Here is a 69,325-nt window from a genome sequence, read left to right as displayed (position 1 = left end):
TTAGTGAGAAAATAGAGAAAATTCATTTTAAGCCTAAAAAATTCCTTTTTTTCTTTTTGACTTATGAAAATTAGGAAAAAAAATGTTTTTAATGAGTCCTAAGTGATTAGAGAGCAATTAGACACATTTTGAAATATTTTGGTATTTTTGGGATTTCAAATTATTTAAATTATTTTAAATTCAAAATAAGGTTAAGAAATTAATTATTTTACCAAAAGTAACTTTTATTTTTTCTAAGTGGCTCTAATTATAAGGAATTCAGAAAATAACTTTTCAAAATTTTCCCAAGTATATTTACTTTATTATAATTATTTTTGTACAAAAATGCAAAGTTTCTTAGAAATTCAACTTTAGTGTTTAAACTTAATCAAATAATTTTTAAAGTTTTACAGTGTATAAATATGATTTTTATGTACAGTGTGGGATTGATTTTGAAAATTTTTTACAAGTATTTAATTTACATAAATTAATAGAATATATTCATATTTAATTAAATATAGAAATTTACAAGGTAATTCAAAAAATTATGATATTTTTCCTAGACTTCTCTGACCACAAAAAATCAACTAAAATTATTCTCATATTTTTTTAAGTGATATTTTGATTTATATAATTAAAAAAAGCCAAAATTTCCACTTTAGCTTGAAAATTAGGGCTAAAAGCATAGAGATACTCTCTGACCTTGGAAAAATCAGAGAACATCTCCTCTATAATGGGGAATAAACCCTCAAAATTTCAAGCCATGGTGAAATATTTTTTGCCATGAAAAATTAAAATACCACAGAGGGTATTTAATTCATTAAAAAAAATATTTTTGAAAAATAATTTTTATTTTTAGTCCACATTATTCTCCTCTATTCACTGAGTAAGAGTGTATTTTTCTTTTATTTTTATAATTTTCTAGAGAAATATATGGATTTTTTAAGTTTAGATATTAAAAATAATTCAAAAATCTCATATTCTTCTACTTATCCACACGACACCAACTCATCCTACGATGGCTTCGAACTCACACGTGGTGCACTCATTCGACGTCACCATCCACATCAGTTGCCACGCGGCTCGCGGTTCATGCACCGGCAGCTCATCCGACTTGATCTCCTCCATTGGTTGGATACACGCGCGATCAGATGACTCTCTACTATCCTTCCCAAGTGACCTAACCCGTAAGTCGTTCACACTAAAACCTTAAGATCTTTGTTTAGACTCAACCAAATCACATGGGATTTGTTTCAAACCTTCATCTACTCAAGAAGAACACATCTATGCGGTTAATCAAGTATAAAATCAAGCCATCACAAATGGATAATCAAAATAAGCTCGGGCTAGGGTTATAACTCAATGCCTATATCTGAGAGGGGAGGCTTCAATCACAAAGTTGTGGTAGCTTCGATTGGACCCAACGAACCTCCGGATGAATTCTTGTATCCTGGTGAATTGTCTATGTATGAATTGGATCAAGCTTGATTCCAAGTGTTGGTCTAGAGCTAGGTTGGAGGTTTTTTGAGAGGGGGCTTTGATAGGGAATCAACTCCTCTCACTGTGGGGATAATGTGTGCACAATTAATTTGAGTTTGGTAGACTATGGAGAGATGTCCTGGTTTGAGCTGAAAGTTTGAGCTCAAAATTGGGCTTCCATAGTGGGGATCAGTGGGGGACAATGGTGGCAGTGAACTTGGGAGTTCTTGGAGAGTGTTTGAGAGCAATTGGACAGAGTTTCTCCAAGGATTTTAGCACACACCTCTCTTTGGCCATGGAAGAGTTGATTAAATAGAGGAGCTTAGAGGGAAGCTCAGGGCAAATTGATGGGTGCAAATTGATGCTTATGTGGAGGGTTTCAAAGTGCTAAAGCCAATTGGGATTGGCCAGCTAAGGTGGGTGAATTTGGGTTTGAATTTGAGCTTAGGGCTCTTGGTTTTGGTGTTTTTCGGCTACTAGGCCGGCCAACAGAGCCAATAGAGGGGGCCAGAAGAAGGTCAAGTGAATCAGAGGGAGGCTTAATTATAATTTACCCCCAAGGGTTTGTCGTGATGGAAGAGATATTTTGTTTAAGACCCAAAAGTGGGAACAAATCCCTTAATTTAGGGACCCATTGGTCAATAGCTCATCTTGGCTGATTTAGGTGGGTTTAGCCTGGTCCAAAGGAGGAGCTTAGTGGCTGTGGAAACCTTAATTTGGTGACTTTAGGATGACTGAGTCAATTTAGGTCCAAATGACCAAAAGTTGGGTTTATGTTAGGCTAGTCATTATATTGAGCCCAGTTGATTGATTCATATTGTGTAGATGATTGTCATGAAGATTTTTTTATGAAGGATTGAAGTAATTTTGAGTTCAATTTGAAGCTCAATTTGAAGGCTTTTGGTTAATTTTGGCATGTTGGACTAGAGTTGGGTCTAGGTTGGGCTATGGTTCGGCTAAGTCCAAATTGATGGTTTAAAATGGTCTATAAAAATATCATAAAGAGTTTTCAACATAAATTATGTGTCAATTTTGGGGTTAGGGCATTCAATTATGTGAAATTTGGAGACATGGCCAATTTGGGGAAAATTTGGAGATTTTTGGACTTGGGTTAAAATTAAATGAAATTGAGGCCTCACCAAGGACAATTAAAAGTCAAATTTGATCTTTAAGAATGTTATGAAGAATTTAAAGTCCAAATTAAGGCAATTGAGTGGGCTATGGGGTTCAATTTGGTGGGATTAAGTCATAAGGCCAAAATTGGGGGTTTTGAATTAGATCAATATTGAGCTCAAAGCATGGGCCAATTAGGCACATATTTGGTTTATATTGATCAAATAAAAGATTAATTTGAGTTTAGAATTTAAATTAACGGGAATTGGGCCCAAATTGATGGACATTTGAGGTGAATTTGGGAAAATTGAGCATTTAAAGGCAAGTTGGGGGTTTTGGTCAAGTGATCACATTGGCCAAATTGGGTTCAATTATGGGGTCCAAATTGGTTTTGGAGACATTAGGATTAGTTTTGGATGTTTTGGTAAAGTTTGGGTGCCAAGGGTATTTTTGTAATTTTGGCAAATTTTGGGGGGTATTTTGGTGATTTTGGAATTTTTGGGTGGTTTTGGGCAATCTGGGTATTTTCAAATTATTTGAAATGATTTTTGAATAATTTTGGGTATTTTGGTTGAATTTGAGGATTTTGGTCAAATTTAAGGTCTCAAAGGTATTTAGGTAATTTGGGTGGATTTAGGGACAAAAGACCAAATTGTACATTTTGATAGAATTGGGGGACCAACCAACCTATATGAGCTATGGACCAATGAAATCCCCATTTGGGTCCTCTATATACTAGTCTTAGCTAAACCCTAGCCTAGGGCTAGTGGGTCTAGGAGACCATCTACATGAGTCTCCCAAAGGATCAAGGGATCAAAGTCAACAATTTGGGTTTTAGGATTGTGAGTGATTGTGGGTGATAGTGAGTGTAGTGAGTTAACTAGCTCCAGAGCAACACCCAGAGAACCCTAAGGTCAGATAGCCCTATGGGAACTCTCCATGAGCTCCCTCATAGTGACCCACCTACTAAGTGCTAGAGGTTGAGACATATCTGTGGAACTTCAAGTTGAGCAAAGAAGAGTTTGAAGTTTCTAATGATGAGAGTTTCTTTCTAGTTTTTTAGGAATAGCCAATGGGAAAGTCCTATGGCTAGACCCTAGGCTACTAAAGAGGGAAAAACTAAACCTCAATCAAAAGTGAGGTCAACATTGGCATAACTGTTTTTGGCGCCTAGGCGCCCAACCGTCGCGCCTAGGCGTCAGCCTTCCAAACTCACTGACTCCCAGGTGCCAGGTCATATTTTTGTTAGTTGGCTTCATTTAACCCATTTTTGCTCTTAAACTCCATTTCTTGTACATGAAATCAAAAACACACAAAATATCTTTCATTAAAGCGCAATATCCTTAAAAATGAACATAAAATATATAAAAGATAGATATTTTTAGGTGTGCCATCGTGCTTTTAGTATTTATAACTAATTTTGTCATATTTTGTGTGTTTGGACCTTCTGATCAGAAAGTCATTGGGTATATCGACTAAGCTGAAGTTGGTAGACTATTTTGTCTGGATACCAGTCGACCTTCAATCTAAGAAGATGATCAGCTTTGAGAGTGGTAGCTCGTCGGTCTTAGAGTGGACATTCGGCTTGCTTGTTTCTTGGTGATATTGAGATATTTTTTGGGAGTTACTGAGAGAGACTCGGGTTTATACATATGAGATTGCTCGAGGTACTAGAACTTTAGTTCGGTCTTTGGCGTGGATGTTTGTTTCTTGTTAGCATGGGTGACTTTTTTGTTCATTAGGCTGGACTTCAGTTGTTTAGCAGTCCTTCAGTCGTTGATTGTCAGCCGGCTGGTGATTTATAGTCGGTTGGCTTCATGAGTACTTGTAGCTTTTCATCATAAGGATGATCTTTGTTTTTCTCTTTTAATTTAGAATGGTGGATTGTCTCAAGATTCATGCCAACCATTTTTGAGTATATATACTAAGTTTCTTAATTTTCTTAATCATTAATCGTGATATCTGCGATAAGGATGAAGAAATTTTTAATGCAATATATCAAATCTTAATAGTCATAATCAAAAGTAGTGATAAAACTTCTTGGATTTTGTGCCCATGAACTTTATATATAAAGTGTTGTTGATAGTTTTCAGTATCTCAAGTTTATGCCTCCATGCATTCTCTTGGCTTTTGTGTTGTTCTTATGGATCAAGGATCTGATTCGACATTTAAACATGCCAACCGAGTGAAGTTGTTGCCTGCACTTAGAGTAAAAAAAGTTGTGTTGTTTAGAAGCCGAGCAGAAAAAGGAGTAGGAAAAGAAGGCTCCTAAAAATCCAATGCCATATGAGCAAGTGAAGGTGAAGGAATCATCAGATTCAATCCGTAATATTTCTGAGAAGGCTTAACCAAGCGCTGGGGAAGAGCTAGATGGTTTGGCAGTTGGCTGATGCACCAAAAATATATGCATTTTTAGACCTATATTTTATATTCATTTTTGGTAATATTGCATTTTAAAGGAAGGTATTTTTCATATTTTATTGCAGGTTGCTGATTTTTAGGACTTAAACCAAAAAAGGAAGCAAAAAGGATGAATTTGGAGTCAAAATGATGTTCTTGAAGAAATACCCAGCGTCGAAGAATACTCAGTGTTGACGGCGCCAGGTTGGACGCCAACAGCGTAGACCTACAGAATGGAGTCCAAAATTTTCTCAGCACCAAAGACACTATTTAACAAAGAGCAATGAATTAATTTACGGGCCAGTAGCACCGACGACACCATAATGGGCGCCGACGATGCCAATGTCAGCGCAAGACTAATTCTAGAAGATTCAACGAATTTGGATGCTTTTTGAAGATTTTTTGGATGCACCTATTGGAAAACTGACATTAGGCTCTATTTAGAGTGAAAATTGATAAAAAAAAAATCTCTATATCGCCCCCCTTTCCAACCACATTGACTCCATTAGTCATTTAGTTCCTTAGACTTTTAAGTTTTGTGGTGAGTTTAAGTGTGAATTCTTTTCTAAGAGTTGTTAGAGAGGGAGAGAAGTGAGAGATTTTTTCTTCCTTACATCTTATAAGAAAGAATCAAGAGTCTTGTAAAGAGAGAAAGAGTCCAAGAGAGGCTACAAGGGATTTACTTTGAGAAAGAGTTACAGATAAGTGTTGTTTGTTTATTATTGTTGTATGAACTTTCTTTTATATGTTTTCTTCTATCTTTCTCATGAAGTTTGAGTTGTTTTCTTTATCCTTCTCCCTACTTTGACATATGGTGAAATGAAGAGATAATTTGGATGCGCCAATTTTAAAATATAAAATAAACTGTGATGGTTTTTCCACTTTCCACTTTGTTCTTAATTTACTTTTTGATATGGACAATTGAAATGTTAAACTCTGCTGTGAAACATATGATCCGGGAAATGAAGTATGAGTTCTACAAAAGTGAGAATCACATTCAATATATTGAGGAGTGTTTCATTCGTGGAATTAAATGCAAATAAATAGAAAAATATACTTTGTTGGGCGTAGAATTGGAGATTTTAGGGTGACAGACTAAAATCCCTAATTTGGTTTTAGTATTTAAGAACTAAAGTGAGCGTTAGCCTTCAGGGGAAGGGAAGTGGGAGCTCTGGAGTGAGAGCCACTATTCTCCCAACCTGACCATGAATTTAGGGACTAAACCTGAGATTAGCCAATGATTCTATATAACACTGAATCAGGGTAAAGAATTAAAAATTTTTCCTATTTGGCACAATAGAGATTTAAACCATTTATCTCATCTTATTTAACCGAAAACTCATTCTAGTGAGAAATATGTTTTTTCATATTAGATAACTTCATCACATAAACATAGTTTGGCAGTTACTGTTTTAAAATTTGCATTACAGTTTTGATAGTAGTTAATAATTTAATTTTAATAGTACCTTAAATATTCGATTTTATCTCAGTTTGTTGTAGCTTCTGTGGATGAGGCCTTTGTCTTCTACTCGACCATTAAGTTCAGAGCCGCTCTCCTAGATGAGATGCTGGTTAATAGGTTTGGTGAAGACTTGGTGATCTACAGAGACCAACCATGATATGGACTATGGTTGCCCATGTGCCAAGAATTTAGGGCAATTTTTAATCGATATGAGGTCATTACAATACAGATCAAGCCAAACTAAAGTACAACAATAATGAATTATGTGGTTTTCTGCTGGAGAAGAGGATTATTGTGGTCGATCAATCTGTTCATTCACATGTTTTCCTTTAGAGTGGAGGCTGATGGATATGTGCAGTTTGGGACGGTCAGTCACTCCCAATTTTTTGGCTTGGAGAATAAGGTGATGGATTGGAAGTACAAATTCTTCATTGCCTTGTCTAATGAAAGCTAAGCATCAGGATTGTACCAACCGATGATGTCTTCAAAAGAAAAAAGTGTACAAACTACCCCTGGGTCGAGGGGGCTGAAATCGATGAACGTTTGCTCTCAGTTACTCAGTACCATGACTGTGAATAAGGTTTTGTTCACTTAAATTTTTTGCTGACTGACAAAATATTTATGGGCCGCCTCTAATGCTGAAGAAATAAAACAATGGTCAGAAGTTGTTATCTGATTGGATCAGAAGAAGGCCACAGTTGAAGAAACAACGTAGAGAGTTCCTGGGCAGGAAGTTCTGATGATCGAAGGAAGGTCAGTCTACGCCCGATGCATGTAGTCAGCTTAATAGGTGAGGACTTTATTTTCTCTATTTTTACAATTACAGTGGTGATCCAATAAATTTCAACTGGTGAACTAACCGTCATTGCTGGTTGACATTTGGATCATGCCAATTTTAGCACATATCTATTAGATGTGACTCCTTCAAATGCTGGTTGGTGAGAATTTGAAGAGCCAACTGGTTGCCCAAAAGAGAGTGAGGCTTATGAGTCCTTTGAGGAATGGGTGAGAGAAAGGTTGGCTTATTCTCACCATGATCCTTCATTCATTAGATTATCTTTCAAGAGTGAGGTTAGTCAGTTTTCTTCTACTACCCAAACTGAGTCAAAGACAGACCCGAAAGCAGCATCTCCAAAGGAGGTACAACCGAGGGAAGGGAAGGAGACAGTTTTTGAGTCAACTCCTCCACCGTCTCTCTCATATCAAAAAAGAGAAAGGGTTCCCCAGTTGACTTGGCTCCCTCTAAGATGCAGGGGCAAAGATTTGGAATTCCTCTGATGGTTAATACACTGTCATCGATCGAGAGATGGAATGGTACAATGGTTTGGTCTTGACCGAACTCTGCCCGTGCACCTTTGTTGGTGCAATATGGTTATGCACTTTTATGAAGTCTCTCTAGGTGCTCCAACAATATGAATTTTACAATAAAGCCAATCGCTACCATCTGAAGGTGTGGAAGGCTTCCCACATTTAGTCGATGGCACTGGACTGGACCAGGATGAAGTGGGTTGAAGCAACAGAAAGGGTTGAATCTCAGTCAAGCTTGCTAAGAAGGCTAAGAGGCAAGTAATGATGGTCGAGAGGAAGATGGCAGTGGTGGATAAAGATGTTTCCAATCTATGGAATCTTTTGTCGATCAGTCAATAAGAGAATGAGGAACTGAAGGCATTTATGGCGACAAAGAAAACTAAGGAGGTGCTTCCTTCCCACATGCGATAGGAAGAGAGTGGCTTCAGGTTGGCAACATCACGAGGACTGACCAGGTCATTTGGTTGTGTGGTTGACCCAAATTTCACGAACTTGGATGAATTCGTTGCATTATATACCAACACAGAGGGGTCTTATAAGAATGATTCCGATGTAAGAAATAACAAAGAGTCCTCCAGTCGGTCAGCTGAAATTTAGAAAATTTTCTAGAATAATTTTGTGAAGATATTTTTGTGTAAATGAAAAATTTTGTTAGAAAAAAGACTACTATACTTTTCATTTATAAATGAATGAAGATTTTTTATCTCTTTTTTTCATACCTTTGTTTCTATTTATTATTTTACCCTTATAACATTATTTTCCTATGGTAGCTGCTTGGTGATGAGTGTTGGTATTGATTGATGATACAAATCTTGGGAAAGACCATCAATCATTTTTTTTTATTTTTAATGACACAATTCTTACACTGGTTGTCTCATTTGCTCAAGTGGATTGTCGTCTTAGTTGGGTTGCATTTTTCACCAGAACTTAGGTGAATTTTATTGATGTCTTCACGAAAGTAACTGTCGAGTATCGCTACTGGTATTATTTGTGCCTTGCCCTTTGCGGAGGTTATCGCTACTCGATGGGGAACCACCTTTAAAGCTTCATTCATGTCGAGCTTTCCATAATAATATATAAGAGGGCAACTACACCTCTCCTAAATTTCCAGTTTTTATTAACATAGGAGAGAGAATTTAGTAATTTTCCCTCCTAAATATCTTGTTTTGCTCCATACGCCCCTTGTGCAATCACAAGCCACACCAACACCACGACACCACACCACACCACACCACACCACACCACACCCACCACCACACAATCACTACTATACCACACCACCATGACATCATTACAATCACACAACCCCAACACCACCCCATTACCACCACAACACCACCATCACACCAACACCACCACGCCACCACACCACCACACTATTACAAGCATCATACCACCACCACCACACCATAATGAGAAAGAGAGCAACATAAAAACCTAACTAGTCCAAACACAAATTCATCTCAAACAGATGTCATGAATGCATTATATTAAATATGAACAAACAACTATTTTATTTAGTAGATCCAAACTCAAATTTATTCCCTGAGAATTTGTTTTGAATTTTATAAGTGGAAATGTTGACCACCATCTGCCAACATCGGATCACGAATCACATTAGCCAAGATAAACTCAAATTCAAATAACAAGCATCGTCGCCATTGCTAACATCATTAAAAAACAACCTAAACACCTCACCACTTCCAACGAAAATTCTTTTCAAACAAACACAACCCAAATGACCTAACCCGAGCACGCATGACAGTTCCACTCCGCAGCTATTGAAAAGAAATTGAAAAAAAAATCCTTAAAACAACCACAAACCGCAAACTGCAAAGAACAAAGACACCCATAACCACAAACCACAAAGGGCAAAGGGACCCATAACAAAGCTAAACAACTCAACTCCAATCACTTTCTTCCAAAAACAAACCGCAAAAGAGCAAAGAGACCACAAACCAATTCCTCAGAAAAAATGAAATGCGAATCTTTCAAATCCCATTCTTCCAATCGCAAAGAGCAAAAAGACTACAAACCAATTTGTCCAAAGTTCATAGAAAAAACGAAATATAGATATTCCAAATCCCTTTCTCTCAGCCACATTCCGCCAAGAGCAAAGAGGCAACAAAACACAAACTTCAAAGAGCAAAGCCACAGACCACAAACCGCAAATAACAAAGAGATTACAAACCACAAATCACAACGAAAAGGCTGCCCCACATAAACATTTACTATAAAGGGTATAAAACACAAGAGGTCAAAGAAGAGCAAAGGAAATAAAGCTCGCAATCTCTTGCCACGGGTGCCGAAGAATGAAGCAAAAGCAAGGGAAGAAGATAATCCTAGGCAGCATCATCGCTCGAAGGGATGAGAAGTGAGAGCCAACCAGGTAATCACAAAACGAATGAAACATCAAATGCGAGGGTCAACCAACTTCATAAAATTAAGTTGTGTTTATTAAAAGTCACCGCGCCATGATTTGCAAACAACCCAGTTGGCATTTTCAAAACGCGCCCAACTAAAAAAATGCCTTAAACACATCATAAGCAAGCCAAAAAGATGGCTTAAACCGATCAGCTGTCACGACGTCACATACCAGCACACCACAAGGTCGATAAATGTTTTTTTTTTTTTTAATTAATTTATTTTTTCATCTTGCAGAGATTGTTTTAACTCCTTTTTAATTTATTTATTTTTTCATCTTGCAGAGATTGTTTTAACTCATCTAAATATAACTTATAATTTTTAACTTTCTGAATCATATGCCATAGATAAACAAGTTTAAAAAATCTACAGTTGCCACATCATAACAGATTACCACACATAGTAAAGCTAGCAATATATCTTTCAATTACAACTAATTTTACTCTTATGCATATCATCAATGCTACAATATATCTTTCAATTACAACAACTAATTTTACTCTTATGCATATCATCAATGCTAGAGGTTGTGAATTTTTTATTTATTGAAGGCCATCAAGTATACAAATACAATTTATGCAGAAGTTCAAGCACTATATGTGGAAGGTTGTGATGAAAGGTTTTATATTGAATGATAATTTAAAACAAATTCAGCTAAAAATTTATGAACATCACACAATGATTCTAATTAGTGTTAGATTAAAAAAAAACTCTGGAGTTACTGCTAGAACTTTTCAAAAGGTGATTGTAAATTTATTGTGGAATAAAAAACATTTTTGAAAATTATCATGGATACTATAAGGCAGATTTGATGCTCAAAAACAACTTTCCGCCATAAAAATTTTCAAAATATAACAAGAATGTAACAGCCAAGCAGATGCGCAACAACTACTTTAAAAATAGACCCTCAATTTTAAGGGAAATTATTCCATATGAAACACGTATGCAGCTCCACATTCGGACTCCAATAATATGCCGCCATGTGTATCATATCGAGCCCATCTTAAAAAAAAATACAGTTAAATTACGGAAGTTAATGGAGTGAGACCACGAAGGGGTCATTGGGAGGGTTATTGAGGTGTTATTGGGGCATTAACGCCAATAATGCTGCAATAACCCTTTAATAACCCCCCAGTAACCTCCGCGGTCCTACTCCAATGATCTCCACGGTTCCATTTCAATAACCCCCTGCATTAACCCCTGCAATAACCCCCACGTGGCGGCATATTACTGGAAGTACGCATGTAAAGCTGCATACGTACTCCGTATGGAATAATTTCTATAATTTTAAATAGTTCTCATCTCACTCTGGACAAACTAAAACAAATCATTTTCCTTGGAATAAAAGTATAAAATTTCATTAAATCACTGATAATTCATAATAAATCAAATATAAGAACCTTAGCAGGACTTGAGAATAGTGACAAGACTACAGGATGCAAACATCCTGCAATCCTCTATTCTCTTTCCTAAGAATAGATGCAAACATCCCTGCTTCAGCTAAACACTTTAAAAAAGGCTCATGCAAACATCAAAGCACACCATTTGTGCAGCTCTCCATTAACAACACTGAAGCCTTAAAAAAAAAAAAAAAATTACAAAACAGGACAAAAAAATAGTATAAACAGTAGCGATCTACAGGGTAAGCAAAAAAGGATATAAATCCCAAGGGTAATAATAGAAAGAAAAAGATTAGGGAAGAAGAAGCTTTGTAATTTGCTATATTCTTCAGGCAAAACCATTGGCTTGACCCGGCCCTGGATCGCCATCCATGACCATAATAGAGCTGTGATGGTGGACCATAAGCCACCGCCCCTCATGGAATTCAAAGACATTTGTCATGAAGAACTGGTCTGAATCCAAGTCAATATATGCTTTCATTGTAACCCAAGCTATGTCGCTCGACACACGTGCACGCACGTCGCGGATTTGGAAGGCGACTCCCGGGGCCCAATTGAAGACTGCAGCCCAGCTGTTCATTACTGCATTAAACCTGTACAAGTTGGGGGAAAACATCAGCTGAAGCTTTTGGTTTATATTTTAGCTGCAGAATTAAGTACTAAAAGACGAGAAAATTTGCGTGATAGCAGAGAGCACCATTTTATAAGGATTTAAAGAAGTAGATAAACAACCCGTCCGAACCTAAATAAACTTATTCATGTGGGATCATTTAAGGGTTCTAATATGATTGGAATGCCAAAACATGGTTCAGTTGTAACCTATTTGATTTTGGATGGGCCAATTGAGGATAAAAAAGAAATGAGTTTGAAAATTTTGATTAAACTGCTGTATTTTGTAGAGTTTACTCGCCGAAAATGCAGACAAACTGGTTTGGAATGGTTAACTTGTCTACATGCCATGCAGCTTGAGATCAAAATCTAGGCAATTAAGCAAAGATAGGCCTTAAAATAGAAGCAGGCACCTTGCAGAGTAACATTTTGTATATCATAAAAAAAGCACAGACTAAGACAATGAATATTTATCTCATCATCTAGCTAGATAATAATAGAAAGCAAACAAAGCATTGATTTTGCAAATAATAATAATAATAATAATAAGAAACGCTAAAACCAATCCCTTTAGAATATGGCAGAAGTTGATATCAGAAATATCATGAATCAGAACTGCATTGCCTAATATTATGGAATGAAAAGATCATCATTAAAAGGAAGTCGGCCAATGTCTTTTTGTTCCATTAAGTTTACAGTACAAATGCATTTCATCAATTAATGTAACAATGTTTGCGATTACAACCTCTTTTTTGAACTACAAGCGGACTTTTCCGCATCTAAGGCACTCTATCATCCTAGCTATGAGAAGTTTTTTAGCATTACCATTCTCCAATAACTGAAACAAAGTAAGACAAAAGCAAGGCCCTTAGTCCACGTGTCGGTGTATAAAAAACCTCCCTTCAACTTGTACATTTAAATAATGATGTGTTTTAAATTCATATTTCATTCCTCTTCCTAATCAAAATCTCATTTGGACTCAACAAGGGAATATAATGTCAAATTGTCTATTGTTAAAACACTTATAGGCACTAAGCAACATTTAATGATAAATTCCATAGCCGACTCCAACAGAAATACCCACCCCTTACGGCTGCATCCCACCTTCCAGCACTCTCCAGGATATCAGATGAGTTCAATTAGTGATGCAATATTATATTTAGAATGTAAATTAAAACCACAGAGAAACAATAGAAGTAGAAAAAGCTAAGCTAATCAAATAAACAATTAACTGTTACTAAAGAGAAAGAAAATAACAATCTTGCAAATGAAATCCTTTAAAAGGAAATTACTTTGATGAAATTTAAAAAAAAGTTCCAGAAAATATTGTTCTCCACAACACGAGTAAGAAAAGCTAGAACAGATGTAAATGTCTTATGTTTCTAGCTTAGGATGTAACCAAGGTTTTATTTTGAGAAAGAGAGCTTCAAAATTCACACATCCTTTTATCTTCTCTCCCCTTCCTGGCACCTGACTGATATCAAACCTACAATTATGGATGAGATATGAAATGGTGGGGAAGAAAAATATTCCGTTAACATAGAGCGCCTCAGCATCCGGCCGTTGAAAAGCACTGTTGAGCCTTGAAGTAGTGTAACATGCTTTTAGAAAGATTTAAGAATTTAGATATGATAGAGCACAACAAATGAGTTTTGGGTTCATTTAATTTGCTTGGCATGACCAAACTAAAATTTGAAAAAATTGAAAATTTAAAATAATTAAAAAAAACCCTAAAATTGAAGTAAAGAAGTTGAAATGCAAAACTAACCTCCTTGAAAATCAAGTACTTGATACAAAATCAGCACAAGGAAGATCAACAAAAGGAAGAAAGGCGTCAAGAAGAAAAATCAGAAGGAAACCTATATATAGCAGCATTAACTAACCAATCAACTCAATGATGAGATCTTCATTTAGCAGAATTTCATGAAAGAATCCACAGCTAGACCTGATTTTCCACCATTTAACCATCATAAAAAGTGTAAAAACAGGATTTCCTTACAGGGAAAATTTCTAGGATGATTAAATAGAATAAATGTGTGCCCGACCGCCAGTACAAATGCAAAACAAAATGCTTCTACTGGTTTAGTATTGACAAAAGATTATGGAATAATAACTGCATTTAAACCATACCACAACTAAACTTGTCATCAAATCAAAATTCAAGATCACAGAATTTATTGCCAAACTAAAATATATCATGAAGTGAAACCTTCAGTAAGGGCCTTAAAAAGTTAGGAAAAGTTTAAAGCAATGCCTATATTAACGAGTACTGAAAGAATAATTATTGCAGCAAAAGTGGGGTGGGGTCAAATAACAATTTCCTTAAATGATCTAAAGCTTGCATCTATACAAAGATGAGTTTCATAGAAACACACCGGTCTAATATAATTAGCAATACCTACAAAAACATTATGCCAGAATTGAATCTACAGAAACTGGATAGAAAGGCAATAATTAAAGATCCATTGGATACATTTGAAATATTTGTAATGTTTATACAAAGTTTTTTTTCCTACCCTTTCCTTATATAAGATTACCATTCATACTATTCACAGATGTACAGGAGCTTAGTAGATCTTTTAATCTATTTTAGCAAACATGATCTCCGTTTTAGCAAATTCCAGAAAATCCTGTTCAGGTATGAAAAAGATGTAAAAAAATTTTAATCCTTATTAAGTCACTATTTAATACTCAACAGGGGGGAAATTACTCTAATCTTATTAAACCAAAATTTATCAATTCAAACAAATAGATCAATAAATTGCTAATACAAGCGAACATGGATAGGAAGTTTTTCATGTCATTCTGTGAAATGTGAATCACAAAAATAAAAATAAAAAAAAGGAGGAAAAACGATACATTAAAACATTATGTGTGATAAAACATAAATAAATATGCCATGAGTTATGTATAAATTATTTTCATACAAATCATTATGCAGTCATATTTAGTTATAAATGACCTCCAATCAGACAACTGAGGATGAGGATGAGAATGAGAATGAATTTAATGAATTTGTAGTTCATGACGCGGAAGGTGTGGCTGAAATAGCTGCTCTTAGGGAGTCTATAACAGATGTTATACATGACAGCTAATCCAGCAAGTTTTTCTTTTCTTCGTATATATGTAGATTAATTTTTATGTGTATTTTATTTATTTATTTTTGGGAATAAGTACTGACTTTTTTTTTTTTGATTTTTTTCACAATTAAACAAACACGACTTCTAAGATATCAGTTACAGATAAAGGTATTTTGTGTTATTGTTGTCTACTGTCTCCGTTGCTCACGTCGCGTCAGACTCATAGCTATTGGAGACAGTTCTACGGTTGTGCCAAGGATGTTTCTGCTCGTTGTGGCTTCTTCCGGTAGGCTGACAGTCCCTCATATTACACTGCCAGCGGTCATGGGAATCCGGTGTTTTCTCAGGTTGACAGTGCAGATGACGACGGGCATAGCCAAAGTCTGAAATTAAATATTTTAATATTTCTCATTATAGTTGTACTTGTATTTGTATTTTTTTTATTTATTCTGGTACTCACGAAAGTGTGAGAACTGTATGTCATCTATTAAAATTGATATGTGATGATCTTATGTTTCTGCACTATATACTTCTGTTCTAACAATAAGCAATTTTGAAGTACCAATAAGCTATTTTGAATAAACTGTCCCAAACAGTTTTATCAGGCAGGGGCAGAAATGTCATTTAACCACCAATAAACTAATTTGAATAAGCTGCCCCAAACAGCAAGGCAGATTATTCTGATAATCTGCATATTATCAGAATAATCTGTTTATCAGCAAATTATAAATAATCAACAACTGCGCCAAACAGACACTTAGACTCATGATTAAAGGTATAAAACAAGAAAAATAATAACATTTAGAATGAGATAAGCACTTGTCTCTTCAAAAAATATGTTCAAGAGTAACACCGTACAGCTGAGCTTCCTGCAGTAAAATTATGTTATGAGATACAACAGTGTTTTCAATTTTCTATTTATGGGTGCCTCAATTGTGTTTTTCTGTGTGAGTCTACGTAAGTATGTGTGTGTATAGAAAGAGAGAGAGACTACTATTCATTTAGAATGATGAAGCCACTTATCCTCACACATATTTCACCTCTACTAATAATTTAGATGGGGAATTTTTAAAATACCTAAAAGACAACTTTTTAACTACTTTTCATATCATTAAACCTTTTTCTGCTTCAATCATAATCATATAAAATCATTGTTTGATGATGAAAAATGAAAGGACAAATGTTTCTAACATTCAAAATGGATAGTATTCATCTTCTCTTACCATATATATAAAGAGAAAGAGAAAGAGAGAGAGAAAATAAGACTACTATCTATTTTTTACAAGAGCAATGCTATTAACTACTTTAAATCAGTATATAAATTTTTTAATGAATGGTGAGCAAAATGTGAGGACAAGTAGCTTATTGTTCTAGATGAATTTTCTCTCTCTCTCTCTCTCTCTTTTAAAAAATATATATGTATGGATGGATGGATTCATATCTTATCAGACCTTATTATGGTTGTTTATAAGTGACTCGTTGAGTAATATCTAGGGTAGCTTAAGCCCAGTTTTCTGCCTCATAAAGAAAGACTTCAAGTCAGCACAAAATCATTCTCGAGTTGGTTCATTATTGAAGGACTTTGAATCAAGTTGCTCAACTTGCAACCTTCACTGAGTTTTTGGTAAACAAAACTAAGAGATTATGATGCTGACTTGATGATGGCTCGCCAAAACTTGATTCATTATAAGCCCTAGAACAAATATTAAACATTCACAAGAAGAAAAACAAAGTTCAACAATCAAGGCCAATAAGAAACAGTAAAAAGAACATCTAAAATATTTTCTAGTGCCTGCTTTTTGCATTGAAAAGTTAATAGACAACAGAGTTTCTTAGACATAGATTCACGTAATACCCAATATAAAGTTCCCCTGAGCTGTGAATGCATTTCACATAGTCTGCATGGAGCCAGAAACGAGCCATAGCAGGTAGCGATCTTTCCCTGCTACAGAATTCTGCATTTACATTGACAATGGCTTTTGTAGCTGCATAGTATGACTTCCATCCATGTGTTGGAGCTAAATCGTCCTGTTCCACAGTAAAATCCTACAAGAAAAGGTAAATTCAAATCCTTTAGTTTCCTCTGAACCGTTGTACATTACATTAATAGCAGAGTATGCACAATAATCAAGAATACTAGAATGCTCCCGGAAAGTAGTTCCAAGATAAATGAATTGCCAGTAGATGGATGATTAGAAAACTGAAGTGGGTCAACTTCACAATTTCTCCTATAAGCAGTTAACTGACATCACGATTGGTGTGGGAGCGCCCCCTGCTCCTATAGTGGGAGTCCCACGAACGAAGCCGCGACCTGGTTGTTTGCCTGGACCAGTTCCGTCAATGTTTTTTCCAATTCCGAGGAGTCGGCCAGACATTCTATTATTATATACTCACGTTTCTGATGTCTAGGTTTAGTTTTGGTCGTGAGTTTTGTTTAGGACAACAGCTGGAGTCCATTTCTCTCTTAGTGGGCTTTATCCGAGAGTTTGGGTGATGCTCTGGCTGTATCTCTCTCCCAAAGTAGTGATTATCTTCCATATCCCCTTCCATATTTATCCTCACGTCGCTCCCGACCACCTCCCATTCCTGCAGCCACCAATGAACATCCACCATTGCTGTTTTCACTGCAGCTTTTCCAATTCCAAGCACCTGTCCTTGGTGCCGCCGTCCCGGACAGAGCCATCCTCTTACTGCCGTCCCGCCCCCTCCATCCCCTGCTGCTCCAGCCATCCAAACCCCTTGCGACTGTACCAGCCACCACCACCATCCCATCCTCAACTGTACTGCTGTCCCTACCCGCCCCAGCCTCCCCAATCATCGCTCCTTTCCTACCCATGTGTTGCCGCCTCCATAACCTACGCCCTACCCCCTTCCCACTCGTTGTCATCATCCAGAAAAACTGCTCCACGTCATTATCCGCTGCCTCCTTGCTGCCCGGAACCCGGAAAAATGCCACCTTGCTGTTTTCCGTTGGCTGACCAGCTCGTCCACCATCTCGCCACCTTCCAACCCCTCTCCAATCACCACCACCACCCGGAGATCCACCCAAGTTTTAGTTTTTGTTATCACTTGTTGTTATTTCTATTTCAGCATATCGTTGTTTCGTATTTGTTATAATTTTCCTTTCAAGTGTGTTTGGTTGTAACTGCCTTTTTGCTTTTTCTATCGTGGTTTGAGTTAACTCCAGTATCATTTGGTCCTATCCAAAAATTTCTAGCATCCACCATGCCCAGCCCTATCTCCACACCCCAAATTTTTCTTTCGCTCCGTACACCATCCCTACACCCATTCACCTCCTACCTACACCCAAACCGAATCCTACTACCAAGGAGGCAACTACCAAAACCAGATCAAGTTTGCCATGGAAGAGATACATTGGCAACTCCACCGAGTGCTACAACGGCTCGATGAATTGAGGAAACGACCCAATGACAGGTCACCAATGAGTGTGATAGTGAGATCCGAAGCAGAGAGAGTAACACCTAAATCCCTCACATAAGGATGATTCTAATGGGGAAGCAGACACACTATAATGCTTTGGAATACAATATCAAAGGAGGTCGAGAGACGAAGGGCTTGTTAGAGGATACCTAGATGAAATGTTTGTCAGATATTTCAGAGATGAATTGCCACAATCCCGAAGAATTGACCTGAAATATTTGAGAAGCAGAGATTTTGAAGTTACAATGAATTTGCCAAATTTTGACAGTCACTTGAATCTAGATGATTTCATCCAGTGGCTTCAGACAGTGAAAATTTTTTTTAGTATCAAGACAACTCACCTAACGGAATGATGAAACTAGCCGCTAACAACTTAATAAGAGTGCATTATTTTAGTGGAAATATTTGAAACGCCTACACTAGCTTGAGGGAAAGATAAGATCACTACTTGGTCCCAGATGAAATGGGAGATGCAGTGCTAGTACCTACCATTTCATCACAGACGGGATGTGTAGACCTAGTTTTAAAAGCGGAGACAACATTATGGATGAACACATCTTACAAGCATAGTTCAACCACATGATCTTACAACAAGAGCACACTCATGGAAACATCCAAGCGAACCCCACCTGATGAGGAACCATGTCAGGGTGGAGAATAGGTGAAACCAATCCGCATTTCCAAATCTATCAAAGTCAGGAAGTATTTTCAAGGCTAAGGATTTGGGAATATTGAATCATATTACATAACCACGAGAATGATCTTTTTCACGGATGAAAGAGCAGTTGAAGAAATAAACAGTGATTCAAGAGAAGAAGAAAAAGATTTTAGAAAGAATTCTCAACTTCCAGCCAATGAGCAGAGACGCCAGCGATTCCAATTAAACCCAGGAGAGAAACCCCAACTGAGTTGACAGTAGCTGTTCGGAAGATAGTGAGTCTGAGATAATGTGCGTTCAAGTAGAGTATAAGATTGTGGGGCTTCAAGCTACCATTTTGCAGGCATTGAGAAGAGCATCAACAAGTCTGACATCGGACGTCCACAAGGGTCATGAGTTGAGGAGTCGATATCGAATATACAGCGATCCCAGATAAGAGAAATCCAGACTTTTCAAATATATAACTAATTCCCAAGTTTCTCTTGCCGAGGGAGGTTCAATATGACATAGAAGACGCTCTTTTATGCCACCTTTGGAAGCACATAAGAAGTCATTGATGTATTAAATTTAGTTCGATAGTATACCCACTAACAACTAATAAAGCAGGACATATGAACCCGTGTTGAAAATAACATTAGAAGTTTTTCAGGAAGGAACTTCCTACACTGGAAGCTAGGTCCTTTCAAAAAGAATTAAGAGGCATCTCCTCAATGGTTACCCTTTAGTATGGCCCAACCTGCCATAGATTCGTCCCAAAGTTGATTCTTCCTTACATACTTGTTTGCTAAATACACTCGGACGAGTATAAGTAGAAGAAACTAATTACAAATTTGATGTCTCAAGCTTAGTTTGTGAGGATATCCATCCACAGATAGCTCCAGCTCAAGTTATGGCAAAAATGGATGGATACTTGTTCTATCAAGATGTGCGCTGAGATGACAATGCCTACAGAAGCGATGTACCTAGAGTTGGCAATATTTCTATTACCTTCAACGAAGCTGACCTGACTATAAAGGAGACAGAAACTTCGATGGATGGGGTCGACACTCCCCCAATTCCACGAGACTGATGCGGGAGCAATCTGGTCTCGATGCAAAAGTCCCGCAAATGAAGTTGCTACACGGTTGTTTTCCTGGACTGATTTTTTTCCATTTCTAGGAGTTGGTCGGTTCTCTTGGGTCACTCATAGTTATCTTATTATTATATATTCGTGTTTCTGATTTTCTAGGTTTAGTTTTGGTCATGAGTTTATTTAGGACAAACGTCGGTGTCCGTTTCTCCCTTCGAAAGCTGTATCTGAGGGTTTGCATGGTGCTCCCTTTGTATCTCTCTCTCGAGGTGGTGATTAAGCCGACCACCTTCCATTGCTGCAACCATCCCCAAACAGCCACAGTCGCTGCTTTCACAGCAGTTTTTTCCAATTCCACATACCTTATCCTCGTTGCCGCCGACCCAGACAACCATTCTCTTGCTGTACTCCAGCCCCCTACATCCCCAATTACTGCCACCGTCATTCCCCCTTGCTGTCAATGGCCTGGTAATAGCTGTTCCCAGCTGTTTTCATACTGTTTCAGCCACCCAGACCCCTTTTCCCTAGCCTTGCAGCTGTTCTAGCCACCACTACCATCCCTCCGCAACCGTACTGCTATCCCTGCCTGTCCCAACCTTCCAAGCCACCACTCCTTCCCTTCCTGCGCATTGCCGCCTCCATAACTTGCGTCCTACCCCCTCCCACTTGCTGCCATCATCCAGAACAGCTGTTCTACGTCATTACCACTGCCTGCTTGCTGCCCGGAACCGCTAACTTGCTGTTTTTCGTTGGCCAACCATCTCACCGCCTTCTATCATTTCACCGATCACCACTACCACCTTGAGATCTATCCTAGTTTGAGTTTGTGTTATCTTTTGTTGTTATTTCTTATTTCAACATATCGTCATGTCGTATTTATTGTAATTTCTCTTTCAAGTGTGTCTAGTTGTGACCCCTTGTTTGCATTTAGTAATATTATTTCCTATTACTATTGTGATTTGGGTTAACTCCAATATCAATGACAATAAAAATATAGTGCCACTTTGAGAAAGCAAAACAATGCAACGCTACTTCTCAGATTTGAACATGAGATGTAACACAGGAAATTACTAGTACTTACATAAATTCATTATCTTTGCATATGATTCATGACTGCAGCAAAACTTATTGTCTTATATATTCATGAATAAAAAGAAAAGTTAAATTTCAAAATATAACAGAAAATAATAAGTTCCAGTATCTTTATAAATGAAGGACAACAAAAAGCTCACTTCATTGTGTGTGTGTTTTGGCCAGCAGAATGAAATTTATTCTTGAGTTCCAACAGACCAATTAGGCCATTCTAAACAAGTAGTCAAACATGAATAGCAATCGAGAAGCTGAGATTCAGCTTCATCAAATCACTACTGCGCTAGTTTTACTACAACTAACTTTGGTTGGTATTTTAAAACATTCCCCGTTCCCCGTTCCCCATTCCCCGTTCCCCATTCCATATTCATTCCTATCAACATCTAACGTTCCCCATTCCCCATTCCCCATTCCATATTCATTCCTATCAACATCTAACAACTAATTCGTAATCAACCAACCTTATCACAGATGAAAAACACAGATAATAGTGCCAATTCATATCCAAATGAATTGACATTCATTAGCCAAACCACAACATTCAAAACATGGGTATGTTTAGTTTGAACTTAAAATAATACAAATAAATAAACTTTACTTCATAATTTCATATTGGGTGTTTGGTTCAAATGTCATTAAATGGAAATTGGATTTACTTAAGAAATATTAACAAATACATTTTTCATTAACAACTTCCCACCCACCCTAATAAATATTTGGAAAATTTTATTGTATCGTCATCTTGATTCGCACACCTCATCCTCACAAAAAATAAAAGCTATTACTCAATTTCTCACCAACCAAACAAGAAAAAGAAAAATTATTGAATTTCTCCTTGACCAGAGCATGTGAGATGAAACTGACTTTCAATCAATTTCGTTAAGTTTTTATCTTTTGATTCCCTTTCTTCTACTTCCTAAAAACAAATAAAGCCACAGCTTCTATGCTCTAACAAAGTTGTCATGTAACTTAGTATTTGTAAGCCTCTTGGATCACAATTCATAAATATAGTTTTTTTTTTAACAAAAAGATCATCAGTGGCAGCAATTAGTACATCATGTTAGGCACCTCAAACCGGACTAACTCCCTGACTCTGCCTTGCGAATAGCAGGACCAATTCCACTCAACCAATCACATTCCTCATCACTTGAAATTGCACAAAACTCTAGCTGCCTTCACACTCTTCAACTGCACAAATTGTGCAATTCTCTCGCTGTTACTCGAAATCTAGACACTGGATTTAAGGGGAAGGAGAGGCAAGTGCATCAAATCACTTCCCTCAAGAACAACTGCTGAATCCCAAATTTCTCCCCTTCACAATTGTTAAACCCCTGTACCCATACAACCTTCCCCTCATTAGGAGTGTAAACGAGCCGAACACGAGCAAGCCCGGGCTCAGCTCGTGTTTGGCTCGTTAAAAAATTTCACTATTCGGGTTCGAATCGTTTATATTTTGAACACAAAAAGTGTGCTCTTTTTCTACTCGTTTGCTTAGCGAGCCGAACACGAGTTGTTTGCAAACAAAGAGTCGATTTGACAACCCTAATCACACATACGTAGGATATTAAAGGTTGGGAAAAGACTTAAATCTTATTTTTTATATTAAAATATTATTAAAAATAATTTAATATATTTTTTTATTTTATTTTTCAATTAATAATTTTAATTGTTTATATATCTTTGTAGCCTTATAGTCAATTAAAATTTTTAAAATGTGTAAGAGAGCCCAAGCAAGACATCCTGCCCACACAAAAAATCACAAAAGGTTTCAAAATTAAAAAAAAATAGAAAATACATTAGATACTAAAATAAAAAGCTTAACAATGCCGAAATACATAGTATCAGGTGGCTAGAGAGAGACACAATTTGGTTTTGCCTCTGCCTCTAATTCTAGAGAATGAGCAAGTTAATGAGTTGATAAGATGATTGTCATTGCCAATAGCAACAAATGTATCATCCAATATGTTCCCGAGTTGGAGTCGGCCTCCATTCTTTTTCTTCCTCTTGGAATAGATCTGTCATTCTTCATCCGAAGAATCAGTCTGATGGGGTGGTAGAGCTGAAGCAGAAGGAATACCAACCGTAGTACCCACAACAAGTTCTAGTATATGTGAAGTATGAGTTGCCTCTACACCGGATACTTCCTGAAGAAATGGAGCTACGAAGCTCTCCTGATTATCAGTCTGAACACTATCATTTGTAGGTAATAATTCATCAGTATTGTTTTCTATGGGGTTTGAAGGTGTCAGCATCACATCACTCGCAGTAACAGTAACAGCAGGGGCAATAGAATCAAACACCAAAATTTGTCATGTGGTAGCTTTCTCTCCATGTGGTACTAGATATATCCTTAGATCCATCCTTATTCACTTGAACTTTAGATTTCAAATTAGGGTGAAGCTTATGGCATTTATCAAGAGTATGTCCAAACATCTTACAATGAGAACAATAAGGTCTATGCTCCATGACGATTTGTAGCCAATATCTATTATGTGTTGTGTCCAACCAGACTTCAGTAGCATCAGACAAAGTAATATCTCTTTCCATAAGTATTTTGATCACAGAAGGTCTGGTAAGGTTGAAAGTGGGTAGATCTAGCTTCATAGAGTCCCCAAGTATGACACCAATAGAGTAAAGAACCTGATGATGAAAAAAGTGCAGCTTGAGACCAGGTAGACTAAACCATACCAGTACACTAGGAGGTTCATGATTGGGGTCAAAATCAGGAGACCATTTGAGTAGCTTCATTGATTTACCAGCAATATTAAGATATTTTCTTGAGAAAATACGAGTGTAGTTTTCAAGCGCGGTTAACTAAATCAACACATGTCTCGCATCCATGAGCCTCACTTTCCACTTTCCTGCTAATTTAAGGTTATCAAAATTTTTCGCGATGACTTCCATAGCTGGGTGTCCCCACTGAAATTTCTCAATGAGAGCAAATTTGAATTTGTCAGTCAGGGTTGAAATTTCTGACTTAGAGAAAAAGAGTGTTGCATTCTCACTATTTCTGCTTGCATTCTTAATTAAAGGGCAGACACTTGTACTATCACGATTCTCCTTATAACTTGAAGGAAAGACAACCGTCATCTCTCCCAGAGGATTACCCACAACATGGGCAAAAGAGGTTTTGCCGGGTTCAATCGAAAAATGAGGAAGCTCCATCACAGCAAGTTACAACAAAGAGAAGAGTTGTGTCAACGCCTTCTTTGCCACTCGAAGCTATCTGGATCCTTCCCGTATGCACGAGACACAGCGACGTTCTGCTCACTTGTTGGACAGAAATCGTTCATCAACGAGCAGACGAAGGAAGCACGACAAGGAAAACACGACGCAAAGTCGACGAAGGACGAAGCACGACGAAGCAGAAGAAGTCGAGACGCCCCTTATCAACGAAGCACGATGCAGCAGGAGAAGTCGACGAAACAGACGAAAATGAGGCGAAATCGATGAAGTACGAAGCAAGAGTTAACGGAAGTCAGTGTTCGCCATGGGCGAAATCCTAGCGACTCATTAATATATATATATATAAGATCCCCTTATCAACGAAGCACGATGAAGCAGGAGAAGTCGACGAAACAGACGAAAATGAGGCGAAATCGATGAAGTACGAAGCAAGAGTTAACGGAAGTCAGTGTTCGCCATGGGCGAAATCCTAGCGACTCATTAATATATATATATATATAATTGATTAATAGTATTTGGAGCCAAAACGAGTCGAACACGAACGGACAAATCTTTGTTCGTGTTCGACTCGTTTATATATCGAGTGCAAAAAAATTATTTGTGTTCGGCTTGAGTATTCGTGTTCGGCTCATTAACTTAGCGAATGAATCGAACACGAGTTTATTAATAAGCCGAACAAGAGCTGTTCGCAAACAACGAGCCGTTTTGAGAGCCTTACCCCTCATCCCTTTCTCCTTCGATCAAGTCGATGATGGAGAACCTACTCACCTTCATCTAACTCAATCGGGAGTTTCAAAGTGACAACGAGTTGTTAGTCCTATCTTTTTTTAGTTTTTAGCTAGGCTTGTTTTTTCTTGTACAGACTTGAAGACAAAATTGATATAACGCTTGTATTTATAGGATATTGGGTTTCAAGAATATCAAGTGGAAAATATCATCAAATTTATCTTCAAGTTACAAATTCTCACTTTAAAAATGAATTTGAGTGAAAAAGCTTTCATCAAAAGTGACATTCATTGAAGAGTTTTTTCTTTATTTTTATTTTTATTTTTATTTACTTTCTTTTATGATAACATTTGCCCCTTTTGTGTTACAGAATATTCAATGAAAACACACTTTAAGTCTTAGATCAAATTAAAAAAATCTTTGAGAAGCTATTTATAGGAAAAAACTCAAATAAATAATTTATGGGACTACAACAACAACAACCCTTTATCCCACTAAACGGAGTCGGCTACACGAATCCTTTTTCTCCATTGCGCCCTATTGAGTGTTCATATTTTCATTTAATTCTAATAAATTAAGATAATTTTTTAAACAATATGCCCAAGTCCTTTTAAGTTTACCTCTTCCTTTCTTAACATAAGTTGAATTTAAAACATCTAGTCTCATAACCAGATCATCGGATAATCGATGTTTAATGTGACCAAGCCATCTAAGACGACTTCCTTTAATCTTGACTGCGACTGAAGCTACACCAAACATATCACGAATATATTCATTTCACATTTCGTCTCTAAGTGTCAAGCCAATCATCCACCTAAGCATTCATCATCCACCCGTCTCTAAGTGTCAAGCCAATCATCCACCTAAGCATTCTCATCTCAACAATGTATAGCTTTGTTTTATACTTCTCTTTTAAAGGCCAACATTCTGCACCATAGAGCATTGCAGGTCTCACCACCATCTTATAAAATTTTCCTTTGAGTCTAAACGATACTTTTTTATCACACAATAGGCCCGATGCATTCCTTCACTTCAACAACCAACTTTAATTCTACTAATAACATCTACATCTATATCACCGTCTTGAACAATAGACCCATAAAATCTAAAACATTCACACCTTTTAGTAATTTGATCACTTATAGTCACAACTCTGCGATTAGAGCTGCTGCTACTAGAATCACATTCCAAGTATTCAATTTTAGATCTACTCAAACAAAGGCCTTAGAAGTGAGAACTTTAATATTAGAAAAAAGAAAAAAGGTTGAAATGAAAATCCTAACCTCCTTATAATATCATGTAGAAAATAAAACAATTAAGAAAACTCTTAAGAATGCTTATTATTCTTTCTTTGCACAAGACGAAAGATATATCTACATCTTCAAGAAGTGATATAAAATATAAAAAAATCCAAAAATAGGGGAAGAATAAGCAAGGCTTGGCGATTCTATAGAGAAGCACACGAATTGCAATCTTAGGATTATATAGAAAATAATCGAATGTTACAAGACCTTGATCTGTGTGCCAAAAGTTCTTTGTTATGATTGTACAATGAGTGGGCCACTGTCCGGAAAAGAGAGCTAAATTCAACAAATGTAATAGATTTAATTCATGCAACTTATATTTTGATATATGAATAATGCTAGTCATGGTGCTGAACAAACACGTGGAAAATTACTTATTAAACATATAAAATTGTAGGTCAATATAAAGTAGTGTGAAGGTCTGTATAACACTTTTGAATATTGATTAGTTGAGTCGACTGATTCAAATAAGAACAGCTCTATAGAGAATCATTAAACTTTCTTGGATTGATGTTTGCCACCCCAGTTTTAGTATATCCTGATAAAGCAAACTATAGATATAAAAATTGATATACAATAGAATAATAAATGATTGATGTAATTTCTAAAGAGGTATGATTAAACCTGCTGAGGTTGCATACAAAATTAATAGAATAGTGGATAATAGTTTATCAAACAATTGATCATGAACATCATCATTATAGAAATTACTATAAACATGTGACGTTATATTTAGACATTATAATATTACTAAAAATTAACAATTGCTGACATTTATTAGCTATTAGTATATACAATAAATCGTGTTGTGATTTCTGCTACATGCCTCAAATATCTTGTTGTTTATGCTTTTAATAAATAATGATTATTTACAAAATTTGGTTCATAAAACTCACTCATAACTTTTTCAAAACACATTTTACCACTGTTTAGGGGACCATCACCATGAGTAGATTTTTAAATAGTATATTTGGTTTCAGTATTTTAAATGTATATATTAGTCAAGTTTATATGTCTTTGGGGTTTGGTTAATTTGCTTATGTACTAGTTGGTCTGTTTTTTTCTATTTGCTTTGTGCTTATCGTGTTGGTTGTATCAATGCTTGAACTAGTTATAAAATGAAATAACATTGGCTTTTCTTCGCTTACTCCAACAATTGATAATACTTTCCTACAAATTTTCCTCTATCGAGTACAAACAAGTTTTCGGATACCTTCATCACGTCCAGCTGTGCCATGAGTACAGCCTTCCATTTTCGGAATGTGACATATCATCAGTTAGTTTTTCTGATTCCAATGTTCCATACAATTTGAATGTGAAGTTAATTCCAACATTTCATCTTTCCAACTTTTAATGAAGTTAGTCTTATCCTCTTGCACTGTTCTGGTGACCATCTGCCCTTTACCCAACATCTTATGTCAAAAATATTTCCACTGATGGTGCACACATGAACATTAGTCTTCAACTACTAGAAAAACGCATTTTCTCTGATTTTAACTCTACTTTCCTCATCCTCATTTAACATAATTTTAACTTGGCAAAAGTCTAATTGCTTCATGGTTTGTATCCTTGATGATTCCAATTCGCAGGCTGACAATATTATTTCTCAATGAGGTCTAACTAATAAAACAGCAGCCATTCATGCCTCCTCAAAATCTAACATGCGGCTGAAGCACAAAAAAGTAGAAAAACAAACCTTACATTTTGCTAAGAATCATATGGTTTTGTCATTTATAATCTTAATAACTCCAACACATCACTCGAGCATTTGAATTCATAGGTTGTGGCATATCAAAAAAACTCCATTTGTGCCTCTTCCGAAGTAGCTCAATTATACAACAACAACAAGCCTTTATCCCATTAAGTGGTGCCAATTACATGAATCCCTTTTTTCTATTGTGCCTATTGAGTGTTATATTTTCATTTAATTCTAATAAATTAAGATCCTCTTCAATACAACATGCCTAGGTTTTTTTAAGTCCACCTTTACCTTTCTTAACATAAATCGAATGTAAAATATCTACTCTCCAAATCGAATTATCAGATCGTTTGCATTAATGTGACCAAACCATCTAAGAGTTTAAGACGACTCTATCTAATATTTTATGCCACTGGAGCTACACCAAACCTTTCACGAATATATTCGTATCATATTTTGTCTCCAAGTGTAAAGCCACTCATCCACCTAAGCATTCTCATCTCATCTCATCAACACTTAGTTTTATGTTTTTCTCTAATAGGCCAACATTTTGCATTATAAAGCATTGCAGCTCTCACCACCATCTTATCAAATTTTCCTTTTAAGTCTAAGTTGTTTCTTACTATCAAATAGTAAGCTCGATGCATTCGTCCATTTCAACCATCAACTTGAATTCTATTAATAACATCCCCATCTATCACCAAAACTTTGAACAATAGAATCGAGATATCTAAAATGTTCACTCCCTTTAATGATTTGACCGCCCATTGTTATAATTCCGCCACTAGATATACTACCAAAATTACATTCCATATATTATGTTTTAGATCCACTCAAATAAAAGCATTTAGACTCTAAAGTAGACCTCCATAATCTAAGTTTTTCATTAATTCTTTCTCTAGTTTTATCCATAAGGACATCATCAGTGAAATGCATACAACACCAAGGTACATCCACCTATAAATGCCCAGTAAGAACATCCATAACTAATGCAAAAAGATATGAATAAGGAGTTAAAGCCGATCCCAAATGTAATCCAATTGAAATAAGAAAATATGTGATCAATTCTCTTTTTGTATGAATACAAGTAACAACTCTAGTATACATATCTTTAATGACTCGAATTTAAGTCATATCAAGATCTTTTTTTCCTAGGACTCTTCAAAGAACTTCTATTGGAACTTTAAAGTATAGATTTTCAAAATCAACAAAAATCATATATCAATCCTCCTTATTTTCTCTATACATCTCCACTCGGAAGGCTTGAACCATCCTTGTTCCCTAGTGTGTGTGTGTGTGTGTGTGTGTGTGTGTGTGTGTGAGAGAGAGAGAGAGAGAGAGAGAGAGAGAGACCAAGAGTTTTGACCCTATGATGCTGTGGTAAAGATCTTTCAAATAAGGATCTACTTCAGCACTCTAGGATCAAAATTGTCAGTAAATTGTGATAAAAAAGAGGAATTTCATAGATCTTACTTATGTACTTTATTATGCTTTTGCCTTGTATTTTTTTGGATATCTAATGAATGAATATGTCATCTTTATAACATGTGAGTGGCCTTTGGTTCTCTTGTATATTTTAGTTTGCTGATCTTGAATTCCTATCTCAAAAAATGTATAGCTTTCATGGTTGACTTACCAGGCATAAATCCAAAAGTATTATAAGAAATATATGTATCATGTCTTAACCTATGTTCAATTACTATCTCCCATAATTTTAATATATGACACATTCAACTTAATTCCTCTATAATTTGCACACTCATTTACATCCACTTTTTTCTTAAAACTAGAGACCAAATTACTATTCCTCTACTCAGATATTATTTTAGACTTTAAAATAATATTAAAAAGTTTAGTAAGCCAAGAAATTCCTAATCTCCTAAATATTTTCGCACTTCTATTAGAATACTATCAAGTCCTACTGATTTTCCACCCTTAATTTTCTTTAAAGCCTCCTCAACTTCATTTTTACTAATGTGATGGTAAAAATAAAAAGTTTATTACTACTAATGATATTAAGATACTAAAGTCGATCGTATTTTCAGAAATTTCATTGAAAAATTTATCAAAATATCTCATGCACCTATGTTGAATATTTTCATCTAAGAAAAATAATTTTTGATTTTCATCTTTAATATACTTGAATTAAATCTTTACTTTTCTTTTCTCTTTGTTTGACTAGTTAATACATATAACTTTCAACATCTTTACTATATAATTTATTATAAAGATCACTAAGAACAAAATTCTTAGCATCACAAATTGTTCTCTTAGACTCTCTACGAGCCATCTTATATTTTTCTCAATTGTCCAAGCTTTTATATTTAAACAATTTTTTATAACAAACTTCTTACATTTTATCTTTTCATACACATTATTATTCCTCTACCAACTATTTTTATTTATAAAAATTTTTTCTTTTGATTCTCCAAGTACATCTTTTGTCACTTGTTTAGTATTTGTTTGTTTCTTCCACGTATTATTAGCTTCTTCATGAACATCCCAAATCTTAAGATCTTGAAATTTACTCATAAAAATAATTTCATGTCTTTTAAGTGCCCCCATCTAATTTTACAATAATTTATTGTATTTTTAATCTTCCAATCCTTTATCTTAAAAACCAAAACTAATAATCAATATTGAGTAGTTAAATTTTCACTTGAAATGACCTTACAATCTTAAAGAAGTGGCTCCAGCATACACTCTTAAAAAAATAAAATTATTTTTGGACATACAAAATTGCCCAACTTTGTCAAATGTTCAAAATACCCTTGGATTTGCATGGAATTTGTCACCTCTCCCACTTACTAATTTGCACACTCTTGTCAAACAAAGAATGTTCGGAGATCTAAGCACTTTGAATTAGCCAATAAATGTTCCCGAAGCTTCTATATAAAACCTTAAGCATATCTTTGCTTACCTATGTAATGTTAAAAAGTTTTGTACGATAGGCAAGTAATATTATGTCTAAGGACTAGTTAACAAACTATGAAATGTGCTGGTAAGAGTACAATACTGTTGAGTGACTGCATACAATTTAAATTGCATAATGACTTCAAGTCCACTATGTCATATTGTGACCTACGAACTACTTGAGAAGACAAATTTCAGGTTAATCATACACATTATACACATTTTAAAGAGTGCAGCAAGTAATTATTCCTTCATATACACCCATCACATCCGCTAGGAAAAACAGACATTAACCACTACTTGCCTACAGCTACTACAAAATCACCATATGGTGAATTCAAACGAAATAGTTTCTTTCCAATCAAAATTGTAACCAGTCAGTATCCTGCTACTCATTAAAAACACATATTTCATGTAGCACTGAGCCATATCATTGTCAGCTTTACTGATACAAAGCACGACAGTTTGACCTCCTTTCACAACTATTTACAGAGCAAGATAGATTATTTCAGTTTCATCAGTCGTGTATATGATATGTTTTATTCTAGGCAAGTGAAACCTAAAGTTATTGATTAGTTTTATAAGGTTATTCTAGCATCCAGTTAAAGCTGACATATATATAATAGGCTCCGTGCTCATCCAGGAGGCTCTAAGAAAATTGTAAGATTATTACTAGCTAATTAACAACAACAACAACAACAACAACAACAAAGCCTTAATCTCACTACGTGGGGTCGGCTACATGAATCTTTTTTCTCCATTGCATCCTATTTAGTGTCATATTTTCATTTAGTTCTAGTAAATTAAGATCATTTTTAATACAGTAAGCCCAAGTCTTCCTAGGTCTACCTCTGCCTCTCTTAACACAAGTCGAATCTAAAACATCAACTCTCCTAATCGGATTATCAAATGGTCGACGTTTAATGTGACAAAACCATCTAAGAAGACTTTCTCTAATTTTGTCTATCACAGGAGCTACACCAACCCTTATCACGGATATATTCATTTCGCATTTTGTCTCTAATTGTACAGCCACTCATCCACCTAATCATTCTCATCTCGGCAACACTTAACTTATTATTATGCTTCTCTTTTAAAGGCCAACATTCAGCGCCATAGAGTATTGCAGGTCTCACCACCGTCTTATAAAATTTTCCTTTCAGTCTAAGCGGTACTTTTCTATCAAACAAAAGGCCCGAAGCATTGCATTCCTCCACTCCAAATTCAACTATTAGTAGCTAGTTAACAAAACGACCTAAATTACATATTGGTAATTTAAAATTCAAAAAGAAGGCAGACGAACATGAATACAGGAGGGAAAATGTAAGTAGAAGAAATCAAAGAATCATCAAAGATGCTTTCCACAAAACTCTCCTTTTAAGGCAGTCGACCACCTAAGGAGAGAATTACAGAAATATTCCCTTAGTTCTGGTATTCTTCTCTTCAATTTAAATTGTGATAAGCATTGAGATAAAGTGTTATCTGATAGCTTATCAATACCCATGAATGGAAGCTTGAATCAAAAACCAAAGTTTTCCTCGAAAATCAATCTACAATTCTCTCTTTCTCGTTATGGCCAATGCTACTACTCGAAACTCCCCTCTCTCCTCCCCTATTGGCATACCTATCAAGGGCAGTTCAAACACCTGGGGCACAAAATTCAAGTGGTAGACGATCACTCTCTCGCTCTTTTTATCTCCACTCAAGTTACCTAATAAATTTACCTATTAAATCTAATCCCCCTATAGAAACTCTAAATATTGCTCATAGGATTATCAACACACCATAATTCCTTAACCTATTATTTCCTACTGGCTTCCTCCTACTTCGAAAAGTTTTCTATAATTCTATCCTATTTCTGAATCATACTGGTCTCATAGTATAGTTTCAGCTTTTAGGAAAATATTTATGGCAAGATTAAGGATTAGAAAGGACACACTTTGTGATTATATGGAGCCTGACATTTAAGATTACGAGGAAAGATTAAAAAAAAGATTCTCTCCAGCATCAAGGAATAAATGGCCAAGAAGTTAACTAATTAGATGGCCATGATGATGGTTGCCTTTCAAGCTCTTGTTGCTAAGGTGGTGTTACCAAAAACACCATCACCTACTCCACTAGTCGTCAAGATAGAAGAGCATCCACTAAAAGATGATAACCTACAAAAAAGAATCAATCAACACAAAAAGAAGATAAGAAGACCAAGAAAGAAAAGAAGATGAAAACATTCTCCTCAAGTTAAAAGCTAAATTAGAGTTATCTTGCTTCGACAACACCATCAAAGCTGAGGTAATTCACAATTGGTTCAAGCTTTTAGAAATATATTTTATGGTTTATAATTATTTGAATAAAAGAAAATTGCATTTAATCATTTGTTCTCCTCACAAGCTTTAATGATATGGAATATACAATCTAAAAACTGACCATTGAAACATAACATGGCCAGAGTTTACAAAATTGTTAAATGCTCAATTATATCTAGTTTGTCATGAAGTAAAAAAGTAGTTCTAATGATAAAGTTTGAAGTAGGATAATAGGTAAAATTCACATATATACAAGACAATTTAGAACAAGAAGCTGCTTTAAGAGTTTCGTTACATTAAAAAATCAGCATTCATAGAATTGAAATTTTTTCCAGTTGTTGTCCATAAAGCTAACACCAAAGCTAGTGCGCTTGCGAATAGAAATACTTCTTTCTATCAGACAAAAAGCACAATACGCTGCATAAAGAAAATAAAAAAACTCAAAATCTAGCTACAAAGGAGAGACACAGGATCAGCACTTTGATATTGCAAACAGCCAGGGTATGAGCACAAAGATGGCTAGAATTTATATCCAAAGATGCATCCAAACTAGAAGGACAAAAAGATAAAAAGACTCTTGTTACTACTTAAGAGCGAGACATTGATGTGGGAGAGGTGACAAATTCAAATCCTCCATTGGTTTTTATGTTGAGACTGCATGCTAGTGAGAAAGCTAGAGAGGAACTTTTGCACCTCAAGCTTCGAGTAAAAACAACCCTCTTCAATGCTATTTTCAATCCAAGCAGTTGAAGAAAAAACCTTTTCCTTGATGCTCCAATTAAGCAAAAAGGGTTAACCATTACTAGACATGAAAACCCAATTTTCTAAATTGGCTTTATAAGAGTAATGGTTGTTAGGTCACTAAGTAATGAACTTTTAATTATGCTTTCTCTAGAGATGTCATTGATTAGGAAATATGAGATATTGTACCAAGAGATATATGTTATGTAATATCAGATAATTTATGAGAAAGGAATGCTACCTTCTTTAAAAGAATAAAAAGACATGCTTCCAGAGGGAGAAAAAAATAGAGTCAACAGATGTACTATTGAACCCTTAATGAAGATGAAAAAGACAACGATCCAAAAAAAGGGAATAATCGTCCTCTTTTTGATGAAAAGCATAAAAAGCATCATCTTAGTGTTTGATATACATCAGTTGATCTAGGCCAATCCATCCCAACCTTCTGAGAAGTCATTTGTAGCAAAGAGGAAGAAAAAGAATAATAGCTCTAAAAAATAACAAAAGAAGAAATATGATGCTCTTCAAAGATAATTTGAAAAAGTAAATGACTTAGACTAAGGAGCTATGATCAAGGAAGCTCTCTAAAAATTTTCACTTTGAAGGCTATAAGTGCAATTATTGAAAAAAATACTAAATTGCAAATTGGCAATTTAAAAATCATAAAAAAGAGAGTGGTCAATAGTAGAGGAGAAAGAAAATTGAAGTGAAAGAATCTTCAAAGATGATCTCCACAAAATCCTTCTTTTTAAAGGGTTATGTTGCAAAAGAAAAGACTTTGAAAATGTACATTCCCTTAATTTTAATATTCATGTCTTCAATTTGAATTATGACAAACATTGATAAATGGAGTGTCTTATCTAATATTTTATAAATACCTAGAACTTTCTATTATCAACTAAAACTATAAATAGGCCTACATGTAGCCAAATTTACATGAACTAAAGCTCTAAGTTTTCCTTCTCCAAAATTATATACATATAACTCTCTTTAGTTTCAACCAAGATTTTTTCCTAAACCCTCTCGCTCCCTCTCTTTTCCTTATTAACAAACCTTCCAATGATGCCTCAAATTCTAAGGCATGAATAACAAGGTTGATAATGTTTGATCTATCTCTTTGACTAGGTACGGTAGAAAATCCATTTATGATCTCCCAATTCCTCTATAGAATCTTTGAGTCTTGCTCTCAAAGTTACCAGCATAATTCCTTCTTTCTATCTGATACAAAAATCATTTCCACTCTATTTCTATATTAATTTTTGATCAAATGCATCGAATAAATAAATTGATTACGAAAGAAAATATTCAAGTTGCTTTTTACCTCAACTCCTGTCTTTCTCACCCCTGAACCCTAACCAAACTTCATCTTGAGATTCATGGCCCTCTTCCCCTACCCTTCCCAATTCTTTATCCTAACTTTAATGGTTAAAAGCTCTTTTTTCCCTCATTATACTTAGTTCACTTCATAACTTCTATTGAAATATTTTGCTAATTTGATGAAAAAAAAAACCTCACTCTGAGAATCGATGTTAACAACTAGTCATAATAAAGAACATCATACTCAAATCCCAAGGTTCGCGACTTCATAACAATCATGATTTTATCTATAAGTTATGTTACGTTGCTAATTCTAAATTCTACCATCATCAATGAATATAATATCTCCCACAATGCATAACCCCAAATTCATATTCATCACCTTGATCCAATTGGAAAGATTCTCCAACTCCCCTTTCTAAAAGGTTCATGCAATATTTCCTAAATATCTCACAAAATCTTACTTGATACCCTACAAAACATTAGGAAAAAATCCTATAACAATTCTTTTTGAAACTATCAATCAAAATCTTGTCATGAAATGAAAACCAAACATTTCTTAATCTTTTTCTTCTACTTCACTATGGTATTGTCTTACAAAGAACAACAAATGAAATTCAAACAATGGAAACAATCTTTAAATGCAAAATTTTAAAATAATTGGATGTTAACACAATTTTAGACTCAATATCATAAATACGATTCGTATTACGATAACAAATATGATAGAAGATCACCCCATCTTGCTTGTCCTGAATCCGTCCAAAGCTTAAACCGCCAATTCACAAATCCTGAAAGACCCACAAAATGAGGCCAAAACTTGCACATATTATTGTGCTCCCAAAACTGACTTTTATTCCTATGCTTTCTAAGCCAATCCACTTAATTTTCACCCAAATTAGCTGCCTTCCTAATGATTAAAACATAGATCATTTATAGCATTTAGCATCTTTTCAATTGAAATGAATTTTAAATTTGATCTCTCAAAGAATGTCCAAGACAACGAACCTGGAGAAAAAGACTAAGCCTGATCCAAATCCAAATAAACATGATGTAGAGACTGATGAACTATGTTATTCTATTATTAGTTTTCTCCACTAGATCACCACCAATGACTACCGTTTGATCTATTATTAGTTTTCTCCACTAGATCACCAATGACTACCGTTTGATTTAGTTTACCAGGATAATTTATCCCTATTGTAATTTAATCATCCCACTATTGTGCTCCGCTTTTAATCTAATTTATAGTTGTCATCCATAACACATGTAGAAATTGCTTCGTCACTCCATTGCTGTCATGTTTTCTAATAATTGACCGATTTTTTAAGAATATACAAATACAACAACAACAAGCATTTATGAATCCCTTTTCTCCATTGCGTCCTATTGAATGTCATATTTTCATTTAATTCTAATAAGTTGATTTCATTTTTTATACAATATGTTCATGTCTTTATAGGTCTACAATTGCCTTTCATAACATAAGTCGAATCGAAAACATTTACTCTCCTCACCGAATCATCAGACGGATGATGTTTAATGTGACCAAACTATCTAAAATGACTCTCTCTAATTTTGTCCGCTACAGGATCTACACCAACCCTATCACGAATATATTATTTCGCATTTTGTCTCTAAATGTAAAGCCACTCATCCACCTAAGCATTCTCATCCCGATAACACTTAAATCAATTTTATGCTTCTCTTTTAAAGGCCAACATCCTGCACCATAGAGCAATGCAGGTCTCACCACCATCTTATAAAATTTTCCTTTCAGTCTAACTTTTCTATTCTATCACACAATAGGCCCAAAGCATTCCTCCACTTCAACCAACCAACTTGAATTCTACTAATAACATCCCCATCTATATCAACATCATTTTGAACAATGGACTCGAGATATCTAAAGCATTTACATCTTTTAAAAATTTTATCACTCATAGTTATAACTCTGTCATTACAACTGCTACTACTAAAATTACATTCCTTGTATTCAATTTTAGTTCTACCTAAAAGAAGGCCTTTAGACTCCGATGTAGACCTCCATAATTTAAGTTTTTCCTGAGCACTTTCTCTAGTCTTATCCGCAAGAAGGATATCATCAGCGAAAAACATACAGCGAAAAACATACACCAAAACATACACCAAGGTACATCCTCCTGTAAATGTCGAGTAAGAGCATCCATAACTAAAGCAAAAATATACGGGTTTAAAGCCAATCCTTGATGTAATCCAATTGAAATAGGAAAATGTTTGGTCAATCCTCCTTCTGTTCGAATATAAGTAGCAACTATAGTATACATATCATTAATGACTTGAATATAAGTCATATCAACATCTTTTTTCTCTAGAACTCTCTAAAGGATATCTCTTGGAACCTTCCGTAAGTTTTTTTCTAAAGCAATATAAATCAAATGTAGATCATCCTTATTCTCTCTGCACTTCTCTATCAAACTTCTCAATAAATGTATAGCTTATATAGTCAACCTGCGCGACATAAATCCAAACTGATTATAAGAAATATTTGTAATATATCTTAACCTATGTTCAGTTACACTCTCCCATAATTTTAAAGTATGACAAATCAACTTAATTCCTCTATAATTTGCACACTCTTGCGCATCTCCTTTATTCATAAAAATGGGGACCAGAATACTCTTTCTCCACTCCTCAAGAATCCTTTTAGTTTTTAAAATAATATCAAAGAGTTTAGCAAGCCAAAAAACTCTCAAATCTCCTAAAAATTTGAACACTTTAATTGAGATATCACCTGGTCCTACATTCCACCCTTGATTTTCTTTATAGTCTCATCAACTTTTTTTTTACTAATGCAATAGTAAAAATAATATATTTTATTATTATTAACGATATTAAGATCACTAAATTCGATCGAATTTCAGAATCTTCATTGAAAAGTTTATCAAAACAACTCACTGTCTATGTTAAATATCTTTTTCTAGAAACAACACCTTCTGATTTTTATCTTTAATACACTTTACATAAGTTAAATACTTACTTTTTTTTCACTTTATTTTGCTAGTTTATAGATATATTTTTCATCCTCTTTAGTATTTAGTCTATTATAAAGATCACTAAAAGTAGAAATTTTAGCGTCACAGATTGTTCTCTTAGACTCCCTACGAACCATTTTATTATTTTCCCATTTCTATAAATTTTTACATTTAGACCAATTTTTATAAATAACTTCTTATATTTTATCTTTTCTTACACATTTTTATTCCGCCATCAACTTTTTTTTTAATAAATTCTTTTTTCTTTTGATTCTCCAAGTACATCTTTTGTCACTTGTTTAATAGTGTTTGTTACTTTATCTCAAATAAAATTTACTTCATTATGAACATCCGAAATCTCAAAATATTGAAGTTTAATCATAAAAATAATTTTATTTCTGTCTTTTAGGTGGCCCCATCTAAATTTCATGCCAATAGTTCTAAGTATTATTTATTTTACAACTCTTCATCTTAAAATCCAGAATTAATAATCCATGTTGGATATTTAAATTCTCACTAGAAATGACCTTACAATCTTTACATTTTTGATGATCTCTTCTTCTCATAAGAAAATAATTAATTTATGTTCTATTATATCCATTCTTATAAGAAATAATATGTTTATCTCTTTTCTTAAATAAAGTATTAATAATAACAAAATCATAAGCTAAAATAAAATTATAAAGCAATTTCTAATATAGCTCTATCTTCTTCATTAATCACTCCAAAATCGTAGCTACCATGAATATTATTAAAATCTTCTACCAGTCTACCGACATGCCCATTTAAATTTCATCTAATAAAAATTATTTCTTCAAGAGGTATTATTTGTATTAATTCTTCTAGATCATTCCAGCATTTTTCTTTGGAACCTATATCTAAACCTACTTGAGAAGCATAAGCACTTATAATATTAAAAATCTTATTATCAACAACAATCTTAAGGGAAATAATTCTATCTCTAATTCTATTAATTTTTCAAACTCCTATCTATAATTACACCTACAATATTTCTAATGCGACTTTTAGCTGAATATATAATTTTAAAACCTAAGCTATCAATCTCCTTAGTCTTTTCTCCAACCCATTTAGTTTCTTGAATGCATATGATATTTATCTTTCTATGAGTCATAATATCAACTAATTCCATTAATTTACATGTGAGAGTACCTATATTTCAAGATCTTGTCCTAATATTAGTTTCATGAACTAACTTCTTTAAATGTATTTATCTGTAATGTGAGACCCTTATTTTACACAACATTCGGGAGCCGATGTAGCGATCATTGCTTACTTTTCACTATATTCAGGTCATACAACACGTCACTTCTAGAGAACGCCCTAGCATTTACACAATAATCAAGAAGATTCATGTAATGATTTTTCAACAAATTTTATGTTGTTTGTTGACTACCTAACACAACCCTCCACTTTTCACACCCGAAGCTTAGGACTCGACAATGACAGTATTCAAGAATATAATTTAAAAGCAAAAAAAAAAAGAAAAAAAATAACATTATGTTCTAAAACACCCGAAGCTTAGGACTCAACAATGACAGTATTCAAGAATATACAATTAAAAGCAAAAAAAAAAGAAAAAAAATAACATTATGTTCTAAAATTTTAATAAATGAGATGCTCACCTATGATTCTTTTCTGCATTCCATCAAGGATGGCGTTACTCCTTCACTATTCCGTTGTGGCCTCCATTTGAACACTTCGATAAAAATTTCTTTGAATCTCAAGTAATAGACGAATTATCAAAAGACATCAAGACTCAAATACAATCCATTTCAAAGAAGCCTACCGATATTTATTTTCTTGTTTGCTTTAGGAAAATTGAGAATATGGACATTCTTATATTTGTCAGGTTATTCTAGATTGTGAACTAGCAACCCCTATAAATTTCATGTAGCCTTAGGGCTAATCAATTTTTCTTTCTAAACCTCTTGAGCTTAATCTCTTACACCATATAAGAAGTTATAAAACTTATGAAAAGATGGTTGGTATTTTGACAATAAGGTATTGTAATTTCTCTTAATCCTTACTTCTCTCCAGCCCTTACCCCTCGCTTACATGGCTCCAATCCCTCTTCCTTTATCTACAAATTTCACCGCGATTGGACTAAACACCTTCTACCCTCTTACAACATAAAACTTGCAGTTGTCTTTACTCATATTCCCCTTTAACAATAACTTAGCATTAGGTCCCCTCACCTCTCTATCTCATGTTTACATCTCCTCCTAATCCCCTTATCATGGCTAAAATAGCCTAAATAAGAAACCTAATATCTCATGACAAGTATCTCTTCTAAAAAAATGGACTTAAATTGCCATCGTTGATTAGATCATGTTGCGCTTTTCCAAAATCATGTTGCTAATTAATCTTTTCATCATTTCCTTTAAAACAATTGATCCAATTTTACAAAACTAGTTTGTAACCTCCCTTGTCATCATCCCAACTATTAAGTGCCATCTTCATGAAGCTTCTTCATATCATTCAACCTTATCTAGCATTCGTACATAGTGCTAAGATTATCCTAGTAGTTTTTTTTTCTTCAAAAATTTTAAACACACTACTTCAAATCCCCTTCTTCCTTTTAATTCCAATACATCAATTCCATCTCCCTCATGCTAAAATCACCTTTTTCATTTTTACAGCCAACACTTTCAATAGGATAAACACCTATACTCTTCATAATACAACCATTTCTTAAACAATCCATCCTACTTTTAATATTTATACATCTTACATTAAATCTCGACCTCTTCATCTTTGGCTAGGCCTCAATAACTATAGTTTTCCCTGACATTCCGAGTGATTAAAATATTGATCCTATTCATATGAAATCTTATAGGTCAAGGATATCCAGCAATGAAAGATTATTCATTAACTCGAATCCATGTGCCATTAGCTAAGCATTGTTTCTTCCATATCAATGTACCTAATGTGGTTGAGATGCAAATGATGATAGCTACTAAAAAATTGTTAAAAACCCAAAACATTTTAGTATTAGAGAAAAAAAAGACAAAATTTAACCCTACTATATAATAAATTGATCTCACACATGTTTGCCAATCAATAGAAAAGATGTTTCAATACTCCTTGAAATTTATTATTGCTTTAAATAGAGGTAATTTATAGTTTTAAACTTTTAGAATAGAAATATCTCATAGAGTACAATATTCACCTTAGCAATAAGTTAGACTGGACATCCAATTACAAAATTATTATGAGGAAGGAAACTTTTGGGATGAAAACAATGTGTTCTGGTAAAAAAATTAATAAAACTACCCTGGTCTCTTTCAAGCCATTTTATAATAAATCCACTTTCTACCACAAACATCAAGTTGAGTTAGCATCATTAAGCTAAATCAAACTAATATGCTTGGCACATTGATGATGGCTACTCAGTAAATAATAAAAAGCTAAATAGTTGTTTGGTATTGAATCCAAGAAAATCAGATCAAACTTAATAAGTTATTAAACTCTTGCATTAAATATAAATTTGTCTATGAACTAGATGTAAATTAGTTTTAAACATTTTCAAACAAAACACTGACGTAAATATTACATCTAACATTATCAATAACTATGGTTGCATTACCATCCAATTACAAAATGATTAGGGGGGAGGAAAAGTTATATACTTAAATACAATGAACAATGGTAAAGATCAGTTAAAACTATCCAAAGGCAATTATATTTTCAAGCCATTTTTTATAATAACTCAACTTCTTATGTCAATTAAGTTTTGATAAAGCCATTTAGGTAGATTAGTTCATTACAATTGTTGGTGTTTTATTTGGCCTAAACTTGGGTAAAATATGCTCTAACTTTCTAAATGAAAAGTTGATAATTCACCCAGCCATTTCCGATTCTCCTATCATCTCTACATAGTTTGAAGCTTAACCATCACAATCGCTCCAAAAACCTAATAAAGGCTTCCATGGTGATCATGGATTGCTCTAACAAGAGCGAAAATTTTGTTTGGAAATCACACATCCTTCTATTTCTACAACTATTAGATTCCGGGAAAACCACAAAAGTCCTGGTAGATCAGAACGCTGCAGGAGGATCAACAGGGCAAATATAAGAGCTCATTCCCTTCCTTTTTCAAATACCAAAAAAATAATTAAAAAAATGAATTAAGAAATTGATGCAACGAAATGAGTTGCAATCCCTCACACGTATAATTCTGTTAAACCAGGAAGACGCAAAAAATAAAATGAAAAATCATCCGAAAACATTTTAGAACCAGAAAACCTAAACGTAACATGTATGCACTTGAACTCATCAGGTAAATCGGAAATAGAAAGAAAACCTTGTGATACAATGCCTTCCAGGCATTGTCATCGTTAGCAGCCCTCCGCATCGCTGAATTCGTCATTGAGAGATTGCAAAGGCTAGTATGGTCCAAATAACTTAAAGCATGCGTAGTGATCTCCGGAACAAGCTGCTCCATCATAGACGCGCCGCTATGCCTCTCCGCCGCCGCCTTATCCTTTCCGGCAACATCCCTGCTTGCCCACGCCGAACTAGTCTCCCCTCTACTATTCCCAGCAGCGCCACCACCATCGCTGCCGCAAGAGCAAGAGCAATCGCACTCCATCTTCTTTTTCCTGAATCTGCGGAAGCGGAACCGGAGGGCCCAGAGAAATGAAAACAGGAAGAAAGCAACTGCACCAGCGGTTAAGGACAAAGATCGGAGAGAATGGGGACATAATTCTTCCATATAGATGGCATCGAGCGATCGAACGGCATCAAAACCCTTCAATTGAAAACGGATTGTGGTATTTAGGGCTCAAGCTTAGATTTCTTCACTGATTTGCGGAATTTTGGATGGCTGTAAAATCGCGCTTTCCCTGCGCATTTTGCTCGTCCCAGCAGCGAAACATGCGATGGATCATGAAACTGCTTTTGGTTCCTTCGGGGGAGCTGCTCCCCTTGGCTGGTCAATTATTTAGTCCAAGGCTCTAAATCAATTATTTATCTAATCCAATGCCTCGAATGTACCCTTCCAACAATTTAATAGTAATTTTGTGCTAGGATTAAATAATATTCATTAAATTCTAATTTATTAAATTCATTTTTAAGGAAATTTATAGAGAATAAATCTCATAAATTCATTACGAATTGAATTTAATAAATTTGGATTTATGCCAGAAAGAAGGCCGAACACAAGGAAAAATATACAAAAAATAAGAAAATTTAATTTAACGGAATATTGGATTTGGCTTTTACTGCTTTATGAACTTTTCAGTTGCGGTTTCTTCTCTGTGCCCTAATCAACGGCACACTTCTCGAGCTAGTCCCAATCTCGAACACTGAACGAATTGAATTTAATAAATTTGGATTTATGCTAGAAAGAAGGCCGAACACAAGGAAAAATAGACAAAAAATAAGAAAATTTAATTTAACGGAGTATTGGATTTGGCTTTTACTGCTTTACGAACTTTTCAATTGCGGTTTTTTCTCTGTGCCCTAGTCAACGACACACTTCTCGAGCTAGTCCCAATCTCGAACACTGACCGAACAGGCGCAAACACATGATCAAAATCTTCTTCATACATAATTTTTTTTTCCTTCGACAGACGGAACGATTGGCGAGATGACGACGAATCCAGTGGCAGTAGTAGTGACAACACTTCTTCGCATAGGGTATGGGGGCAACAGGCTTAACGGAGGCCTCCCTGATTATATGCCTCTTGATTTCAAGGAAATCAGACTTATCGTTTAGATCATATTCAGCGGCGAGTTCAGCTATCTTCGGCGGGATAGTCTTCATGATCACATATGGCGTTTTTCGAGGATGACTTCGACATCGTCGAAGCCGGTACCAAACTTTATCATCGCTCCCTGGTGGAGTGTGGTTTTGTCATGGGGCAGGTTTCCATCGAATGAAAAGATCAACTTTGGTGATGTCATCGCAGCTCTTAGTTGAAAAGTTATGAGAGAGTAACGACCTATACTTCGCAATTCTAGCAAAAATAGTAAAATCAGCAAAAGCCGTCCTCTGAACTGGGCAATTTTTTTTTATTTTGAGTTTAATTTATGTATTGTTTTTGGATTCTGTTATTTTGTTTTGAAATTTTCGTCTTATTAAGAGCCTGGCTTTCATATTTTATTGACGGTATGGTTTAAAGGAGTTTGCTTGGCTTCGATGTTTAACCGAAAAGAACAAAAGTAAAGATTGGGTTGAATTTGCTAATAGAAAGTCGAACCCAAGAGACACAGAGTAAAAGTGAAATTCAGGATCCAATACAGGGCTGACTTCACAACAAACCTAGCATACACACCTATTGGGGGTTCGACCTCACACGAGACCCTAAAAATTCTCAAACTCCTCTGTTTAAGGATGGTTAAATAAATGGTCCTGCAATCGAGGAAGAGTTAACTGTGCCTACCCAAGGAAGAAATGAGTGAAGCATGTCAACGGAAGAGTGACAATTTGGACCATGAGGGGCATGGACACATTGTCAATGTATGAACACAAAAACATCCTGATCATAATGGATAGAAGAGCTTGACCCCAGCTGAGTTGCAAAAAATTGTCGGTCGCCAAATATTCCTCTTTTGAAAATTCTTGCTTTGGATTAAATTTAATATATATATATATATATATGTGTGTGTGTGTGTGTGTGTGTGTGTGTGTGTGTGTGTGTGTGTGTGTGTGTGTGTGTGTGTGTGTGTGTGTGTGTGTGTGTGTGTGTGTGTGTGTGTGTGTGTGTGTGTGTTTGAAAAATGAGACTAACATGATCTCATTCATTTTATAAATGAGCACAACACCACGAGCAATGCACCCATCGAAGAATAGACGCATTACTAGATTGTGGGGCTCGATTAAATAAACTAATGAATTCATGACGTCTGTATGGTCTGCAAAACTTTTTTATGGTGACCGATAAGTTCTCCTATCTAATATAACGATTAGATAGATTTTTTATTATATGGGTTCTTAAAGCTCTCTATAGAGTCAAACCCCTATAGTTAATTACAAAATGAAAACTATCGATTTAGATAAGAGGTATTTATCTTCAAGAATCTCAAAGCTTTGAGTTTCAAGGTCGGGCATGGAAAATCAAATGGGGAATGGATCAAAATAGAAGCTGTTAATTTTAAGAACCCTAGGAAGAAAAGTAGGGAATGTCACGATACTGAGGATAACCTCGGTGACTTCCCAAACTATTATATTGTGTAGCTTCAACTTTGAGAATATGTTATTTGATATTTTCATCTTGTCAGTTTTATTATTTAAGGCTTACATCTGCATAATATCCAATTATGCAAATAGCCTGGAAGATAAGAGAGTTTATATTGTAATGAACGATAACCTCAGAGTCTAAAGCCAGTTAGGATTTAGATTGCACAACATGGCTATGCAAAAGCCTAAAGATAAATTGAGGATTTACATTGTGCTATATGAGCTACCTCGAAGTCCTATGGCTTATTGTTTAATTTTAGGGAAAGTTTAGTTGGAGTAGATCTGTTTTGCTGTTGTAGAGTATCGTTCTCCATCTGCTTCAGGTTGCTCCAAGTTCCTTGTTGATAGCTTCTCCAGGTTTAATATTCTATGTCTTATGTTTTTCTTTCAATTATCGTTAATCAAATTAATTAAAAGGTATTTGTTTAGGTTTTGCAATGATCCACCCTAGGTAAACTAACTATTATTTTCTATCATAGAAGTCTTGTGATTATAAAAGTGAAAGTAAAAGGGTAGTAAAAAGCTGTAGTGAAATTGTTGTAATTATCTAAGTGAGCGTACCTGGGTCTTTTCTACTGCTGCATGGTTAGTATCATAACGCATGGTATAATTGCATGAATTTTAAGTAAATTGCGAGAAAATGAAAGCGAGAAAAGCACCAAAATCCAATACGAGGAGAACTAATTGTATGAAAGCACGAGCAAGAAAAATAAAACCCGTAGCCACATATGAAAGATCAGGCTAAATGTAAAACTGGTAATGGTAGGGGACCGGTAATGGTGGGGGCTCAAAGCTGGTTTATGTTCCCAACCTTGGACAGAATTTACCAGTCAAATAATCTCAGGAGAGCATGCTCTAGCCTAATCAAGATGATAAACCTATGGAGTTTCATAATTTTGTATTTAAAGCCCTTTTACTTTTCATGCATATAATAGTTTATTTAGTAGTTAAAAGGGATGATATTTTGGGAAAATCATATTTTGAATATGTTTGAAAATTTTTAGATTGTCCGCCAGTTAATCATTCTGGTCAAACTGAAAATGCTGACAACCTAAGAGTGTAAGGGGTAAATTCTTACCAAGTGTTGTTGAACAGTTTCATCGATCATATCCCCTTTCTAGAAGGATCTTGGGGTAGGAGATACTATTCTAAAATCACACTTCATATCCCTCATTTAGCACATGTAAGCAATGTAGTTGTCGCCTTTACCTCCAAAACCTTAGACTTACACCAGTCTAATGATCCATAAGTGGTCATACCAAATATCTTCAGTTGCTCAAAAGGGTTTAGATGCTTTATCCAAAGCCCATACCCTTGAGCATTGGGTTATTAATATAGGATAAGTAGTTACAGGGTATTTTTGCTGATTTGTGAATTATCGGGCCCCGAGTCATAACTTGGTGGGTCCTTAAGAATTTCATGTCAATTTCATTATATTTTGAAGACGATCTTTTCAACAAATGATAGCAGACTTAGAGATCCTCTAAAGTATCCAAAATCTTCTAAGAATGTCCACAAAGCATTCCAAATAATCTTAGGATCTTCTATATCACTTTAAGTTCATTCTGGTCTTGCTAGACTGTTAATTAAATCATCCAAGTTAAATTAATTTCTTTAAATTATGCTCAGTATATATTTTAATTAACCCATGAGTAGATGATCCACCTTAAAATAACATATTTTTAATGCATATTTTATAAGCATTTTATGTACATTTTTTATGATATTGCACTTTAAAGGAATGTGTTTTGCATGTTTTTGATTTTAGGTACATGGAATAGACATTTAAAGAAAATGAAGAAAAAATGGAGCAAAAATGGTGATTTTTGTATGGCGCTATAATGCCACCGTCGAGCGAGAAGCTCGTTATAGTGTTAGTAATTACCTTTCTAAAAGATACATTAAATTTGGCCAAATTTTGGAGTGTTTGAAGCAACCCCTGCTTATTTTCTTTTTTTCTATTTAATGAAAAGGATTTGGCCGAATTTAGAGACCTTTTCGAGCCTCAAAACTTCAATTGGGCGACAATAGTGAGTTAGGTTCTTCATATTTTGTTTTCTAGTGTAAGTGTGAGTGTGTTTAAGTGTGAAGAAGTTTGGAGATTGCTTAGAAGAAACTCCAGAAGTTTGCTTGGGGAGAAGACGTAAGGTATTTTGTATTTGTGTTTGAGTTTTTATTGTAAGGCTGGATTTCAATTCAAATGTTTTCTTTTTGTTTAATCTCCATGAATTCTGAGTAGTTGCCTTTCTTCTTCTTACATATGGGACTTAATTTTATGGAATGAGAATGATTTAAAGATTTCTTTTTACTCTTAAAAATTGTGATGGTATTTTCACCTAACCTTTATTTACTTTACAAACTAGCCACTTGTGAGGTTAAAATCTGTTGAGAAACATAATGACCTTAGAAGGTTATGATTTCACCCAACTAGTGGATACATCACTTCATTCTAAGCAGAGTCATTGCGATCACCAAAGCGAGAGTGCAAATAAATAGGGAGATAAGTTTTGATGCACATAGAATTGGTTAGATCTAGAGTGACAAGCTAGATTCTTATCAATTTACTTAAGGTTTATCTAAAGGTAACAGGCTAGATAACACTGATCTGGAGTCAAGATGTTAAGGAATTGACCTTGAATTAGCTGATGTTCTTTGCAAGCACCGGGAGGGAGTAAAGAATAAGGTTTGCTTCTATTTATCACAATAACTTAATTTTATCTTAAATTATTTGAATTCTAGATAGATTAAAATCACTTTGCAAGGAGAAAGGTTTTTCATAATATTCAGACTCGTTGTTATATTTGTTAAGCTTTTACATTTAGTTCTTTTAGTAGTAATTTTTTGTAAGCATATCATTTTAAAACTTTTTATCTTTTAATTTGTAACTTGAATATAATTTTTGTAAGTTGATTTTGAGAGTTACCGCATTCCTCGTGGGATAGATACTGGGATTTTTAAAGAAAATCCTATTACTTGAAATGATATTTATACTTGTGTAGTACCCATGGTCTGAAAATCTATTATATAATTCATAAATCAATGCAAGTGTTCACAATAGCCTCTAGATGTAAATTGAGATATATTTTCTAGCATAATTAATGAGATTAAAAATATGTGTAAGTGTGTGTTGGGTCAGTAGGTAAGGGGTTACTTGTATTATTATGTTTGAGGTTTAAACGAGTTGCCTGATGAGCCCAATCATTTAAGTGAGTTGTTAGTGTTTAAGAGGATTTGTGTTCTTTCTTTTTAAATCCATTTAGATAGCTTTAGATCAATCCTAGATCACTACCAAGCTCTTAGATCTCTTATGGGCAAATTAATATTTTTAGAAAGTTAGGTGAAATGGATCTGATTCTTACTGAACAATTGAATTAGGCCTAACCATTGATCTGGGGCTTCAAATTTGGTAATTATTTTCTTGTCATCTCATGCCCCATCACATTAGAATCATTTAATGTACTTATCTTTCAAATTATAAAAATTCAATTAATTGCAATTTTACCCTCCTATAAAAAATAGTGTGAACTGGTTTCTTCCACTTATCCGTTTATGTTTCAATCATCCTAGGGAATCAATTATGATCAATATTACCTTTTTACCCTCTGATTTGACCTAAAATTTTAATTAAGGCTCAAAATTCCATAATTATCATTTTACCCCTAGGGTTCTTTACCTCATGACTCTTTCAATTAACTTTGGAACTTTGTTGGATTGCTACTCATGGGTTAATTAAGACACCAGAGATGTTATATTTTTCTTAACTTTTATCTTATTTTCTGGAATTATTTTAGCTAAAAAATAAGGATTTTCAAAGTTAATTCATTTACTTAGTTAAAACATATTCTTTGTCCTTAAAAAAATTTTAGGAGGTTCCCATGGGTAGAGGACTACTCAGTCCAATTTTCATTATTTTTTTACTTATATTTCAATTATTATAATTTTATTAGTTTTAATGAATAAATGAATAAAAAGTATGTTTTATTTTTAAAATTATCTTTTATATTTTTCTTTAATCTCTCTGACTTCAGAGAACCCATAGAAATTAATTTCTTATTATTTTTATTTTTATTCCATTTTTTATAAGTTTTTTAAGTAAAAAATATAGGAAAATACACTTAATTACTTGAAATACATTTTTATAATCTAAAAAAATTATGAAAAAGTTTTAAATTTATTTTCTTCAATTAGGAAGTGATTTATGATATTTTCACACATTTTGGACATTTTGTGATTTTTGATATTTTTAATTAATAAATAATTAAGAAAATAAGCTAAAAATAAACTTTTATTTTAAATTTAATTTTATTTTTCTTAATACCTCTAGTCTTAAGGAATTCCCCAAACTAAATTTATAAATTTTTGAATTATATTTTAATTTCTTTAATCATTTTAAGCAAAAAAATATTTATTTACTTAGAAAATACATTTTTACATTAAAAATAATTTTTATGGCTTTACAATTTTTACAGGGACTTTCTAAGGTCATTTTCATTAATTTTTGTTATTTTGGTGATTTTTTTATTTATTTTGTTGTTTTCTTATTTTTAGTATTTTTCTTAATTTTAAAATAAAAAATAAAAAATAAAAATATATTTTAAATTTTTAAATTTTTATTTTTATTTTTTCTAAGTTCCTACGACCACAATGAATCTATCAAATCAATTTTTGTCATTTTTTTATTTACATTTTATTTTTTTAGAATTATTTTAAACAAAACAAGGGTAATTTACTTTGAAAATTAAGGTTTCTAATGTTAGAGGTGTCATCTGACTTTGAAAAAATTAGAGAGCATCCCAAGATAGAGGTGGAATGAACCCTCCAATTTTCATTTCTTTGTGATTAATATTAAATTACTTATGATTAAAGTAATTTTAGAGTATTTCATTAATTTAAAAATAAATATTAGGAAAAATGTTTTTTTTTTATTTTTAGTCCATATTGTTCTCCCCTATTCCTTGAGCACAGGGGTAATTTTTTTTTATTTTTATAATTTTTCCACATAAAGTTATGAATTTTTAAAGTTTATATAATTATTTAAATCAGAAAATACCCCTATTTATCTACTTATCTAAGTCAGTGCCACCACATCCTCGTACGTGTCGAAAGCCCATGCATCGCGATCTGATTCTTCACCTCCATCTAAGTCAGTTGCCATGCAGCTCCGCGTTCGCGCTCCATTCCCTCGTTCGATATTATCCGATCCATCCGTCTAATACACGCGCGAATGGAAGACATTCGTTCATTGTCCCTGATAGACTCAACTCGAGAACCATGCAACTTCTAAACATAATATCTCACTCGATTCTCAACCAAATTGCATGAGGTTTGTTCTTATAGCTTTATCTAGGTGAGACGAATATATCTATACAGTTACATGCATAAGAAATACACGTTTTCTTTACAAAGTTCCAAATCAAGGGCAAAATTAGGGATTTTGATCCATACCTATGTCCAAAAGGTGTAGCCTCAATTGTATTGGTTCTTGAGCTTCGCCTTGAGGCCACGAACGTCCTCCAAGTATTGTTTTTCTCTGGTGTTGAGCCTAAGTAGGAGTTTGATCGAAGAATGGATCTGGTTTGTTCTATAACTATGATAGGGTGCTCAGGAGGGAGGGGTTTTGATTGGGGAAGTCTCCTTGAGCTCTTGTGAAGCTTTTGGAGCAATCAATTTAAAGTTTTATGAGGTTTTGTGGAGTAGCTGAAAAAGCCCTGAATTTCAGTGATGAAATTAGGATTTCTCAGCAGGGAAGAGGGGCCATAAACAATTGGGATGAGCTTCATATGAGTGCAATGGAAGTTTGGAATGATTTTGGCATAGTTTCCCCTAGGTTTTTGCACTTCTCTCCTTTGGTCGTGAGGGGTGCCTTATTTATAGAGAAGGAAGGGGGCTCCAATTGGGCAAGCTGAGGTGTCGAAAAGGTTGCTTAGGTGGAGAGAAGAAGAGGGTTGGTGGCCAATTGGATTGAGCCAACTTCGATGAGTCCAATTTTGGGTTTTGGCCACATGGTCCCTCTTGGCCATTATGTTTTCCGGTGGCTAGGGTGGCTAGTTGGCCAGGCAAAGGTCACCTCCACACTGTGGGAAGTCAGATGTCGGGAGATATGCAGACAAATGGGTCCAAGCATGGGTAATTGCATTTTTTTCTAAAAGGGATCATAGGTTTGAGTTAGGTTAGGTCAACCATGGGTTGAACCCCATATAAATGGTTTGGGGATAAGCCCAAGATGATTGGAGCTGATGGGTCAACTTCTAGGGGGAATGTGCATTAAAGCTTAGTGGGGGTGCGGGGAAGGAGGCCCTTCTTTTTTCACTTCAAGCAAGGTGGACTTTCCGTGGCTTCTATGGCTCGCCTTTGGCTTGGAGTAGACTCCATGGCTTGCATGTGGCTTAGCCAACTTTCATGAATAGGATTTAAAAATTTTGGGGGTTATAGTGGGGTGTTGGTATAAATTCAAATATGGGATGATTTAATTAAGTATGACATGGTCTATGGTTTGAGGTTTGATTTAATTAGATGAATAGTGAAGATGAAATTGTCATGTGAACTTTTAAATTGAATTAAGATGATGGGCTTTTTGGAATTTTGAACATGTGCTTTTAAAGGCTTTTAAAAATCAAGTAGGTTGGGCTTTTGAAATTAACCATGATGGGCTTTTGAAATTAGGAATGATAGGGTTAACCTCATCGAGGGTTAATTTTAGATTTAAATGAAATTTAGGGTTTGCCATGATGAAACATAGAACTTATAATTGGTGGGGTTTGATTTTGGCTCATTGGTTCAATTTGGTGAAAATTTGGATTTAGAGTTAATTTGGGGTGGTTTTAGTTGAATTTGGATTTGGGTTTGAAAATTGGTGAAATTGAGCTTGAATTTGAAATTGGGTGAATTTGAAATGAATTTAGTCAAGATTGGAGCTATTTGGAAATTTGGTGGATTTTGGGTATTTTGACAATTTCAGGGGAATTTGGTAATTTTGGGAGGAATTAGGAGCACTTGGGTGAATTGGTCAAACTTGGGCTTGGAATTGAATGTGGTTGGCTTTGAATTGATTTAAATTGGTTTTGGAGGGACTTTGAGTGAAATTGAGGAGACTTTGAGTGAAATTGGTGAAATTGAGGATTTTGACAACCTTAGGTATCTTTGGAAATTCTGGGGGTAATTTGAGGGTAGAATGATCATGCAGGCCATGAGTAGCCTCACTAAAGCCATAAGGTCCACAAGAGAAATCATTTTGGTCTTTTCATATGTTGGTCCTAGCCACCTTAACCAAAGGCTAACAGCTTGGGAACCACCCATATGAGTTTCCAAAGGAGTTAGGAGCTAAGCCGATTTTAGGGTTTGGAGATGTGTGAGTTTGTGATAAGTTCAAGTGTGTGTGTGAAAGTCCAAACCACCCAAGTCAAAGAAGGTGTCCCTAAGGCCTCAATTCAACTTATAGAAAGTCCCCCTGAGCTTTCCAATATTGGTTCCAACCTTCTATATGCTAGAAGTTAGGACAAACATATGAAACTCCATAAAAGAATAAGGAAGTGTTTAGAATTTCTATGAGGGTGAGATTCATCACTAGTCCTCTGGGATAATCAGCGGGAAAGTCCTATGACTAGATTCTAAGCTTCTAAGAAAGAAAGACTAGACTTCACCAATAAAAAAAGGTCAACAATCACCTAAACCTTCTTCTTAGAGGGATAGGCCTTTGATTTTTTTAGAATTATTATATATGGTTGAGCACATTTTAAGGATTTTGAATGTCATAATTCAAATAACAATTTTTGATTTTTTGCTCACCTCAAGCTTTTTTTTCTGTGATTCTTTTGACCTAACCCGCAATTATGTGTATTTTTAATCTCCAAAATATTGCCAAAAACTTGTCCCAATTTATAGTTAGCGTGTAGTGTGAATAAATGAATTGATATTGAAAATAAATAATAAAATTTTACACTAGAGGTATTACGCAAGTATATGTATCGTTTCAAGTAATATAGGATTTTCTTTAAAAACCCCAGTATCGATCCCATGAGGAAAGTTGAATTCTTTAAATTTAAATTGCAAAGTTCTATCTAAATTGCAGGTAAAATAAAAGTAGAACAATGTTGATATGAAGGCTTGACATAACCGCTTGACATAAAACATAAGTTGACATAAAGGCTTGAAATAATCTAAATGACATTCTCCTAAAAGCAAATGTTCCATAAGGACTAGTAAAAGTTGTCTTCTCTTGATCCTCAGGAGCAATAGGTATTTGGTAATAGGTATTTGGTGTAGGTATTTGGTGGTATCTAAAATATCCATCCAAACTGCAAAAATAATGGCGTCCAACTAATTTATCCAACATTTAATCCAGAAAAGGTGGATGAAAATGATCTTTCTTGGTTGCGGCATTTAATTTTATATAATCAATACAAATTCACCATCCATTGACTTATCTTATAGGAATTAATTCATTCTTTTCATTTGCAACCACACTCACTCCCTCTTTCTTATGAATACAGTGAATAGGACTAACCCATGAACTATCTGAAATTGAATAAATATTTCCAGCATCCTCAGCATCCAACAACTTTAAAATTTCTTTCTTAACAAATTCTTTCATTTCCAGCATCCAACAACTTCAAAATTTCTTTCTTAACAAATTCTTTCATTATTGGATTTAATCTACTTTGGGTATCAATTCTAGGCTTATAATTATCTTCCATTAAAATTTTGTGCATACATATTGAATGACTGATTCCTTTACTATCAGTTCATGTCCATCTAAAGACTTTCTTATGATTTTTTAACGTCTCCAATAATTTTTCTTTTGGTTGTGCAGTGAGGTCTGGGGACATAATAACAGGTAAAGTAAATGAATTTCCCAAAAATGCATACTTTAAATGAGTAGGTAAAACCTTCATCTCAGGTTCAGGATATTTTTCAATAGATGGTATCAGAGGTTTACTATTTTCTGGAATATCTAAAATTTCAAGTTCTTCCTGAACATAATTTAATTCCTTAGTATTTTTCTCATTTGATTCATCTTCAGAATCTCTTTCAATTTCATTTTCTAATTCATTTTGGTCCAAAGTTGATTCATCTTTTTATCCGATATGACTTCACATCTTTCTTGAAAATGATTAACAATCATATAATCAATTATATTTATTTTGTAATATTTACTGTCTTTTCCTTTATCATGATACTTCATTGATTTGAGTACATTAAATGTTACTTCTTGATCATTAACTCTCATGGTTAATTGTCCTTTTTACACATCTATCGTTGCATGTCGAGTAGCTAGGAAAGGTCTCCTTAGAATAATAGGAATTTCTTTATCTTCTTCCATATCCAATACAATTAAATCAACAGGGAAGATAGATTTATTTACTTTAACCAGCACATCTTCTATAACCCCTTTAAGATAAGTGATAGATCGATCAGCTAACTGTAGGGTTACAGTAGTGGGAGAAATGTCTCTTAAACCTAATCTTCTAAATATAGATAATGACACGAGATTGATGATCGCTCCCAAATCACATAAAACTTCTCCACAAATTTTTTCTCCAATTGCACAAGGTATAAGGAAATTACCAGGATCTTTGAGCTTTTGAGATAGCTATTTTTTAGTTATTGCACTGCACACTTCACTAAGTGTAACAGTCTCATAATCTTTAAATTTCCTTTTTTATTTAAAATTTCTTTCATAAACTTACCATAACTTGGCGTTTGTTCCAAAGCTTCTACAAAAGGAATATTAACTATAAGCTTTTTAAATATCTTAAAAAATCTTGAAAATCGATGATCAAGTTTCTGTTATCTAAGCCTTTGAGGAAAAGTAGGTGGTGGTCTTTCTAAATTATTCTTAGTTGGAGAAATAGTTGTTTCCATTTCCTTGGAAATACTTTCATCGGGTTTTTCAATTTCTTTATCTTCTCTCTCAACTTCAATTTCATTTTGAATACCAACACTCAATTCCTTTCCACTTCTTAGTTGTACAACTTTAACTTGTTCTTATTTTTTACTTTTATCTTTAGGATTGTTCTCAAAATTACCAGGAAGTGTTCCTTGAGGTCTATTACTACATTAACAATTTGTCCCAGTTGATTCTCTATGTTTCGAATAGTAGCACTTTGACTTTTTAATTGATTACCCATTTGTAACACCGCTTCTTCTATAGACAACTTCTTCTGCTTAACTTGTTGATTATTATTAAATCCAAGAGGATAAGTAGGTCTAAATTTAGAATTACCTCAATAGTTCCAATTTCCCAATGAGTTTACTTGATTGTTCACCCATTGTTGACTTCCACCACTATAATTGTTATTTCAGTTAAAATTTGGATAGATTTTGCAACCTGTGTTGTAATAATTGGAATATAGGTTATTGGGTATATTTATAACTTTTATAGTTTCTAATGAAGTTTGAGAATTAAGCATTTGTCATAATGAATTTTCTTCAATCAAATGAGGTGTTTGAGAAAAATTCATTCCAATTAGGTTTATTTTCCTGGATAATGCAACAACTTGTGAAGCAACCATTGAAACAGCATCATTATCATGAATACTGACTACTTTCTTAGAATTTACCCTTTCATAAGGCCATTAAAAATTATTTGTAGTCATTTCTTCAATTAAAACATAGGCTTCATCAAATGGTTTAGACATTAATGTACCACCACCAACAACATCTATAATAGATCTAAGGGATTCCACTAACCCATTATAAGAAGTTTGAATGATTAACTAGTCTGGTAAATCATGATGTAGACACTTTCTAAGGTGTTCATTAAATCTTTCCCAAGCTTCATAAAACGATTCCCCTTCATCCTGAGTAAAAGATGTAATGTCATTTTTAAGCTAAGCAGTTTCTTAAAGTGGAAAATATTTAGCCAGGAATTTTTGTGCTAAATCTCCCCAAGTTCTAATAAATCTCAGTGCTAACAAATTTAACCACATCTTAGTTTTGTCCCTTAATGAAAAAAGAAAAAATCTAAGTCTAACAACATCATTTGATACACCATCATATTTAAATGTAGCACACAGTTCTAAAAAACTTGTTAAATGTAAATTTGGTTGTTCCCCCAAATTGATTATTTTGTAACATTTATATAATTGCATGTTTAAGTTCAAATGAGTTAGTCGCTACAGCAGAAGTTTGAATACTTAAGTGAATCTCTTCTGTCGTAGGATTTGCATAATCCCATAAAGGTTTTTTTAAATTGTGATATTCATTCTCAGCATTTTGATTCTCGGTATTTTTTTTGTAAAGTGTTTGTCATATCTAAAAATTATGAAGTCTTCCTTGTTTTCAAAGTTTTCTTATAGTACGTTCTAATTCATAATCGTACGACACTGAACCTTTTGATCCTGAATTACACATACAAATGAAAATTTTTAGAAAATAAAATAACACATTAAAAATAAAATAGATTTTTTATATTTTTATGGATTTTTTATATTTATTTTAATTTTACTAAAAAAATCTACAATTCAAACACATTAAAAATAAAATAGATTTTTTATATTTTTATGGATTTTTTATTTTTATTTTAATTTTACTAAAAAAATCTACAATTCAAATACAATAGCAATTTAAAAAAAATCGTTACTTTCTAATTTAAAAAGTCATATTACCTTCCAATTTAAAAAGTTTTGTTACCTTCCCCAACAATGACGCCAAAAACTTGATGCAACAGACAATTATTTGTATTTTTAATCTCCAAAATATTACTAAAAAATGTCTCTATTTATTTTTAGTGACTAGTGTGAATAAATGGAATCATACTGAAAAAATAGTAATAGAAGTTCACACTAGAGGTACTACACAATAATACACATCATTTCATGTAATATAAGATTTTCTTTAAAAACCCGGTATTGATCCCACGAGGAAAGTTGAATTATTTAAATTAGACTTGCAAAATTCTATCTAAATTGCATGTAAAATAAAAGTAGAACATTGTCGATATGATTGCAAATCTTAAGACTAAATTATATCAGAAAGAAACAACTAGGATTAACAAATAAACAAAGTAAATTTAACAAGTTTGAATATTATGAAAAGATTTTTCCCCTTACAAAGAGTTATTAATCTATGTAGAATTTGAATGAATAAAAATAAGATGATGTATTGTGACAAATAGGAGCATTCTTATTCTTTACCCCCTCCCAGTGCTAGCAAAGAATATTGGCTAATTGAGAGTTTTTCAATAGCTTGTGTAGTAGTGCTGAGTGGATTCTAACCTCTCAAATCAAGATTACCCAATGTGCCCTCTTTATAGGACCTACTAGGAGCCCTTATGTTAGGGACCTTTACGATCCAAACTCTAAATTAAATTGATAAAAAGGATCTAGTCTGTCACCCTAGAAACTTTAACTTTACGCTCGTCTTTACGCTCGTCAAAACTTATCTCCCTATCTATTTGCACTCCCCCTTAGGTGATTGCAACAGCTCTACCCAAAATGAAGTGTGACACTCACTAATTGGGTGAAATCATAACCCTTTCGATTCCTTATGTTTCTCAATGGATTTTAACCTCACAAGTGGACAATTTGTAAAGTCAATGAAGAATCGATGAAATGTCATCAAAATTTTTTAAAGTAAAAAAAAATAAGTCATTCTCATCCCACAAGATTAATTCCTAAATGCAAGAAGAAAGAAAGGGAACTACTCAGAATTTATAGAGAAAAAACAAAAACACATAATTTGTATTGAAATCCAAGTCTTAGAAACAAAGTTTTTAACACAAATGCAAAATACCTTGTCTTCTCCCCAACACAAATTCTGGAGTCCCCTTAAAGATTTATCCAAACTCTAACTCTTACAAACACAAAACACACTTAAACTCACACTTAAACACCAAAGTAGAACTATCTAAAGCCTTCAAATGTTGTCCAAAATTCCTCTTTTTTGTCCCATATCCATCCCATTTTATAGATCTCTAAAAATAACTAAGGGTTGCTTCAAACACCCCTTCAAAATTTGGCAAAATCCATTGGATCTATTAGAAGGGCTGTTAGTAGCACTATAGTGCCAGTTTGGGCGCTATAGCGTCCATTACGCCCGTCAGTGGCGCTATAGCGTCAGGGGGTGGCGCTATGACACCATATAAAGTGGACCATTTTTGCTGATGTTTCCCATATTTTCTCTAAATATCCATTTCATGTAAATGAAATGAAAAACATACAAAACACATTCTTTTAAAGCCCAATATCACAAAAAACATGCATAAAACTATCATAAAATATGCACTAAAATAGGTAATTTTAAGGTGAATCATCTTTCATTGTCTAAGAATACTATATCTGACGGAGCACATTTTAAGGATTTTGAATGTCCAAATTCAAACACCAATTTTTGATTTTATATTCACCTCAAGATTTTTCTCAGGGAGATAGGCCTTTCATTTTCTGAGAATTACTATATCTAGTTGAGCACATTTAAAGGATTTTGAATTTCCAAGCTCCCCTAATTAACAATTATCAAATATTTCATTATATGAATTATTAGATATTATAGCTCATTTAAAAGTCGGGACCCAACTTTATGGCAGAAAATTAAATGGCCTGTGATATCCTGAGTCAATTACCTGTATTCAATCACACTATTTTATTTTGAAATTTACTTAGAATCTAGTTTGAAGATTTTTTTAAGTAAAGGACCCAATTATTAGAGCATTAATTTCATTTCCCCCCCCATAAAATCATTGTTTTTTTCTCAAAATGCTGGAATTTTTGTCTTGGATTACTTCTTTATGGATTGTATTTCTGTTGATGACTTGTTTGATATCAGTTCTTCTTCTTAGCAGATGTCTCATCTACTTTCAAAAGTGATTCAGTATGTGTTGGTAAAGAAGCAGAACAGTGTCTCATTCTAGTTTTTGTAATGATAGTGTCTGTTATTTTAGGTCCCAATCGAAGCTTAGCAGGTACACGTGCTGTTGAAGCTTTTTGACATTCCAAGCGAGAGTTGGCAGGAAGGCTAGGTAAGTCGGTCCTCCCTTGTTCAAGAACTTTTCTCTTCATTGATAGGGAGACTGCACATCCTATCTTATCTAGAAGTTATCAGATTGAACATTTTTCTTTTTGTGCACGTCTACAGAATAAACTACTGGAATTGATGGACACCTTTCCTATTCTAAGTGGGAAGAAGGCTCTTTCCATCATATTCGATAGATGTCAAGAAGAATTTATTTCCTTTTAAGAGGGAAGCATTTCCGAAGATGCTCACGTTAGGCTCAAAAGCTTCAGATTTGTTGGTTCTTTTGATTTCATTCTTCTTCTTTTACCTCAGGGTAGAACGGTTTGTATTTCTCCGCTGAGTGGAGGTCAACAGACTAGCTTTAGAACTGGGCCCAACCTTAAAAACAGGTGGTGGGGAGAACATTTTCTTCCTATTCAATACAGATCTTCTTCCCTTTACGATAGGTTTCTTCCTTCCTTTCAGTAGTAGAACATAGCACAACAAACTTCAAAACTATTTGTTCTATGGAAGCTTCCTCAGATAGAGCTATCTCGAGAGGAGGGAAATCCTTAACTGACTTCAAGTTAAACTCATTTGAAGTTTCTAAGATCTCAGGAGTAGTTGACTTCATTATAATATGTGGTAGGCCACCGAGCACTACATCAACTTCATCAAATTCTGACCCATATTTGATTAATGATTTTTGGCAGCAAGCAACATTGCCAATTGGTAGATCAAAATCTTAAAAGTAGGAAAAGATAAACTTTGGGGGATCCATTGCAGTGGTTCTAAAAATTTAGGAAGAAAAGTCAAAGTTTTTTAAACTCGTTTTGTAAATTGGTAATTTGTTATTCTTATGTCATTTTGCCTTGTCATTGTTGAAATTTAAGATGTTAAGTTTTGTTTGTCACGAATAACTGCTCAAATCAATGATTCAATTCTAAATGGGTAAAAAGATTTGAGAAATGGATAATTCAATCTGTCGAAAGATGGAGCATATAAAAAAAAAGAACAACGGGATTAACCAAAGATAGGGAGAGAGAAACTATTCCTCAGAGGAGTCGCCACTCTCTTGTCGCAGTCGGATCGTCGTTGCTGCCACCGCCAATTCTATGTGATTATCGAAGTGTCACCATTTATTTATCAAGGAGTCACCACTCTATTGTCTACTACATTGCCCTATTCTTCGAATATCCTCTTCTCTCATATCATGTAAATGACCTTGAGATATTAAGAAACTCGGAGAAAAAAGAAAGGGCAAATGGGATCAAAAAATAAACAAAAGAAAAGTGTGGGAAGAACTTCTTTGTTGTAAACCTTATAGAGGGAACTCGAGAGTGTTTGACTCCAGAGATACTCGTACAAATAAGACCATATGAAAATTACATAACCAGATATTTAAGTACAATACCTATTCTGAGTTTCTCATTCTTCTATAGGAGCAAGTTCTTATAATTAATTACATCTTAAGTAGTTAAAACTGCTTAAGAAAACTCCCAATTAAAATTAACATTTGTTCTCAAAGAAGTTTTAAATGTTAAGATCAAGGAGAGAAACATCAACGTCCAGTCCTAAGGGCAATAGATTCTAAGAATCAAATACTACCCTAAAAATTTTATTTTTGTTTTATTTTTGTCATTTTGTTTTGTTTTTTTTTTGTCATTTTACTTTATTTTGTTTTTTTCATTTTTTTTGTTTTTGCCATTTTGTTTTGTTTTTGTTTTTGTCGTTTTTTTTTTCTTTTTGTCATTTTGTTTTATTTTATTTTTATCATTTTTGTTTTATTTTCTCGAGATCCACCTTTCAAGCTTCAAAGTGTTTTCTTTACAAAACATATTTAGCACACCCTAATAACATGTAAATTAAATCTAAAATGTAATTTGCCTTGTTTCTTCTAAAATCCTGCAAAACAAAGTAAGAGAAACTATATCTTAACTTGTTAATTTAATTGGTTGAATTTGTAATTTTTAGACAACCTGGTCAAGATGTCTATGGCTCCATCATTTCGGGGTCTTTAGGGTATTCAAATCTACCTAGTTTGAAAGGTAGTTAAACCAGGACAAGAAGATTCTTGTCAAAAATCAGAGATTGTGTCTCCCAAGAGATCTTCGTAGATTAGCTCAAGTTGTGTTTGGTGATCTTTGTTCATTAAGGTTTCATTTAAGTTTTATGCCTTTTTGGATTTTAGGGGTTGAAAAATTCTAGGTTGTTTATGATTGATTAAGTTTTGTCATTTTTTTGTTTTATTTTTGTCATTTAGAATGATCCAGTCAAGATACCATGGATTCATTATTCCATATCATTAAATTTTGCGGTTTGATTAGTCACAAGTGACTAGAGGATACTTTGTTAGCAACCATGGTTTGCCTCCTTCAAAGTATTCTCTCAAACCAAGTATTTCTGGTTTGAGTTTTAAGTTTTAGTGACTTTTAAGGTGAATTTTATGTTGGTTGATTTAGGGTTTGTATTTTATGTTGTTTGGTTTGATTGCTTGTTTAAATTGCCTAAGGATAAGCGAGATTTTTATCCTCATCTGAAGAAGTAAAAACCCTACTTAACCATCAGTTATATTTAGGTTAATTCTTGTTGAATCAAACCTGAAATAAAATTCTAATTAACCTAGATTAGGTTGAGTCAACTCAAAGGTTTAGTTGATTTGGATCTAACCTGAGTTAGGTCAGATTCGCCTGAATGACTAGACTTAAGTTATATATAGGTTAAGATAGACATAACAATATATATTATATATAAGCTAAATCTAAAAAGACTGATTAAGTCTAATGTAGATTAAACTTAGGTGTAGGTTGAACATGAGAGAAATTAGTTATGTCTAATGTAGGTTAGACTTAGGGATTAGGTTCAATGTAGGCTGAACCTAAGAGAAATTGGTTAAGTCTAATGTAGGTTATACTTAAGGTTTAGGTTCAATGTAGGTTGAACCTAAGAGAAATTGGTTAAGTCTAATGTAGGTTAGACTTAGGTTTTAAGTTCAATGTAGGATGAATCTAAGAGAAATTGGTTAAGTCTAGGTTACTTAGGGTTTAGGTTCAATGTAGGCTGACCTAAGATAAATTGGCTTAGTTTAATTTAGGTTAGGCTTAGGTTTTATGTTCAATGTAGGTTGAACCTAAGAGAAATTAGTTAAGTTTAATGTTGGTTAGACTGAGGGTTTAGATTTAATGTTGGTTGAACCTAAGAGAAATAGGTTAACTTAGGTTCAAGTTAGGTTGAACCTAAGAGTTTTGATTGACTTAGGTTCAAGATGGATTGAACCTAAGGTTTTAGGTGACTTAGGTTCAATTTGGGTTGAATCTAAATATTTAGGTTAACTTTGGTTCAAGTTAAGTTGAGCTTAATACTTTAGAGTTGAGTTTAAATTGGCTTGGACTTAGGGTTGAGGGTTAAGTCTAAGGATTGGGGTTAACCCTAATTTGGTTAAGACTTATGGTTGGTTTTAGCTTAGTTCGATTAAAACTTAAGATTGGATTAAACCTAATAAGTCTAATGTGAATTAGAATTAATCATGGTTCAGGGTTAGTTAAGCCTAGCTTAAGAAATTAATTAAGTCTAATATAGTTTAGAGCTAATTAAGATTTAAGGTTATTTAAGCCTAATTTAAGTAAGGTTTAAGAAATTAATTAAGTCAAATGTAGTTTAGACTTAATTAGGATTTATGGTTACTTAGACCTAATTTTAGTAAGGCTTAAGAGATTAAGGTTAAGTCTAAGGATTAGGGTTAAGCCTAATTTGTTTACTTATGGTTGGTTTTGGCTTAGTTCGAATAAAACTTAAGATTGGATTAAACCTAATAAGTCTAATGTGAATTAGAATTAATCATGGTTCAGGGTTAGTTAAGCCTAGCTTAAGAGATTAATTAAGTCTAATATAGTTTAGAGCTAATTAAGATTTAAGGTTATTTAAGCTTAATTTAAATAAGGCTTAAGAAATTAATTAAGTTTAATGTGGTTTAGACATAATTAGGATTTAAGGGTTAATTAAGCTTATTTTAAGTAAGGCTTAAAGGTTTAATTAGGTATAATTAGAGTTAGATCTAATTAGGTTTAAGGTTACTTAAGCCTAATTTAAGTAAGGCTTAAGAGATTAATTATGTCTAATTTGGTTTAGACATAATTAGGATTTATGGTTACTTACGCCTAATTTAAGTAAGGCTTAAGAGATTAAATAAGTATAAGTCTAATGTGTAAGTCTAATGTGATTTAGACTTAATTATGATTTATAGTTACTTAAGCTTCACTTAAGTAAGGCTTAAGAGATTAATTAAGTCTAATGTGGTTTAAACTTAATAGGATTTATGGTTACTCAAGCCTAATTTAAGTAAGGCTTAAGACATTAATTAAGACTAATGTGGTTTAGACTTAATTAGGATTTATGGTTACTTAAGCCTAATTTAAGTAAGGCGTAAGAGATTAATTAATTCTAAAGTGGTTTATACTTAATTAGGATTTATGGTTACTTAAGCCTAATTTAAGTAAGGCTTAAAGGTCTAATTTGATCTAATTAGGGTTAGACCTAATTTGGGTTTAAGGGTTAATTTAACCTGATTTAGGTAAGGTTTAAAGGTTAAATTAAGTCTAATTAGGTTTTAAGAATTAATTAATTTAACCTGATTTAGGTAAGGTTTAGGTTAAATTAAGTCTAATTAGGTTTTAAGAATTAATTAAGCTTAATTTAGTTAAGGCTTAAAGGTTTAATTAGGTCTAATTAGGGTTTAAGGGTTAATTAAGCTTAATTTTTGTAAGGCTTATAGGTTTAATTAGGTCTAACTAAGGTTAGACTTAATTAGAGTTTAAGGGTTCATTAAGACTAAGTTGGGTAAGGCTTGAAGGTTTAATTCAATCTAATTAGTGTTTAAGGGTTAATTAAGTGTAATCTTGGTAAGGCTTGAAGGCTTAAGTAAGTCTAATTAGGGTTAGAACTAATTAGGGTTTAAGGGTTAATTAAACCTAATTTAGGTATGGCTTTAATGTTTAATTAGGTCTAATTTTGGTCCTAATTAGGGTTTTAAAATGTACTTAAGCCTAATTTAAATAATACTTAAGGGTTTGGTTAGGCCTAGTGGGATTTAGATCTAATCAGGGTTTAAGATGCACTTAAGCCTAATTTTAGTAAGGCTTAAAGGTTTGATTAGGTCTAATAGGGTTTAGACCTAATCAAGGTTTGAGACGCACTTAAGCCTAATGTAAGTAAGGCTTGAAGATTTGATTAGGTCTAATGGGGTTTATACCTAATCAGGGTTTAAGATGCACTTAAACCTAATTTAAGTAAGACTTAAGGATTTGATTAGGTTTAATGGGGTTTAGACCTAATCAGGGTTTAATACGCACTTAAGACCTAATCAAGGTTTAATACGCACTTAGTAAGACTTAAGGATTTGATTAGGTCTAATGGGGTTTAGACCTAATCAGGGTTTGAGATGCACTTAAGCCTAATGTAAGTAAGGCTTAAGGTTTCGATTAGGTCTAATTGGGTTTAAACCTAATAAGGGTTTAAGATGCACTTAAGCCAAATGTAAGTAATGCTTAAGGATTTGATTAGGTCTAGTGGAGTTTAGACTTAATCAGGGTTTAAGATGCACTTAAGCTTAATGTACGTAAGGCTTAAGGATTTGATTACGTCGAATGGGGTCTAAACATAATCAAGGTTAAGATGTAATTAATCCTAATGTAAGTAAGGTTTTAAGGATTTGATTAGGTATAATAGGGTTTAGACCTAATCAAGGTTTAATATGTACTTAAGCCTAATGTTACTAAGGCTTAAAGATTTGATTAGGTCAAATGGGGTTAAGCCCTAATCAGGGTTTAAAGTAACATAGATCTAGGTCTTAAAATTGAACTAGGACTAAATAGTTGGGCTAAGCTTTTGACCTAATTTTAAGTCCAAATCAGATCAAATTTTAAGTCATATAGTCCAAACTAGTATTCTTTTTGGGTTAAATTGTAAATTTTAAATTTACAAATTAAAAACCTAAAGGTCTAAGTTGGCATTTTAACCTTTAAAAGGATTGAAAATTTTGCTTTAGTGATTAGATTAATCTCCAAGGATTTTCTAACTAATTTCAATTTTAATTTCTAATTTTCTAATTTTTATAATTATTTTTAAAAATAATTACGAAAATTGGTGAAAATTGGTCATTTTCATTGTAGAAATTTTTCCTGGCCATGGAAAAATCAGAAGACATGTCCGAGGATGAAAGGAACATTCCTCGTGAATTTTATGATTTTTTGATTTATAATTAATTTTTAATAATTAAATTACTTCATGGAGTAATTAATTATTTAAAAAGTAAATATAATTCATTAATGTAATATTTTATTTTTATTATTTTCTCATTTCCTTGCTGAAACTAGGAATATTTTTTTTATATTTTTCCTTGCAAGGTTGTGATTTTCAAAGTTTTTTTAATTTATTTAAATAAAAAAATATTATTTTCCAATTAATCTGACGTGGTGCCAGCTCAAACCTCGGAGTCGTTGAAGTGTCACACAGTGGGTTTTTATTCGTGGGGCTTTACACGTGGTTGTTGGGGTGTCCTACGGTTCAGCGCCCTTCATATAGACAATTTCACGGTTCGACTTAATCTCGATCGTTCATTTTCAATACAAGAAAATGGACGACATCGATTCATCATCCCCACGGGTCGATTAACCGACAGTCGTCTGTGTTTAAACCTTAGGATCTCCCTGGATGTTGCAGCAAATTTCACAATTTTCGTTCCTAAAGCTTCATCGTGCTTATGAGAATACATCTATATGGTTACTTATGCATGGTGAAATATTTTCTTCATAAAAGTCCAAATCCGAGCCTAATTTTATGGTTCACGACACATACCTGGTCTCAAGAGGTGTGGCCTCAATTGAGCTTGACAGAAATGATTGCCTAGTCCTTACGCAGCTCGTCCTTGGTTCAATTTGAAGCGAGATTGGCTTAGGGCGTATCCTTGATGAAATGGTGGTTCGGTTTCACCTTGGACTAGGTTAGAGGCCTCATGGTGACTCAATTTCGATGGAAGAAGTGTCATGGAGGTCTTAGAAAGCTTTTTGGGAGTCTAAATTGGAGTTTTGAAAGGGTTTTTGTTAACCCTAAATTTTGTCCTGGATTTCGACTTTGAAATTGGGGTTTCTTAATGGATTCCATAAGCTAGAATTATGGGGGATTAATTACCTGGAGGATAGGGAGTATTTGCTTTGTTGAGCTTAACAGAGTTTAGAGACTCTATGTTCTCTCTTCTTCTCCTTAGGAGCTTTCAGTTATGGCTTTAAATAGTTATTAGAGGCCATGATTGAGCTTTGAATCGATTGGAGAAGATGGGTGGTGGCTCAGAGAAGCTCGGGGAAGTCTAGGGGATAGAATTTTGGCTGAGCATAGTCGTCCTCTCATTTCCCATGGTTTGTTCATCATGGGTCCAAGTATGGTGAAGAAATGTGCTACGGTAGGGCTTCCTTCCTATTGGAGAGATAATGAGATGGATAAACAACTTAGAAGTGAGCTAGCTTGACCCTCTTAAATTTGTCCAAGAGGATATGATGTGGAATCCAAGTAATGTGCCAAGTACTCCTCTCCTCATGATGACTTGGACTTTAGTCAAATATAGTGTCTCTGTGGGTCTTTAAATGAGTTACCCATGTCATGATGGGTCTTATAGGGTTATGGATGACCTGAAAATGATGTGTCATGGGTTGGATTTGGGTTTGGATGCCATGCATGAGCTTGGATTTCCATGGGTGTTTCTTGGGCCAAAGTTCTTCATGCAAATTTTTGACTAATTAATTAATTAATTAATTCCATTCCCTAAGGTTGACCATTTGGGCTTATTGGGGTATGAAATCGACGATATGGTGTTGAGTTAGTCATATGGTCAATATATGGGTCATGTATGGTTGGTTTGACCAAATGGTCGACATGTTGACTATGGTGGTTTAGGTTGGCAATTAGACTAATGTTGTCCAATTGAATCCTAGGTCGACCAATTGGATCATGGGTTGATCAATTGGATCATGTGTTGACCATAATGATCCATACGGTGATGGGTTGACCATATGGTGACTAGGTTGGTCCTAGGGTCAACGGGCTTGATAATATGGTCTAGTGTTGACAATGTTAACCAAATGGGTTGACCACAATGATCAGGTTGACCGTATGGTGATGTCTTGACCATTTAGTGGTTGGTTTGACCACAAGGTCAATGTGGTGACCATAGGGTTCAGGGTTGATCAAATGGTCAATGTGGTGACCATAGAGTTCAGGATTGACCAAATGGTCAATGTGGTGATCATAAGGTCCAGGGTTGATCCAATGGTCAATGTGGTGACTATAGGGTCCAGGGTTGACCAAATGGTCAACGTGGTGACCAAAATATCAAAGGTTGACTAAATTGCCAATGTAGTGACCATAAGGTATAAGGTTGACCAAATGGTCTATGTGGCCAATAATGCTTCAAACTAGGTTCTACCATCATTGATTTAGTTTGTCTGAAGTGTCACTCAATTTTGAGGTCAAAAGGGAACACATTATATGAAGTGTCACCTCAAGATGGACTTGATGATCATTGTGATCTTATGACTTGTAGAAGAATCCCTGGAATCATGAGTTTACTTGGGTGGTTCATGATATATCCTAACCATGGATGTCGATTTGGAATAAAGCCTCACAAAAGTGAGGTCAACAATGTTGTATGGATTTCACCTCTTGTTGATTGACAATTTTTCATATTCAAAAGTTAACTTATTAAGGGAAACCATGTTGATGGATTTTACCCTATGTTGATTGACATATTGAAATGTAAGACTCTAATACTTTCACTTGACATAACAGAAGTTCTCCTCTCGCCTTGCTCTAGTGGCCTAATTGCTCCTATCGCTTTACTTGAGTACTTAGCTCCTCTCCTTTCAGTCAAGTGGCAGAATGGCTCCACTCACTTTGCTCGAGCCTTTCTCCTCTCCTTCTAGTCTAGCTACTTTGTCGCTCTCTGACCTACGAGATTCTAGGTGTATTTATTCTAGAGAAATAAGATAAAGATGAATTACCCATATTTAAAGCTAAGAAATTAGGACCATTTTATAAAACACATTGGAGGAAATTGAGCAAGTTTAATATATAAGAAATGAAACATATTAAGAGCTAGATGAGTAAATATTCATTTATATCATACTCCATAATTTAATTTTATTATTTATTTCTTAAAATAAATTATGAAAGACATATATAATCTATTATGCATGTCATATATGAAGCAAAAACAAGCAATCCTTCAATATGCCATGATTAGGACAACAAATAATGAAGTACAAAAAGAACATTACAAATCCTAGCACTAAGGTGGTAAATAATCATGTCCTTTCTATATTGCCTTCATTCTCTTAATCATAAATAACAACAAGAAATATTTTATAAATTGAGTTTTTCTATTTTTTTTTATTTGTGCAGCAGGTGCAAAAGTAAATATTCTCAAAAA

General features: G+C 34.2%; 1 protein-coding gene across 1 annotated transcript; it reads right to left on the bottom strand.

Moving 5' to 3' along the window:
• Window positions 1-11,501: 11,501 nt before the first annotated feature.
• On the bottom strand, window positions 11,502-43,697 carry LOC110021987 (F-box protein SKIP8-like). The gene is made up of 3 exons (XM_020720738.1): window positions 43,039-43,697; window positions 17,110-17,300; window positions 11,502-12,158 (listed from the first exon to the last, which is right to left on the bottom strand). The coding sequence occupies exons 1-3, from the start codon at window positions 43,447-43,449 to the stop codon at window positions 11,894-11,896; spliced, it is 867 nt and encodes a 288-aa protein (XP_020576397.1). The 5' UTR covers window positions 43,450-43,697; the 3' UTR covers window positions 11,502-11,893.
• Window positions 43,698-69,325: the final 25,628 nt, after the last annotated feature.

Source organism: Phalaenopsis equestris, unplaced genomic scaffold, assembly GCF_001263595.1.
Source record: "Phalaenopsis equestris unplaced genomic scaffold, ASM126359v1 Scaffold000160, whole genome shotgun sequence".
Taxonomy (NCBI): Eukaryota; Viridiplantae; Streptophyta; class Magnoliopsida; order Asparagales; family Orchidaceae; genus Phalaenopsis; species Phalaenopsis equestris.
This window is presented reverse-complemented; position numbering and strand designations above follow the sequence as displayed.

Excerpts from the sequence above, each read along its gene's own strand:
- LOC110021987 (XM_020720738.1), bottom strand. The coding sequence starts at position 43,449 with ATGGAAGAATTATGTCCCCATTCTCTCCGATCTTTGTCCTTAACCGCT. Across the intron at positions 17,301-43,038 it reads GGAAGGCATTGTATCACAAG|GATTTTACTGTGGAACAGGA; the intron begins GTTTTCTTTCTA and ends CTTTTCTTGTAG. Across the intron at positions 12,159-17,109 it reads TCAGGGGAACTTTATATTGG|GTTTAATGCAGTAATGAACA; the intron begins GTATTACGTGAA and ends CAACTTGTACAG.